We start from the raw sequence: 68,084 nt of genomic DNA on the forward strand, positions 1-68,084 counted from the left end.
ATGAAGGTACGAGAAGTGCTTTTCCATGCTTCTGTCCTCTGATCCAACTGCAGTTTCCCAACAGCTGTGCATGAAATCTCCCAGGGCTACCTCCTATGAGGTGCTCTGTGATCCTGCTCCCAGGATATCTGGACAGACATTGGCTCTAGCTGGTTATGGTCTCCACTCAGGAGACCAGGGAAAAGGCAAGGAGGTGCTCGCATTTGCTGCTTGTCCAGTGTCAGGACACAGCACATGGAAATCTGTGAACTCCAAAGCCCCCCCAGCTTCCAGCTTGGGAGAGACAGGCAGAGTAGCTCTAATGCTTTCTCCAGCATCACAGGGGAAGAGGGACTTGGGACTGAGAATTCTTTCTTTGCTGTCTGTTTTCGTGCAATAGACTCTGTTGCAGCAGTGGGATTCATCTGATCCCTCTGGGTGCATTTGCCATTTTTTCTGTGTTTTCTCAGAGGAGGTAATAGACTTCTCCCCCCTTGGAAGTCACTGGAGGTATTATGTACAGCACAGCTGAGCTATGTAACAGCTGTTTTTCTATAAACCAGGAAGTTTCATCACTTCATTAGAAAGAAACTGAGATTTCACATAGATTTTTTAATTTTATTTTTCTATAAGAAAAGAAACAGTAAGTAAAGCATGTCTTGTTTGCAGTATTGGCTGCCACAAGTTCTCTTCTTTTTTTTTTTTCTTAAAGATTTAGAAATAAGACAAAAGTAACCAAGACAACCCCTACCCTAAACTACAGAATCCCACTTAATAACATTGAAAAAGAAGTTGATAAAATTGATCCCTTGTGTACCGGTAGTTAAACTTCAAAAATCAATTGAGAGGAAAGCTTAACTGGCCTTTCTGTAGTATCAGAAAGCAAATCTAAATCCCAGACATAGAATTTTTACAGCTATAAAAATAGGGGAAGATTTTCAGACAATGTCAAAACTATTGTTTAATTCCCTTTCCTTCAGGAGAAAGCTCCTATGAGGTGCACTTGGAAAGGAATCCCTGAGTGTACTAGATATATGTCTGTGTGAACCAAGAAGTAGCTTTGCAGAGTGGTGTGCGTAAGGAGTGAGACCAGAGTGATCAGCAAGGACTCCAGTTCTGCCATCACTTCTGCTTTGATTGACTTTAAACCTTTGTCCTGTTTGTTCAGGCAAATTCAGCTCTCAACATACAAAGATATTCCTGCTAAACAACTGCACAAACATTGCTCTGGCAGTGGTCTTCTGAGTGTTTGTAGAAAAAAATGTTAGGTCTTAGTCCTTTAAAGTATCTAGGTGAGAAATCCACATTGCTAAACATCTCTGAAGATCTGAGTGCCTGATCTTTTTCACAAAGTAAGACTTTGAAGCCTTACTATGCTTTCAGCCATGTTTCTATTTCCTCCTTGTTTTCTTTTAGCCATTCAATGTTGCTCTTCACTTGCTCCAGTGACTGACTTCTGGGCATTTCTCCTGCCCCAGCATTAGGATATTTTTCAAAGAAATTTTCCATCTGGAAAAGAGAAAAAGAATTGATGTGAAATAAAGAATGCTGCTATTGGGCAAGCAGCTTTTTACAAAGACATGGTTAGGGGTAATTCTGACTGGGAGAGATCAATAAGCTCAAGATAGTAGCACTGGAATAGTTTTACAGTTAACTCCTGCTGGTTTAAGCATTTAGAGGACAAAAAAATTACGTTTCCTGGCCAGAAGATTGTTAAATATATTTGTCTTAAACCCAAGAGAATTGATATCACCATACCTGCCAAAGCTGGAGCTCAGTGTTGAAAGTTTGGGTAATAGTTACTATTCGACCAAGGGTTCTGTCATTTATAGTGAATCTAGAAAAACAATTTAATAAATGATGTTTGATGTAAAACCATAATTATCTGAAGCTTAAACTTCTATTGTATTACAATAATGCAGATACACTCAAATTTCAGCATTTTTTGAAACAATTGAAGAATAGCTTCCCTACATAATATCTGAGCTGTTCTTAAATATACTTACTAATGGAGTGAACTCTTATGGTGGAATAATTTTTTAAAAAGTAATTGCTGATCGTCTCAGGATGGCAGTTAGGAGTATTGCTGCTTGGCAATACAAAAACTGTCCAGTTCACAGCTCTAGGCTTGCAGGTGTGCTTTCCTTCTGTACCCTCACCAAGTACTTAGAAAGGAGATGGAAGGAGAGAGAATACTCAATACTTAAATACTGAGGAGAAAAGCTGAAAGGTTTGCTATAACTTCCACTGCTCATCTGTATGTCAGCTGCTTGCTGTTACCATTAGAATAAAATCTAAAATTAAAAAAAATATATACTCTGTCATCTTGGTCACATGATGAAATCAGTTGCAAGAGCAGAGACTTGATTCAATAGTTTCCATGCTATAACCAGATTTCTGTGGCTTTGGTAAAACTTTCTCTCTTTGATCACCATTTACTGGTAGTGATCATTTAGGGAAAGAATGGTTTTCAAGTTAGCAACAAAGTACTTTTGCCACAGCAAATGGATATAATTGTGTTGAATAAGCTTTCAGTTTTCATTTTGCAAAGGCCAGTGATTATAGCTGTACAATGAAAACACAGAAAAGCATGGCATGTAACAAGATTTACAGGTGGATGTAGTTTCCCATGAGTTCATTAGAGTACCTGTCAACTAAGTACTCCCAGTTCAGTCGTATCCAGTCCCAGGCCATTGTTTTCCCATAGGTGTTATATGAGATGTATCTCAGGACTGTGAACACATCTTGGCTTTTGATAAGGCTGGTGTTGTAAATATATTTCAGATACCTAAGGGAAATGCCATAGGAATTGATGAGAGCCATTTCCAAACAGGAGTATTATTCTTTTCCTACAGCATTTTAAAGGTAAAGTACGCAGATCTAAAATGTAACTGTATCAAGAGATAATTGTATTGAAAGAAATCATAGTTAGGAATCTCTAGTAAAGTAGGTAGAGTTTATGTCTCTACTTCAAAATAGCCAAATGCTATTATTATTCCTATATTTTAATGCAGTAGAGAAAACAAAACTGGATCAGTTAGTAGTTCAGCCAAGCAACAAAAAAATAGTAGTCCAGACTTTAAAGATCTTACAGGGACCATGAATGCTTGCTCACATTGACATCTGTTCTGTTTGGAAAATTTTATCTGTACAAAATTAAAATTCATTTGGGCAGAGCATGCCTGCACGTGCTGTAGTTACACTTCAAGTTACGGCACAGATAGTTTTGACTGACAGGGTGAAGCAGACATGTTTGCAGGGAGGTGAGTAGCATGGTCATGGATTCACAGCAGCAGCTGTAGAAGAACACCGTTTCAAGCTCTTGTGCTTTTGGATTAAGGATTGTCTTCTTTTTCCCTGTATGTAATGGACAATTTTGTCCAATCTGTTTGCCCTCCTTGCTTGTTATTTTAGTAGTAAACTAAGAGGCAAGCTTTCCCTGCTTTAGAAGGGATTTTTTTATTTTCTACAAATATAGGCTGACGTAGCCAATTAATTCATGTCTTAATCATGTCAGCCATTAGCTATTTAATGGATTTTGATTATGACTGCTGTGGTCACAAGAATTTAGGAATGAAGCTGCTTTATACCATTATTTCAATTACTCTAATTCTTGTATTTACTCTTCCTGAATTTCCTACACTTCCTTGTTTCACCTCCTTTAAATTTGTTCTATAACCATGTTATGACATTTAGATAGGGCATCAATACAGTGGTGAATGTCCCTGGTGTAGATGTTTTCTTGCATGAGTGCTACATGATACAAAAACATGCAAAGTTATCTGATAAGCCTAAAGTAGCTGATGTGCCTATGCAGGGTGACAGCCTGGTGAGATACTTGCCCAGTTTGACAGTCTGCTGGACCAGTCTGGGGCAGTATCCAGACTCCTCATCATTGACATGCGGCATGAATTCAACATTTTTGGTTCTAGCTTAAGTACTTCTGCACAGCACCTCAGGGAGCATTGCAAGTTCTCATGGATGCCTTCCTAGGGCTGTTAATAACAATCACTCAAGGTTGTTTGCCTAATTTTAGCTAGTTAGAAGGTAGACATCTAGACTAAACAAACTGGAGCCAATGGAGGCTGACAACACCTAAAAGCAATTCTTTCCATTGATTTTAAGCCCCTATCCTGGCCTAGGATAAGCAGTGCTTTGTAGGTCTGGCCTCTCTTCACTGATTAAAGAGGAAATGGATGACTAATTTACTCTTGATGCTTAACTATTTAGCAGCTAAAATTGCATAGGGTGAATGCACTTTTGGAAGAACTAAAGGTTGTTGATTGTGTGAAGCAACTACCACGTCTTCAATATCTTTCCACTAAAAGAACAAGGCTTTCTTCCTGCTGTAGTACAGTCTCAGAGGGGCATGTTAGATTTAGATAACTGGTCTTGCAAATGTGTTGCATTCCTCATGCTGTAATCTGACCAAAATGAAAGCACAGAAGAGAGGAAAAGGGGAATGAGCAAACAGTGACTAGTTGCTTCTGTAGAAAAAGAGAAATCTTTGTGTGTTTAAATCACCTGTCCAAAAGGGTGATGTTCCTCACTGATGCCAGGCCATATAGCAGCTTTTCTTTTTCTTGGGCTAATGTAGTTTTTTGGTATTCTTTGAACATGTGATTCCATGATGTCTCATTGCCTGAGTTCTGCATCCCATAGCGATATACTATGAGTCGGAGATTTGCAGCAATACTAAAATAAAGAAACAGTAGTTAAATATTCCTCTCCTTTTCCTGCTTGAGATCAGTGACCCAGTCACATGCTGTGTTCTTCACAAACCACAAAAGATGTGAGCACTCACGTTTCTCCTTGTAACCATCTATCAAAGAGTTGAGAAGCACTGCGCAAAGATTCTTCATCATTCATACTGCAGGCAAAGTCTAGAAGAGATGCACGAAGAAGCCTTGGAAGGAGAGAGAGGGAGAGAGATAGTTTCCTACTGCTAACTATTCTTTGAATGCATCAATAACATGGAAAGGAAAAAATAAAGATTGTCCCACCTCTGCAAATGGTCTCCAGAATCTTCCCAGCCTAGTTGATCCACAGCTGGCTTTACCAGATTGCTAAAATATGTCTGAGGTAGAAAAAGGGTGTTGGTTACATGTGTAGATTTCTTTAAATAATAATATATTTAATTTCATAGTTTATTCTCCTTAATTTTTTTTCAGAACTAGCATCTCTTGAATGAAAAGTAACATGAACAGGCACACACAAAATCTTTCCAGCGTGCCAAGTCTGAATGCTTGCAATACTGATGTGCAGATGGGACAAAGCCAACCTGCTTTTCTCCAACCTTGTCTGTGCTCCCAGATGAAGGCTGGGGTCCAGCAAGGACACACTGCCACAGCTACTTTCCAGAGATGATAGAGAGTTCAGGACATACTTTAGTGACCATTAAATCATGTTCAGTATTTTAGGTCAACTAAAAAACCTACTCACTGCCACATAGATATGCAGCCATCCTTTTTGCTGAGGACAGGTGTCTGAGATTTTGCTGCCCTTCTTTATTGAAGGTTGGACAGCCTTGACTAATAAATATCTGTAACATGCTTTACAGTGACAGATTATAAGAATAATTAGGGATAATTTCTTTTCTCCAGGTGCATGGTCCTGAATGCAGAATCCAAATAATTCAGATACCACTACTAAGCATTGTTTAGAGAGGTTTTTTTTTAAGAGACCAGTAATGAAAAGTAAATGTTAATAGTTCAGCAACGCTGAAAATCACTTGAACTTCAGTATTATTCTTGTTAGAGATTCTGAATTATCAGATTCAGTGGTCCCAAGCTGGATTTGCTTTTATTTTGCTTCATCACCTGAAACACGGGATAGAGATTTTTATCATCTTCAAGCATGTTTGCAAGGTAAGTTACAGCTGATACAGCTCTATTCCAAGGTAAATATTCTGTTTCGTTTCTTAGGTATTTTGTGAGTTCCAGGGGAACAGAGTAATTCACAAGTCCAGGTCTGTGAAAGGAGAAAACATAACTTCTGTTATTTTAATGAATTTGAAGAACTTGCTTCTTCAAAGATATTAGATTTACTATTTACTTTAGGAGGCCTGAAATAGTTAAGTTTTTGAGGGAGAAAGTAGTCTGGAATGCAACTTGGAAGGTATTTTCCGAAGAGATAACTGAGGATCACTGTTGATCCATGCCTAACCATAGGAGCTGTGCCATTGTGAGAAGACTGCTAGCATTGTGCAACAGCCCAGTGTGCCTAGAAGTGGGCAGCCCTTAACTGACTACATTAATATTACAAAAAGGAAAGGAATTGCTAGTTGGAGACATCCTGAAAGGCTGAGGAGACTTAGACTGAGAAGCTGTTACAGATGCCTAAAATTTATCTGCGTCACCATGGCTGGGCACAAGATCTAGAAGTTTCCCATCAAGTTTCTAAACAAACTACTATGGTATGCATTGTAGGCATGCCTCTGCTTTTCTGGATACCTAAATTCTTCTGGAGTGCTGCTATTATTGTTAATTGTATGGAGAAAACACCCCTTTCTAAGACCTGTGCCATTAAAGCCTTTTTTCTTGCCATGGTACTGAAAGGGAGAATTTCTCTTGATTGCATTGGGTAATGCAAGTTGACAATGCATAAAAGCACCCCTTTTGGAGGACAAGATAAAGCAACAAAGATTTAAAGCTCGTACCAAAGTCAGAAAATTTCTTTCAACCACGTGGGTTGTGTGAATTCTAATTATTAGGCAACAGAAAGTGAAAAACTTGTCTTGAAGTCTCTGCAGAGAATTCATTTACCTTGCTAAAGAAAAGGCATCATCCAAAATCCCTGCACGATCAGCAGCTGAAAAACTCTGTATGAAAAGAGGAAAAGAGGGTACAGATTATTTGCAGAAAAACTCCAGCCTCTACAGACCTCTTAGAAGTGACCCACCAGACAAGTTAGACATTACAACACTCACTGTGTGGTTTTGGAGCAGAAGACTGCTTAACGTGGCCCAGTTTTGACTATCATAATTCACCCGAAAGAATCCAATGTGGTCTGGATTAACTTTCACAAAAGTATCAGAAGTACCTTCTATTGTAATTCCTACAAAACAAAGAGTGATCAGTTTGTGCGCCTTATATGATGCAGAACTCACGGGAGATTCCTGGACTCCAAAAGGATTATTTGGTTTTAATGGATATCAAAATAAGGTCCAACTCTTAATTTCATTTATTTCTTTTTTATTTCTAAATGGCTCTGAGTAAAGACGAGTTATTATGGATTTTGATGAATGCCGGCACTTACTTGTCTTAGAACAATGAATCATGGTAATTACTTGGGCTAGTTAGTTTGTTAAATTTGAAATGGAGATCATTGTGAGTAGGGTGAGGATGGTGAGATTTAGTGTCATTATAAGAAGTAAAGAATTGCAAAGAAGCAGTTCTTGAAAATATATATTTTTAAACATTTTTCATCCTCATGTGCACTATTAAAGTTCATCTACTTTATCCTCCATTAGTTTAATTTTTCAGTTTGTTTCAACTAACTTGAACTTTTCTTTCCTGTACTCTTCTTTGATTCTTTTTTTGAAGCTATTGAGAAACGATTTACAGAATAGGCTGAGACTTCATGCAAGCACTCATGTTAAAGGAGTTTCCCATTTAAAATTAATACTTGAAAAATGTTCCTTTCTCAGAAGCTTGACCTGGTCCAGTTGGTAATGCTACTTACGAATTTTTTTCTATTTCCATTGAAAACAGTGGTCTTCAATCTGTGGTTTGAGGGTGGCTGTAGTTAAAAGCACATTTCTCTTTGGATGATACATACAAAGTATTTCTAAAGGGATTTTTCCCTACAGTTGGTGTTTGCCATGCAAGACAGAAATTTTATGTATGTAAAAGTAAGCATCTAATCAAGACTTTGCAGGCTTTGTGAAGTTAATAGCCCCTTTCACCCCTCATATCATGTGGAAATCAAAGAAAGAAAATTTCTTTGTGTTGACTTCTGACTTGTATCATGACATAAGATACTTTTTTGTTTGCTTTTGCATGGATATTAAAAGAAACCAGGTTAAAAAAGACCCCAGAACAAGACAAATTGTATTTAGAATAAGTAACAAACAAGTACAAGAAAAGATGACCCAATTGTAATGTTTCTGAAATTTAATGGGAAGTAATTTAAAACCTGAAAAAAGTCAGTAATTTTTCCCCACATTTTTGTCCACTGGAAGTGTAAAACAAGAAATTCAGATTTAACTGCATAATAGAACAACGATCCAAAAAAAAGCATGTAGGAATTTTCTCAGTTCTGAAATCAGCATTAGAAAAGGTGATTAATCATTTGTAGTTCTTTTTCTTTAATTGAACTTGAGTTGCCAGTTTACCATGCCAGAAGCATTCATCAGCCTCCCACTTCTCTTTTCTTGGACTGGACAATGGCCATATCTAGGCCAAATTTATTTTAGTGCATTGTAATTAAGAGTATGCATGGATGTTTCCTTAAATAGGACTGTATTTAAACAGATGCTTAGGCACTACTGAAACTGAGCCTAAATTGACATAACATTTGTACAGGGGAAATAGTAATCTTATCATTGCAACTACTAGTAACTGCACTACAACCAAGCTGGGTGCTAGCTCTGAGATCTGAAAGCTGGAAAGTATGAAAGTTCATTCTGTGCTCTGTTTTTTTGTAAATGATATTGAAAAGTTTTATGCATTCATTACCCTTAAAAAGATGTTTACCTCTAGAATCTGATGCGTTGTAGAAAGTATAACCTGATGAATCACCACGCTTCCATTTGACTGGTATATTCCATTTATAACTGAAATTATGTAGAGGGAAAGAAAATCAAATTACATTTGAAGCCAAATGGTAAAAAAAAAAAACAAACCTCCAATATGTCTTTGTTTATTTGTTTATTTTAGTGCTTACATCTTGTTTTATGAAGCCAACTTGTACTTATGAACATATACATTTACTAAATAATATGTCAGGCAATATTCTAGCAGGATACAAAGGAATTAATTTAGTAAAAGATGTCTGTATGTGAATAATTGGTGTCAGTGTTAATGTTGATGCGTTTAGGGCTTTGTGCAGACAGTAGTTAATCTTTGCAATGCTGACTTGAAATAAATGGTTAAGTATTACAGAAGTTATTTACAGATTGAAAAAATGAAATGGTTTAAGCAACCACTGCAATACAGTTACCAGGACCTCTTGCTTTTTCCAGCCTAATCTTCTTCTTCAAGACAACTCTAATTCCTTCATTATAAAACCCTGGGAGCCAAATGCGACCATACCTCTTGTTTCTCAGCTCCTTGTATACCTTTATTGTGTAGGTGTAGATTCCTCAGTCCAGGGCATTCCCAGGACAAAAATGAGAAATTTGGGCAAGAATACAGCCATGGCACAGCCCAACCAAGACTGTGACCAGGCAATGAAGTACATGGGACAGCAGAGCATGCTGGGAGTGTAATGTCATCCACCTGCTTAGGGCAGCTAAAATTATTAAGCCCTTCTGAGCAGTCAGCTGCTCTTCTGTGTTAGTATATTATAGTTCATCCCAGGGAGACTTCCCCTTGGTGACTAATGCTATGGGAAAATATATGTCATCTTTATAACCCTGGGTAAAGTAAATGGTCAGTAACTTTCAGGAAATAAAAAAAAAAAAATTAATGCTATGGTATCTCCTCCTACCTCCAGGAAGAAAGATTTATTATTTTGTTTATCTCCTAAACAAAATATCTTAACAGATTTATACATTTCTAGTTTTACTAGTTCTTTTATGGAGCTTACTACAATGGAATTTAGAGAGGTATTGTGTTTCCCAGGAGAAAACCCATATAGTTTTTTGGGTTTTTGTTTGTTTATTTGTGGTTCGGTTTTGGTTTTTTGGGGTTTTTTTTGTTTTTTTGTTCATTTGTGGTTTTTTGTTTTGTTTTGTTTTTGTAAATGAGGTACATTTTACTTAGTTTCTACCTGGTTTGAATCAATATTTGCAATGGCAACTTACCCAAGACCAGAAGGAGGATGAGAAGCATTTGCTTTGGGATCCAAAAGAAAACGTTTCTGTATGAATACTGAATTATCTCCCATCTCCAAAACAGGGTAGCCCATCTGCCCAGTCCATGTGTCCATGACTTCCTTCACAGATTTATTACTTGCCTATGAATGACAGAAGAAGGTTGCAGTGAAAACGGAAATTCAGTCCTAAGAGGAAAGAAAGTAACTCTGGTATTAAGAAAAAGAAGAGCAGAAAGCGGCAGAGGAAAGAGCATGTTCAGAACAAAAAAATCCTCTATTAAATCCTTTTAAGGTGCCTGTCATTGAAGAAAAAAAATATTTGGAAACTTGAACACCCACAGAAGAAATGAGAAATCTGTAGGCAGGAGACTGGCCAGTAACATGAATAAGAAATACTGAGGAACCTTTGAGGCCCCTTGCTCTAAGATCTCAGTTTTTTTCTGACAGAAAAACTGAATAGAAAGGACACAGGGGGATTTTTAAAGCCAGAAGCCTCCTTGCAGTGTGTCCTGTTTTGAGTGTGAAGGAAGAGCCAGTATTAACTAGCAGCTGCACCAATGTAAAATTTGATTCATTCTGTGAACCCTGAACACCTGTCCCAGGAACTGGAGCTGGAAAAAAACTGTCACTACCTCCCCAGGATGCCACTTGTGAGGGAAGTGAGCTAGGGTCACTTGTAGTGTTTCCTTCTCCAGATGAGGTAAATGACATGAAGATGCAAAGCACTAGAGAGAGAGAAAGAAGGAAGTTCTGCTGAGTAGGAAGAAGTCTGGGACCATGGAGAAGATCAGAACTGGAAAAGAGACACAAAAGCACAATTTAGGCTGTGTGCGTGTCCACAGTGTTAGAAGAAAAGGAAATAATATCAGAGAAGAACCTAACAGTATGCAAGTGTAATGGGAGGTAATGGGATAGATGGAAAAAAATTGTCCAGCCTCAAGGAAGAGGAAAGATCTGTGGTGGCGCAGATGACTCAGTAGCTAGAAACAGGAGATAAGCACCAAAATTACTTTGGAATTGATACTACTGAGAGCTTTCAAACACCTAAATCTGGATAGAGAAAAGAGACAGTATGGGGTGCATGTGTGTGGTGGATGAGAGGTGTTTTCACACATGAAATGAGTTTGCATTGCAGGGGGAATGCTTCAGTAGCAAGTAACAAAAATGTTAGCAAGGCCTCCTTTCTTGTTCCTTATTCCACTCCTACAGCCTTATGCAAAAAAAAAAAAAAGATAAATGGAGGCTGCCTAGCTTGTGATCTCTCATTGACAGAAGAGCTACAGAATATTAAAAGTTTGAGAAACTGAAATCAGTGGGTGAGGTATAAAACATTTATTAGGAAGGGTTTGGGTGGATGCAAAACATACCTCTTCCAGAGCTTCCCAAAATTGTTGTGTCTTGGCATTCTGGAAATGGTGTTTTTTCAAATACGCCTAGAGAGAGATAGAAGACTGTGAAAATACTACCAGTGTTTCTTCTTTACCGATGAAAACAATACACATATGCAGTTGTACAGGGATGCAGAGAGTGCCTCTCAATTGCACAGAGTACTGAGATACATGGGTACTGTGAGTACTGTGAGTGGGAAATTGAATGGATCAGTATTCAGCTGATGAAATTCCTTTGCTATCCAATGCATCACATAACACCAAAAGTCAGCATTTTCCAGAGTGACTTGTTAGTAAGAAATAAATTTGTACTCGAAGAGTTCTTTGTGTTTTGTTTAAAACAAACAGCACCACTATACCCTGTTGCAAATTTCTGACTAATGTAAGAGGCTGCTTAGCAGGAGGAAGATATTTCATAAGATTTTGCTGCCTGTGGACTCAGAGTGGAAGCAGGAAAGTCTAGTCACCCCTAGGTTTTGATCAAAACGATTGTTACAAGGAGTAATGGTATTGAGTGAAGAGTTTGCAACGCCTAAACCTTTTTTCCATCCTACGTCTTCCCTGGCTGCTTGGCGGGTGTTTTGCTACCACGCCACCTGCTCCTGGTGGTGTTCAGTCAGTAGATGGTGCTGTTTGTTTCGCTGTTGGCCACAGCTGCCTACGTTAGTGCTCTTGAAGGCTCTCAGCAGAAGGGAGGGGTTAGGTTCTTGGGGACGAGGTGGCTGTATTTTCCCATCTTGAGTAACACTTCTGATAATATGAATATATAAAAAGGGGAAGTACAGGAAAATACAACTGTCTTGTAACAGCCCATAAATGTGCTCTTGATGAGAGAGGGAAGTAAGAGCAAATGTGGTAAGCCTGTGCTGTAACTGATAAACTTAAGTACCAATGTCTGTTCAGACTAAAGGACAGATAACCTTTCTCCTTCTGGGACAGCTCCTTTCTCACATTTTGTCGTTTTGTAGCACCACGTTTTTCCTCCACAAGAAAAGACTATGAAAGGTGCAATATATCCCTTTTCTTCTTTCTATTACCTTGACCCAGCCCTTGACTTTCTAAGGCTGGGTGTCCCTGTATCAGGGCACGGATGAGTTTATGCCTCTAAGAGTGTCCCTACATAGCAGCCTTGTGTGGGTTGGAGGATCCTGGCCATAGGAAGCTGCAGACACACTTTACAGCAAAATGAGGGGATCCCAGCTGACAACAGCATAACAGTGGGGTAGAGTAATTTTTTCCATTAAAAACTGTCAGGAATTTAGCTCCTCACTGTCCGGCTATAAAATCTTTATGCAGTTCACATTCCTGCTTCTGTGGGACCATGGAATTTCTTCCTCTCCATGTTGTCAACTCAGTACTTTAATGCACTAAGTAATTTCAGTACCAATACCAGGATCTCTGATATTCCCTTTTTGAACAATGGCTTTGCTACTGTCACATGAAGATGGGCTGTATGTCTGGTGGGTTTTGGTGCCGCCTTTACCTGACAGCCTTTTCGGAAGAGCTCTGGTGTAATCCAGTCTTGAATCATTCTGAGGATTGATGCACCCTGAGGACAAACGGAAAAGGGAGAAGGTCAGTCCACACTGCTCTGATTTCCATTCATCTAAAAGGCAACACGGGAATGAGGGTTTTGTAATGAAAAAATAGAAATCATCCATCAGATGAAGAAGTGTTTTTTCTACTTCCTTTGTGGGATGGCATGCCTACCTGGTGGAGCTTAAATCTGGATGTGAAAATCAGCCTTTAGTTGTGATCAGACACTTGTTCCTATGTTCAGCTTCTGAGCCCTGCTGCTGCAGGTTACTGTCCTGCCAGTCTACCAGTTTGTGTGAGCAGGGCTCCCCCTGTTTCGTGTTGAACAGGACAGGGGTGAGGGCAGCCGGGGACTACCCCTGTCAGGGGAACAGCCTGAGAGAGGCAGTGACTTCAGATCAACACACAGCAGGAAGGGAACTCTAAAAATGCTGCAAGTCTGGGGCTTTACAGGTTGGGTATTCCATCTCAAGATAAGGAATGAGATTTGCTGAGGACTAGTGTAAGAGCTGTGGCCTCTGAAGCAGGGTAGAATTGGGACCCGAGAAGTTCCTAACTTAGGCATCACAGAAAAAAACCTAAACAATATTTGAAAGAAGAAAGAAACAAGAGGAAGACAGGAGAGAGAAGTAGAAAAGCTTTGTGTAACAAAGAACAGGGTGTACAAAATATGATGAAGAAAAAGGAGTGCAAACTCAATCTAAGATGCGAATACAATTTTAGGATTAGCATGTTTTCATTTTCTGAGTGAAATCAAGGAGCAGTTGAGAGCCTAATGCTATGAATGGTTTAAAAATCCAGTTGTCCCATGAAAACAAGAATATTATCTGAATTCTCAGTAAATCCTGTTTCCTCTATTTATGTGTCTGAGAATAATGACTAGATGAGTCATGGCAGAGGGACTGTTTGAACAGATATGCCTCAAAGTGCTTTCCAGGCTATTGCTGGAGAGTCAAGGTGTCAGCAGATGACTGTTTTCTGCTACAGAAATCTGTATCGGAAAAGCGTTTGCCATGGAATATGTTCAAAACCAATTCAGTACATTTAGAAGAAATATCCATTAGTGATAATCATAAGGCTGCTTAATAGTCAGTGTTGATCATAAAAAAGTATCATAAGGCCATGAGTATGCAGTAAGGAACCTCAGGTCCTCAGCTTTGTCACTCAGCTACTTCTTACCACCTGTATCACCTCTCATAAACCACCCCCTCCCATTTATATTAAAAGTAGAAATACACACTTATACATGCATTTGGTAACTGTGGAGACTTCTTTAAATTGTAATGTATAGTTAGTCACTTTTACCTTCTACTATTATTTTTCAGTCTCTTCCCCCCTCTCTTGTCATTCCTCTGTACTCCATGATGGAGTGTGTTTGAGAAAAACTCATCCTAACAAAAAATCACTGAATATCGGAATGCCAGTATTTTAATAACTGTCTTTTCTTACAACTGTTTGGGGAGGCTCAGGAAACTAACTTTAATTTGACTAGCTGATGTTCTCTGATGGTGATATAGGGGGAGTCTTTTATCAACACCCACATAATTTCATAGTAATTGCCAAGTATGTGACAAGATTTGTTTGTGGCAGAAATGTGGAAGATGAGTCCTAAACTTCTGTAGCTGGGAATTTCCAAAAATGTGAGGATCCAAGAGCAAATTTCTAACAGATCTTATTTAAGACAAAAAAAAAATCACTGTTACTTTAATAAAACCTTTCAAAATAAAAGAGAAGATTAAACTGGGAAAGAGATGAGATGCAAATACTTTTAAAAGCATATTAAAACAATTATGTACATTAATTGTTTACTCACTCACCAGCTCTATTCTAGTAGAGCTTTCCTAGGCATATAATGCCCTACCAGTCACCCAGCAGTTAGAGGATTTTGTACAGAACACACTGCAATGACTCTATAGACCCTTAGGCAATTCATTAGGGTTTTAGTATTGGATAAGCTCTCTGGTTGTTCTGGTAAGACTAACAGAGAGCATTCCAATTTATGCTTTATTTGTTTAGTGATGAATATTATCATGAGAAGATTGTTTTTAAAAGAAAAATGCAAAAGTGAAGCCAAAATAAAGCCAAAAAGAAACAAGCTAATTTTGTCATGCATTTATATATAAATACCAACAGTAATTTGAGCTAAATCTATGCAAAGACTTTCTCTTTCAAGCCAAATTATAACCCAAGTCAAATTATATCCCAAGCAAACTGTTCCCAAACAATGCACAAGTCCTCAAGTGTTTTTGCTTAAAAAAATGAGTTCATGTAGCAATTATCTAGGCACAAACAGATGAGTAAAAGCTAGGATTTTTTTCTCTATTGTTTTTGCAGACCTTGCAAAAGTATGTCTTTTGCTTAGCTCACCACTAAAATACATTTTGATCCAGAGTATTTGATTTAGTTCTGTATATTTCATGCCTTTTGTTTTTGATTTAAAACTGTATTACACAATGCAGGTTTTTACATGGTTTATGGTTTGACTGTGAGGCATTTATGATGCAATAAATACTGGTTGTATTGTTGGATAGAGAATTTAACAATTGAAAACAGAAAACTGATAGAAATGGATGGATCAAGTCTAGCTTATAAAAGTAGTATCTACAGTTACTTCAGCACAGCTAAAGCTAAAGTCGATGCAATACTTTATGTTTAGCTGATAATGAGAACTTGGAGGGGAAGCAACAAGCAGTATTTAATAATGGTGGATTTTGTGTGTTCAGCAGAAGCATGTTATGGCATCAGATAGAGAACATTGACAGAGTCATACAAGAAAGTGCCAATAAAAACATGGTGTATCAGGTTCAGAAGCAGCATGGGAGATGGCTGGTTGAGGAGAAGAATGACAGGGGTGTTTTCTCCTGTGCTTCTTTGGGCTTGTCTCTTGATGCACTACAGAAAACTGGAGGAAACAGTGTTGTTGGGGCCCTTGAGTGAAGAGACTCCCTGATTAGATATGGGGGGACACCTGCTTTGTTCCATGTCTAAGGCTTGTCTAAGGACAAAGTGGCTTTGGCTGCATCCAATATGGAGGGAGACAAGCTGGCCTCAGCCTCCCAGGCTGGGTCTTCAAAGTGATGATCCTCAGCTGGTGGTGAACCAGGCTGCTGGTGTCCCTCACACTCTGGACCTCACAGCACTTTCCCACACACACAGAGCTCCAGGCTGCCTCCCCACATGGCAAGTGCTACCAGAGGCTGTGGGCTCCCCAAGGCCTCTGTGTGCCCTGGTCACAACAGTGCTTGGATGACTCCAGCGTTCCAGTGTCTCTCTGCTCAGGCAGACCCAAGGTATTCTTCCAACTAGCTCCTTAGGGAGTCTTTATAGGCACAGGTCCTCACTGTCACTGATTGGGATGGGATGAGCAAAAATCTTATCAAATACTAAATGGAGTGTCTGCTACCACCTCCTGAGCTTCAGACTACTATACTCCAATGCACTCCTGAGCTCCACTTTCACTTCAGCTTTCAGTGAAATGCTGAGCTAACCTATCTCCCAATTTAGGCCAATGCCAGTAGAGATTGGTGTAACCCATCTTTGCTAAGGTTTTTTGGGTGGCTGAGATACTGTGAGCAACTTGAGATAAAAAGTCACTTTCCTGTTTTCACTGCTTGGTTCTCTGCCTTGCTTCCTCAAAACAGAAGTTATATTGGCCTGCAAGTGTGATGGAGAAATGACAGAGAGGATACCTGGATGTCTGCCCTTGCCTTCTCTGCCCTTGTGTTAGTTTATGAGACTTGACATAACTGGGTTGCATCAGCACGAGGTGGTGGGAGAGGGATGTGCTTTGCACCTGTTTTAGTTTAATTTTAAACCCAACCCTCTAGTGGCAGAGGCTGGTGACACTGTGCTTTGCCTGCATCACTGCATGTCGTGAGCAGGCCTGAGTGGAGTGCAGTGGCTGATGAGGCTCTGGCTGTACTGCTCCTCTCACAGCTGCTTTTAACTGCATCGTCACTGACAGCAGTTGGGAATGACCCAGAACAAAGATCTGCACAGACACAGCTCAAGTGAAATTAGGAGTCCTGATTATGAGCACTTTTATCTTCTCTCCAAAGCTGCCACTTCCTTTGCATCCGAAGTCACAACAGGAGGATATCCTACCTTACTGTAGGATATCCCATCAAACACAGAGGTGATTTCAGCTGGAGATGACACATCGACTACAATTGGGTGAGAAGACAGCAAAGAGTCATCTTTCAGTACAGGAAGCACATCCTCAATTAAAACCTGTTCAAGCTGAGAAAGAGAAGACATTAGAATAGAAACAAAGGCAGGAGTATATGCCTACTTCTCAAATAAGTAGTTTGAACTTCAGCTTCTCTAGACAATTTGAAATAGAATAAAATTTCATGCCCTCTAAAGGACTTGAAAGCTCTTCCTTTACATCTGACAGGGGAGGTATACTATTTCTCCTTAACTCAGATAAATTGTCTTTTGCAGATCCCGTTTTCCTGTGTGTATCATAACACAGACACCCCCATCCTACCCCCACCTTGCCCCAGTAGGCAAAAAGAGTAGCCTGTGTTACCAATTTCAGAAGTGTGACAATGTTTATAAAGCATGGTCTCCTCTTGCAAAAGAAGAGCTGGGTAGGAAGGGAGGGAGGGAAGAAGGAGGCAGGGCTCCCCATCCCAAGCTTAGAATGTTTTTTTAAAATTGATTTGAATATTAAAAAAAAAAAAAAAAGATTAGGTAGCCAGCAGTCAAAATCCCCTTATTTCCTAATCAATATTGACCAAAAAAGACTAAAATTTAATTTAGCTTTCCTCTTCTAATACTCACTAGATTAAAATTGAAATGTCTCAGATTAACATAATATCTAGATTAAAAAGGTCTTTTAAATTTCAAACTCAGTAATTAGAATTTTTTTTACATAGTTGGGACAACAGATCTACTTTAAAGTGTAAAAGAGACCCAGGGAATGATTTTGTTCTTAGCCTCTCCACAGGGAGAGAGGTAGGGAAAGCAGCAAGTAGGCACTGCTTCTAAAGTCGTTAGGCTCAGGAGATAGTAGATTTCAACAAGTTCAATTTATGCAAAACCTATTCTGCTCCCTTCCACTGGCATATGTCTTATCACCCAGAATCTCATTACACCTGGCCAGCTGGGGAAAATATGCATGCTATGTGCCATCACATCTGTTTGGGAAGGGAGGAAGGAAGTAGCAAGAAAACTCCCTTTATTCCCAGAGTATAATGCATATTTAAGGCTAACTTTTTTGCAACGCCCTTAAAGCGTCTTGGCAGAGTTAGCACTTCGGCTATCCACTGTCACTACCTATTTTGGTCTGTACAGAATAGAGATTGTCTGAGTTGGAGCATTTGCAATGACACAATGCTGGCAGAAGCTGAACGGCAATCCAGTATTCTCCTTGATAATAGCCCAAGCTGTGGAGACAGGCCCAGGTTCCCAACCCGTACCAGATCAGATAACAATCCTAAGTCCCATGAAGAGAGTACAGCCCAACTAAATAAATACAGGAAAATCTCCATCTTTCAGAGTTAGACCTTTAAGCAACCCTGAGAAACTATTAAGGCTCTGTCCAGAACCCACCTAGGTGTTATTTGCCATAATAACCAAACACTTTGACTCACTTGTTAAAAAAGAATTATTCTTCCCTGCAGACTAAAACTTCATGAAGTTTACTTTGACTAGTTTCAGGCCCTAACATAGGTAGGTGAAAAACTTAAAACAGCTTTTTCTTTATGTTGCACCACACTGTGTTAGTTTTCCATAAATATACTTTAAGTCTTCATCATCCTTGTCTAAATTTTACTCCTTTCTGAAATGTTCCTCCCAGCCCCGCCAACCCTCCACAAGGCAGAAATAATTACCATTTGCCAACTTGGTTCTGCTTTATTTGCTCCCAGGAACTCAAAATAACTGGCAAATCCTTCATTTAACCACAAGTCATCCCACCAGTCCATGGTTACGATATTTCCAAACCACTACAATTATAAACATAAAGATGCAGGTTTAGATAAATAGTACATGTACATTTCAGTATCTCATATCTGCATATAGAACATTCATTTGCTTACTTTTTTCCTGCTGCCAGATGAAAATTATCATAATTCTGGTGTTTGAAAAGGAATGAAGGCCTTGCCTTGTGTTAAAACATCACTTTTATTATAAAATTACATATTACTTAGAAGATTGCTAATGACTCATGTGCCACTTAAAATATTTTTAGTTTCTTCCTCTTGCTTTGATGATTTCTGCTTTTAAGGATATGTTTTCAGACAGCCTCCACAGTGTTTGATTGTCCCTGTTTGCCTGCCCAAAAGAGACATCTGCACACGTAAATTAGTTTCTCTAAGACATTTTAGACAGATTTTCATAAACTGGCTGACAATTTGGGCCCAAGCATCTAACTTCCTGAGAAAAATTCCAAGGCTGTAGTCATGGTATTTTGAAGCTCTAACAGGGATCTGTTTTAGCATGATGTTTTGCAATCAGATTTTGAACACATGTAGAAGATCCTGAGATGCAGTTAATGACAGTATTTTCAAGATTAAAATGTTGTGACTATGTATGTGAAACACTAAAAGTAAAAGTGACTCGTGGCCTAAAATATACCTGATGAACGAGCTCATGGGCTATCACAGCAGCTACTCTCTGTTTGTTGGATGAGGCTGACTCATTAGGATCATACAGCAGGTTTGTTTCTCGATATGTGATCAGCCCCCAGTTCTCCATAGCACCTGTCCCGAAATCTGGAATAGCTATTTTATCTGCATTAAAAGAAAGAGACAATGATTACCACTGTATCCCTTAAATCAATTAGCTTATCCTCTCTCTGTGTATTTACAGTCTATTTTTCTTACCATTCGTGATTCTGGCTTACTTCTGTGGACTGCAGGCTATGCTATGATCTGTGTTCAAGAAGAGAACCGGCCTAAAGCAGATGATAGCAAGTACCCTGGCTCTGCTGAGATTAACAGAGGTAGGATCAGTTGCACTTGCTGAGGATCTGTACTAGGAGGTGATGCTATGCCATCTCCTGGGAACATGCATATCATACATTACTTAATTTTGGCTCCAGAAATTAATAGTATTGTCTGGAGGCATGCTATAGGCAGTAAACCTTCTGCAACTATTTGTAGAATAATGAGGCATGACATTGTTTGTCACACTGTTGTAATAAAAATATTTATTGACATGTTAACTGAAGTAAATCCCCCGTGCAGTGAACAACATCTGCTTCTATGCCTGGCAATTTGTGGGGGTCACTCATTTATGGTCAGTAATCAATACAGGTTTAAATGAGAATTGCAGACTCAATTGAACTGGCATTTTCTTCTGCAAATAATGACCACAGGCTTTCTATGTGGGTTAGTGAAAAAGTACAGATGGATTTAAAACTGAATAGAATGAAAACCCTTCACCCCGCTCCAACAGAAGATAGGAATTAATTATTTTAAATTAAACAACTTGATTACAGAATCAAAGCTGGTAGTTTGTCAAGGGCTTCAATGATAGTCAAAATGAGGATACAAGGAGAAAGGTAATGCCAGAAGCCATAAATCAATGTGAAATACAATATTTAAATAAACCATTATGCAGAAACATATCTGATTCACCAGGTTTGACCTGGATAACTTCTAAAAATAAGGAAACAACATGGCAAGTCAAGGTTAGTGATCCAACATTCTGGTCATTCTGGAAAAAACAGTGTAGAATCTACAGAAGTATCTATCCTGTGACATTGCTGACCTGGAGATACCAGTCCATCCTGTCACACAGACAGGCCTTTATCCAGGTGCTGCCATGGCAAAGTCATCAGGCTTTCATGACAGTGAAAGTTTGAATATAAAGCACAGGTGAGATATAGTGACTATTATTACTGGGGACCAGTGTGTGAAACATCATATTGTACTGGTTTCCTTAATTCAGTTGTCATTGAAATGTGAACATATTTGTAGTAAACTCAGGTGCTGTTTTGAAACGAGGAGGTAAAAGTCTTTGTTAAAGTAACTTAGGTTAGCCTGATAGGTACAGGCACAAACCACCAACAAAAGGTTTGCACAGCATTATTAATTGTCTTCAAAGTTTTGGGGATTTTTCCCCCTTACATTGTCTTGACTTGTTTGCAGCTAGTATTTTTGCATCCTTTTAAGTTCATGAACCTAACTGAATCACCTCTTTGTAGGTCTTAGGAGGGAGAATTTCCAAAACTCTGACTGCATTCCCAGCTTGATTTTTGTGCGTGTTAAACTGCGTGAATCAGATCCAGAGTCCATTTCATGCTAAAGGATGTCCAAATGCACTACCTTATCTTTGCTAGTTTTGTAACCATGGGCAAAATTTGAGAGTGTGCCCACTCTTATTTAGTCCCAGATCTTTATTTAGCTCAGCAGTAGAAACTACAAATTATATGCTGGACCACATTCATCTTTCTAAAAAGTGGATACACACACACCCACTTTGCACTAAGGTTAATAAATAATATGACATACTCTCTGACAGTTTACATCTTCACTTATCTCACTGCTGACTTTTGTCCAGAAGTTCACATGGAAGTGGTACATATTTTTCTGAAACTTCTGGCTCTGTTTTAACTCATGATGGTCCTTTGCTGATGACACCAATGCTTGCCTTTGTTTTTTCCACAAGACGCTTTAAAATAAACATGCCAGGACCAGTTCTCCAGTTCAGCAAACTGAACTGTGAGAACTGGTAACTAAACAGTAACAGAGACCAACTCATCCATCATGACATTTAGAAACATCTTGAACTACATTGGTACAGTTTTTAAAACATCCTGACATAATATCAGCGGTTGGCAGCCAAATGCTTTCATGCTGTTTTCCACCAAAGCACAGAGTTCTGTACGAGCAACATAACCACAACACTGAATTCACAAAATGAAAAATATAAATGATAATAATCACCTAGTTTTGGAAGGGAGTAGCTCAAATTAAAGTACTCTTCAAAGAAGTCGAATACAATTTTTGTTACTTTTGCTGCATATTCTGCTGTGTGTATTTGCTGTGGCTGGGCGTAAACTCTCAGCTGTAAAATACAGAGAGACAATTAGAAAAGTTTTTAGTTAAAAAGAATCAGGTGTCAAACACTGAAAAGGCATTTAGCATACATATCAATAACACTGCAGGTTTTTTCTGAGACTGGCCTGAACACTGAATTCTGTTCCCTATCACATTTATTTAACAAAGTTTTTCAAGTGTTGTACATAAGAGAGACCAAGTCAATATATGCACACTTTCCACTGTTCGTCTGAAGTGTAAAACTGGCAAGACCCATGTCCAGAGGCTCACAGTGGCCAAGCTTGGAGCAGGACCTGATTGTATACCGGCCCCTACTTCCCCATGGCCTGGTTTTCTCAAGAAGGAAAGTGGGAGAGCACGATCAAATGGGATCCACTTGTTCTGAGCAGTTCACTGATCTTGACTGATCCCACAGATCAATCTTGAGGAGCACATCTGTACTGAAAAGTGTCAGAAGCCCATGGCATCTTATCTTACTCAGCTTCTTTGCACCTTTCCTATGTGCTATCATTATCATTTCCTCTTGTCCTTGTATATTTGAAGATCTCAAACCCACTGAAGACAGTGCATTTACAAGATCTGTGACGCTTCCCAGACATGCTGGCCTGTGCAGGTAGAGTGGCTGTTTGACCAACTGTGTTGGCCCACACAGCCACTCAGTCTCAGCTTTGGTGCCTTCTGGGCTGCTGCTCCCCAGGAAATCATAGGCAAAAATCAGTTCTTTCTTTTATGACCAGGCAAGTCTGGGCAAACTTGCATGTTTGGTAGCCCTGTGTGTGATGAGTGACCATTTCTGTGCTCCTCCTGTATATATAAAATGCAAAAAATGATGTGATGAATGTTGGCCTTTCTATCCCTGAAGCCTTGTCCCTGGGTCTGCTTTGGCTATTGTTGTCAAGCACTAGGAAAGCTCTGGAGGACTAGAATTTTTATGGCACCCTTGCCCATGATGAGGAGGCCTGCAACTTGAAAAAACCTTTTGAGAAGTTATCTTCACATTGTGAAGACAAAGTTTGAGCTCAGAATTCATGGAACCTTTTAGGGATCTTTCCCTCTGTCTCCCAAAACCTGCTGGAGCTATATGTTGACTGTTCTCTTCCCCACCTCTGAAAATCTCCAGTGTGGATTAGAGATTTCAATATGGATTAGGAAAACTGATCTCATTTTGCCAGCTCCATGACTCTTATGAATGGGACACATTCATCTGACTTCACTGGTGTGGCTTGTTTACTCCTTCAGTGCTGTCTTACAGCCAGGAGTTTAGGGCTCAAGCTGAGAAAAGGAGCTGGTCTATTCCAGGAACTGTTTTGGAAACTGACAACACATTGATTTCAATACCATAAATTACACTTCCTCCAATGAGAGGGGAGGATGGGAAAGTGGTCAGAAATAAAGCTGAAACAAAAACAAAACCAAAAAAACCCCCAAAATAAAAAAACAACCAAAAAAAAAGCTTATGAAATTCAATCGGGAATCTATTCCAGCCAGGGGATTTCCCCCAGGGTCAGTTTGCAATTACAATCTGCAATTTCCATTTCTGTAAGCTCTTTACCCAATTTAGCAGTCTTCAGTCCCCTAGCTGATCCATATTAATGGTTTCCAAAACCTTCAGCCTGCACTAAAACTGACTTTGGGTTTCATTTGTATAATCTCCTCTGTGATTTTCCAAACCAGATATTCAGTACCTGACAGGTAATCAGCTCAGGAGCATTGTTTCCAGCTGTAGGCACATTTCCCACCACTGATTTCATGAATGTCTTCATTAGGGCTTTCAGAGTTAATGGCAGAATTTTAAAATAATTTACTATATCATGTGAGCTATATGCTCTTGCTGTTGTTTATGAAAGTAATTTTTGGATCAAGTGGATACTTTCTGTTGAATGAGAGATTTATTGTTAGAAATTTACACAACAAACTATGGAATGTTCTTTTTAGTAGTTGGTGAATCTAAATGCCTCATTGTTCAGCTGGTCTTCAAAATTCTTGGACAGGAAGCCTTGGAAAGGCTTGGAAAGGTTAGGAGAATAATTTTCTATATATATAATTAACTTTCTATATATATTAATAACTTTCTATATATATGATTAAAGCCCCTAAAGATAGCCTGGTTTCCCTGGGGAAAAGATAATTTTTAGTGATGGGTCTTATGTATGTGTTTTATATTGGTAAAACTATGTCCATGTTAAGAGAAAGGAAAGTTATGATTTTAACCTCACTTAAACCCCAGGTTTTCTAGTGCAGGCAAGTCCTCAGACATTGTTTAGTGAACAGCATTAATAAAATATGTAGTAACATAGGCTTGAATTAGAAGATGTTTCTTCAGGCAACCTCTGTACTGACATGAATACTCCAGCTTCTACACACACACGCTTTAATTACCATGTTTCAGTGAACACTCCCTTTTATTTAGAAAAACTACAACCAGTCAGGAACATTGTGGGCTGTACTGTTTTGCTTGGGGAAAAAACCAGTGACCTCAGGGCCATACTCAGGAGCGTGGCATGGACAAGTAGTGAATGTTTAACTTCTGCATGTAGAAAACAGTGTTGCACACTCCTTCAGTACACTTTTCCCCCCACTGCATTATATTCTGCACAAAAATCTAGACAAATTCTGATTTTTAAAGGAACTGAACTCTAGAGGATATCTATTGAGACCAAGTTGCCAAAGTCCTGTCCCTGATAATGAGTGGATCAGCTATGCTGAAGAGCATTGAACAAAATTGTGTGACTGGGAGGCATAAAAATGTACTCCTGTGAATTATTTAGCCAAACAGCAGAGTACAAAGAATATTATATCTGTATCTCAAACCAGGCTCCATTTGCTTATCTTAGTGTAATTTAGCTTTAGTTATTTGTCTAGTAGAAATATAAGCATATAGCATGACACTAGGGAGGGCACAGAGAGAGGCATCTGCACAGTGCTGTGACTGGAAGCCTTTGGTAAGAGCTGAATCAGAACTTTGGAGATTTCTGTGTGACAGATTTTAACATCAGTGAACAGATTTCAGTAGGGAAGGATTTGATTAGCTTTTTCAGTTAAAGAAACTAAGGAAGAGCTAGCTTTCTAAGGGAACAGTAGCCTGGCTGGGGTTTTATTCTAGATTCCCTGTCCATTTGTGACATTGTCTCCAGAAAACAAGGAAAGCACTGCCAGTTCATGTGAATGACAAGACTCTGTGCTACATAAGGGGAAAGGAAGGGAAAGAAGCAAGGGCATATAGCCCTAGTGATCACTCTGTGTATCAGATAAGAAAAAGATCTAAACCAATAAACAATTAACATCAGGCTGAGTATCCCAAACTAAGTTTAGGCTAAATGAGGATTTCTGTTGAGGGGCAAGTTGTATTTTGGATTTCAGTTTTTTGATTTAATATAATGTCTCGTGATCTCTTCATGTCAGCTACACCTTCAGGAGATTTGAATCTTAGCAAGAAATGGATTGGCCTGCATACTGCACCTAAATGAAGGACCTATATTAATTTAATAGATTAATGTTCAAACCTATTCACTTCATTAGGGGATCTACCAAATACCCACCTGTTTAGGCAGACACTATCACTTCTATACTTATTTTTACAGAGCTTACACTGGGCAGTTGCCTGTTGCCACTCTTGTGAAATAAAGCAAGCCAGTACATAATGGCACATAGCACTGTAATCCTGTCTCAGCATATAGGCTGTAATAACATCAAGTACAATTCATTCTTTTTAACCCACAGAAAACTGTAAAGTATTCATGGCCTGTCACTCTCCTGTACTCCCTAACTTGTACATTCCTTCAGTCACTGGGCTTTGAGTCCGGGATGAATTCGGAAAAAGAGTGCTCTTTCCTCACCTGTGTGCTCATATGGGAGGTACTAACTGGGCCCTCACAAAGATGGGAGAGAGGGAAGAACTGCAAAACACTATGTACTCAAAGTCAGAGGGACCACTGTGAACACCTAATCTGATAAAATAGGCTGCATAAAATAAGCTACAGGAAAAGGAAAAATATGTCACTGATTGTATAAAAATATATTTTTAAGAAAAGACGCAAATCAAGGCATATCTGCCATCTGAACCACATTCAGGCTGCAGAAGGACTTACTGGTTTTCCACTTGCTGATATTCTTTCTACCCAGGCAAACTGATGCACTGCAAAGCATACCAAGTAAGTGCTCATGGGAACTGACTTCTCAAAAGTTGTTCGATTCCAGCCATCACCAAGCTGTACAGTTTTCTGCAGAAATGCAAAAATAATGAAATTGATTTTTGAAATTTCAAACACATGCATAGGAGTACAATATTTGTATAAAGGCTGCAACTGCATAGGAGCAACAAATCACCTCTCCAGGTCCACTTCTTCTGGCATTTCTGTTCATGCTGAAGGCATGAGAACAGACAAGGTATTTTTCTTCTACAATACATGAAATGGTACTTTGCTTTTTTGGCACTAAATAGGTTTACCTTGCTCTAATTTTCATCAGGGATTTGAAATTGCTAACATGAACAGAAATTTTGCCAACAGGAGTTTTCTGGTGTATGCTGTGTTTTGTTTTGGCAATAGTTGTGTAAAATAACATCACTTTGGACATAGAAGAGAAGAGACTGAATTCTCCCTTCTCTTAAATACATTCATCACATTTTAAGTCATGATGGAGGGATGCTGCCTGGTATAGAGGCCAGTCTAATAAATCTATCCTGAACTAATTCAAATACAAATGAGCACTGCTAATTGGTGGCTTGCCTAAATATACATAAAATTTAGTGTTGATCATAGTTTTTATTTTGCAAATAAATTTAAAAACATTCCTGATTTTCCCAGATGGTTTTTCTTTCAAGTTTGCTAACGGCACTAAATAGGAAGGGGTAGACACTGATCTCTTCTTTCCCATGACCAGTGACAGGACTCGAGGAAAGGGCATGAAGTTGAGTCAGGGGAGGTTTAGGTTTGATTTATAATCAAATAATCAAAAGGTTTTTCACCCAGAGGGTGAAAACTGGAACAGGCTCCCCAGGAAAGTGGTCACAACACCAAACCTGACAAAGTTCCAGAAGTGTTTGGACCATGCTCTCTGGGACATGGTGTGACTCTTGGGTTGTCCTGCACAGGGCCAGGAGTTGGACTTGATGATCTTGATGGGTCCCTTACAACTCAGCTTATTCTGTGATTCTATTCTGAACATATATTTCTTCTATTCCTTTTTTTCTATAGTCTGGAAACTTTTGTGCTTCTGACTGGACTAACTTAAATAGAACGAAAACCAAAAGCATATATAAGACATTAGCCTTCTAGAGATACAGTGGTTCATGAGAGTTTTTGTTATGAACAAAATATAAATAAAGCACAGACAGTTAATGTTACAGGTAATATGATTCCATGAGCAAAAACACCTATTCACAGATATATCCATTACCCCTTTTTGAAAAGGTATTCACAATTTTCCACTCACTAATTTTCCATTATGTTACCCATTTTGATTCTGTTTTTATATCTTTTGTTATTTCAACAAAGTCAGGACTTGAGTGGGAAAAAAAATTGAAGAAACTCAACTCCAGTAAAAAATGCAAATGAAATGTACAAGATTCTGATTTTGCTGATTGGATTTTGCCATGCTGATTATAAAACTCCACACCACCCAACTACTACAGGACATGTAACATACAGCATGCCTTGCATTTACAAACTCTTATATTTCCATACGTGGAAAAGATCTTTCCCAATGTTCTCTCACTACTAAGACCAGAGCTACTGACCTTGACCAGATGAAAAAGTTCCCTGCTATAATCCCTTAGTCAAACCTCAGTATGAATTTAGCATAACCTACATTTTCTTATCTGTACTTATTTTTTAGCAAATCAATTAAGAAGCAGTAGTTAGCCCTTTGCAAGCTTATTATTGTAGATCCATAATAGAGGCAATGTCCACATGGTCAAGCTGTAAAATAAATCTCGAAACACAATAAATCTTGATAATATATGGTGTTATCCCCTTACTTCCTTGCTTGTACTCTCACTTATCTGAGGTCTGTAAGGAAAGGTACTGCAATCTCCTTTCATGTGTTGTTCATCAAAGTGCCTGGTGGCCTTCAAGGTATCATAGAAAGATTTTTAATAACAATGGGTCAGAGCTTTAGATGTACAAAGGGTATGGATGCATCTGTATCAGCCTGGTAATAGATATCTCAGCTGCATTGCTAGGAGAATAAGTTTAGGGGACTCTAAATTAAAGCAGACCTTTGTTTTCTGGGTGGGGGAGTGTTTGGAAAAATGCAAATGCCAACAGCCTGGAGGCTGGAGAGGCTGGAAGCTCTTTTTTTTTTTTTTTTTTTAAACTTGGCACTTTATCTCCCTCTTCAGAACTTATACAATGGACTACACATTCAGCTGAACTATTCAGTAGAAACTCTCATATCTGAAAGCCATTCAGTCTTCTTCCAAAAGGCCCAGAAGTAGATAATTGATGCCATTGAATTTCATGCAAAATTTGGAATTTGACAGTAGGTCTAGAAATGGGTTATTCAGGAAATTATAGACATGGTGGGATGACAAACGTCCACACCCACGAGCTGATAGATGGGGCTTCAGATCCTCCATTATTAAAAGGAATAATCCTAGTCTTTCTGGCTAGCAGGATTATTTGCCATTAAATTGTGATCAGCAGATCCTTGTTCTGGACCATTATGCAGCTTTAGTGATTATTTCAGACTTTCTATGTGGGAATCAGCAGTCCTTCAGAGTACTCATTCTTTGAGCCTACCCAGTTTGACTGAAGAGTCTGCCAATATCTGTTTATAGTTAGCAGAGGATGCTCACCTAGAACATCTGAACAGAAGGTCAGCTGGCTAACAACAGAAGAGATGTTCCATTTTTGCTTTGGATTTGACTCTGTGCTGCCATGTTGTGTGCTGGTCCTCTCCAAGTCCCAACCAGCCAACCAGTTCTGTTCATGGAATGTTTATTAACCCTGAATTTTACAGTGCCTGAGTAGAAGAGTCTGTGAACGTGCAAGAACCTGGCAACCCACATTACCTTTCAGTGGCTCTACAGAACCCTTCCACTTAGGCAGCAGTTGGGAAATACCTACCTGTACTGGCATGTTTGAAAGCGCTTGGTACACATCTTGATGGATGATGGATATGTTGTATGTTGCCTTTTTGTTTGGCTCGTCAAAGCAAGGAAATGATTTCCGTGCATCTGTTGGCTCATGATCAGTAGCTGCAATGCTCCTGAAACAAACAACACATTGGCAAGACTTCACTATATGGCTTTGAAATCTTGTCTGCAATTTCTAAGCATTTTTTAAATTATTTCACAAACTAAATTCAGCTACAAATATTTGTGCATATTTATCCATTCATAAAAGCAGGCTCCATCAGAAATGCATGAACTGACATTGCATAGTCTATCTGTCAACAAAATTCTCTAGGTTTCAGAGCAAAGCTAATGCAAATTGCTTATCATAAAATATTTTTAGGAGACAGGCAATAAGAGAGGCATGACCTCTCATGCATAGTGAAAACTTTGCTCACCCTCCTGCTGAGCTTTCCCATTGATTTATGCACCTAAAATAAAGAGCTGATTATATCACCTAAAAGGAATAAGTCACTCTATGAGTTGTTTACCCACTGCAGCTTATTTTGAGATTAGGGTCTTGAACATCTCCTGAAGCGACACCTTGAAATTGTGTAAATGCCAATAAATCTCATCCTGCTTGTGTGTTTCTTTTTCTGCATTTACCACATTGTTTTCTCCTTGTGCTCTTATGCTCCCCTGACTCCATTTGTGAAACTGCTGGAGAAAGCATGGAAAGTTCAGGTGAATATCCTAGTACATAACTGATGCTATGCAAGCTGTGTTGGGAGGGTCATAAAGTCATCTCAGTTATGCACAACCAGCTGAAGGAGCTAGACAATAGGTGCCATGTAAAAACACAAGGTGAAGGTTCTGAGTGTTCATGTTGTGCTTGCTTCTCTCAGTGACATTGGGCTCCCCCATTAATGACCCACACAGTGGCAGAGCATATTCTCCAGTGATTGATGGTGAAAGGGATCACAGATGCTCCTTCAATTAATCTGGAATGTCGAGCATTTTCTGACAGCACTTCTACAGCTGCTCCAACTATATTAAGGTAGTTTTTCTTTCCTAAAAGTAATTAAAAGTGTACCTCATAAATTACAGATCTGCAGCAGTCTGACAAGCTCACTTGACAAACAATTTTTCAGTGTTTCTGTTGCCCTTGGTATTTCCCTGTGATGGTTAAATACTAAACTGGTCATTAGGAACTTGTAGCAGCAAGGGTCATTTACAAGCCTGACACAGGTAGTATGTCTGGGTTCTCTCGGTTCATGTTCCTTGGAATAGTAACTCAAAGGTTCATGGGCAGAAAGCATAATGAACTTTCACCTTAACATAATTTCAGACTCAGTAGAGTTTTTTTTGCTTGGTGCATTCTTTGCTGTCACTCTCTACTTTTCATAGGATTTGAGAGCTATTTCACAATTAAGTTAACTCCAAGCCTCCAGGGCAATACTTCACTGCTATTGGTTAAAAACTTGGCTATATATTTTGACACATTTATATCTTGTTCCTACAGACTGATAACATTGTGATATATCTGTTGATTTATAAGGTGATAATCCATCTATCCTCATAAGTTTGCTGAGGCAGACAGACATTAGGAGTAAAAAACCTCAGCACTACCCTTCTTATAAGCTAGATGATGAGAACTCCAGACTATGGCATGCATGGAAGTGGCAATAGAAACATGAAATGTTGTAATTCACTTTCACATGGCATAATGTAATTTTTAGATAAGATTTTCTTCACTGCTTGTTGGCTTCTGCTCTTGAAGTTGATGTCCAGACCTTTAAATATGAACTAGAGTTGACAGTTGTAAACATCATAGCAATAAGAAGTGAAGATCTGGCTGAGACTGCATCCAGCTGTTCTCAAAATAAAAGAGTGATGCACTTAGAACCATGATGAATTTTCTTTTTTTTCCTCTCCCCTGAAGTACAAGGCATTAGTGTCAAACCCCTCCTCCCTGAGCTAATTAAAGCATTTTTCTCAGTCTTAAAATTACAACTCATTGGTTCTTCTGAGAAAACTTTCTCCTTGAAGAAGAAAATCAGCAGTGTTACTTTTGCACACAGAAGAAAAATTTTCACTTCTCTATTCAACAAAATCCTAAATACATCCCTGTTAGCCATGTGCCAGCCTCCTGTTCTCTTATGAACAACAGAGGGGATTCCTCAAAAAGGGAGAACATACCTTGTCACTAATAGTGGTGCAAAAATGAAAGCCAGCTGCTATGACATGTTTGTGTTATTTTTAATAATAAGGAAAAAATACAAGGGGGCTTTAGCACATTCCCTGAGAGAAACTAATGACTTGAATAACCCAGTACACCAGCCAAGGACTCTTCTTTTGCTCCTTTCGATAAGATCAGAAAATACAAATGTAAGGTAGTTACGCTCACTGCTTTATGCAAAGTAGGGAAGGACTGTTATTCCATTTTCATCAATGGGGAAATGAAATGCACAGACAGAGGAATAGTTTTACCAAAGGACTTAAGTGCTTATGGCTAGATTTAGGAACCCACAGAAGCATCTACTCAGGTCTGTGTCCAAAATCTGCATTTTCAAAGTTTCTGCTTTCCTGTTCCCTACCTGCATATGCACATCAATTTAAATAGTCATGATTCCAAGGTATCTCACAATCTGCTTCAGGGCATGTCCAAAAGCACTTTTTTCCTGATGGGGATTGTGTGATCTGTCTGAACAGGATCCCCAAATGAGGTGTTCTCCCTAAGCCTCTCAAGGATCCCAGACTTAGAGGCATGTTCAGCACATCTCTACCTGTTATCCACGAAGTGTGGTGGGAGATTTGAATCTAAGCAACAGCAGAGCCTGGACATGTGCCCAGTTTGTAAACAAAAGGCCTTATAGCTATGCTTTGGCAAACCTTTGCCTTCACAGATAAACATCTGGGGAGCAGCTCAGCCCTAGGAGCTGACTTTCAGTGTCATTAAATCTCTCAAAAGCTCCCACTGCTTCTAACACTGCACAGAAGGGATAATAGAGTAAGTTAATTACATCTTGGATCTCCTTTTTACCTCAGCCCTCTTCTCTTTAACATCCACTATTAACAGACTTGTTTGATCATTGCTGTTACCTGATCTGATTTGCATTTACTTGCAACATGACAAGAACAGAACTATTTGGGTTGAAATTTTCCAAGGATGGTGTCTACCTCAGGCAAAGGCAAAATAAAAATGTGAATTCCAGTCAGCATTATTTTAAGGAGAATGCTGGAGGAAAATGTGTTTTTAATCAGTAATAAAACCCTTCCTTCACTGTCCTTCCTCACCCCATCCTACCCTCTACCCTCTGCTGCATAGTAACAACTTGGCTGATGGTTGCTTTACTTTAAAAGCTATACTTACTACTATCATGTACATCACCTCTGCCACCCCCACAAACAATCTGCCCAATCTGCCCATTTTCAATCACATGAAAATTTTTTCAAAATTTTCACTCATTAAAGCCTTTCTCAAGCCTAACAAACTCACACCTTCAAGTTCCTTTCTGTGCTGAGAGTTTTCAGACTGCTGGCTAAGATCATCCTTGCAATTGTAGTTTCCAGCATCCTATTCAAGATGTAGGAAGAGTCCAAGTGAGCTCACATTTTATACTTTCTTTAGTTTTAAAGTCCTCCTTTCTTCCTGGTATTAGATACTCGGCCCTTGTCTACCTATACTGTCTTGATTTGAGGGACAGGCACTCACCTCTCCTGCTCCACAACTCAGAAGACCTGTGTCCTGCTGTTCTGGGGTTATGACAGGCCTGGGGCTATAAATGCAATATCTAGATATCCTTCACCAATGTAAAGGAAGTAACACACTTCAACTTAGAAGGATGCTAGGAGGTTGCACTTTAAAACAGCTGTGGAGATGTCAGATGCTCAAAGTATGAAACCAAAACTACTCTAAGTATAAAACTAAAACACCTTTTAAGTCAGAGAAGTGCTGAAGTCCTAGATGGAGGAAAACAAAAGGAAAAGCTCATGACACCATTGTCCCAGAAGGGCAAAGAAATGCCATGAAAACACATCCGTGTTTGTCTCCATGCTTCTTCTACAGGGCCTTGTAAAAGTCTAGCCAAGTCTGTCTCCCAGCTGTAAAGGCTGGAATGAGTCTCTTCAGAAATGTAAATATCAGAAAATGGGTGAGTGTCCTCTCTATACATTAACTGCGAAGAGAAGCCTTTGGGCAGTGGGCAATGGCTTCTTCAAGCTTCTACCTTGAAGCAGTGCAAACCTGGAAAGTGCAATGGGTTAGCTGAACTGGTAGAGGCTCTTGTAATCTTTCAATACTATTGATATATTAATAAGGGAGAGATGGAGCACCAAAAACAGAAAAAACCAAAAAAATAACCAAAAGTAAAATATAATCCCTAATTGTTTAGACTTTCCTACATATAATTTAAACCAGCTGCAAGAGAGACAGGGAAGTTCTGGTTTGAATATTCCTTAGGCTTACAAAACCAAGGAGGTATGCTATCAGGAAAACTATCAGAACATTTTACACCAAAACTGTTACCTTGGGGATAACAGGAGAGGGTGTTATGTTATGTTAGATAGTTGTATGCTATTTATTGTACTATAGAGATGAAAACAGGCCTTGATCTCTCCAGCTCTTTGAGGGAGTCATTCAGTTCAAAGGTAAGCTCAGACCAGTAGAGTTTGACAAGACTTTTCAGAATAATAACAAACCTCTCATCTCTCTAGCCCACATTCACTAGTCAGAAGCCAAAGGGTTTTGAATACAGCATCTTCCTTAGGGGAATAAGAAAACTAAAAAACAGCCCAGAAATGCCAGCAAGTTGGTGAGAGACAAGACTGAAAAGCTGAAACAGGAATAGAGCAAACCTGAGCAAGTAAAAATAGAGAATAAATTTTAATAAATAAAACTGCTTTACTTGATCTGTCCGTTCTCAGTATAGGTGGTCCTATAAAACCCAACCAGCGAACCATTCAGCCAGCCTTGAAACTTCAGGGTGAGCACATAGGGATCACTTTCATCAGTGACAGGGAGCTCTGCTGCTGCCTTCACCACAATGTATTCTTGTGGCTTGTACTCAAAGCAGTCATTCAGAGCAATCTGCTGTCCCGAAGATTTCCGGAGTGTGGGTATTTCTGTAACCTTGGTCTCTCGCAGGTGAAGCCACAGGGAGCTGGTTGGTTTTTCCAAAGCAATGGATATACTGACTGTCCCACTGTAAGTGTCTTTCTCCATTTCAGGCTTGATTTCCAGATCATAATGGACAGGCTTGACATAAGTGGGAAGCCTAAAATGTCTCCAGTCTCCAGTCTCATCATTCTTGGAAGGACAGGGATCCAAATCCACTGGGGGAGGAGGCTGTTCTGTTGTTGTTGTTGTTGTTGTTGTTGTTGTTGTTGTTGTTGTTGTTGTTGTTGTTGTTGTTGGTTGCTCTGTTGTCTTTGGAGGTTTGGGTCTGCTCAATCCCACACCAAGCCCCACAGCAAGTCCTACAACAACCACAACTCCACAGATGATAGCCACATGCTTTGTCTTCATGCAGTACCTCTTGGACTTCTCATCCTCAAAATCCATGCCCTCCATCTCTGCTCCTAGGTCTGTTCTCAGAGCAAAACATTAACCACAAAAAAGCTTATTAGCCACTTCAGCACTTGCATTCAGTAAACTCAGCAGTCTTGGTTTGTATTTTAATTGTGTAGCTATAGCTGTTCTCTGCTTGTCTCCCGCACCTCGCTTTCCACGAGACGCTCAATTAATTAAAGGCAACATGCATTTGGAGGAAACATGATCAAAAGAAGTGCAGCTGGACTGGGAGACGGAGGGAACTGACACAGAAGAACATTGTTTCTGCCGTGCTCCCCTTATAAGCAGTGCAACCCCACCCCCAGCCCCTCCTGTTCTGGCCTGAGTTAAATATAAAACAGTGCTATGTTAATCAGCAGTCAGGAGATGATCAGATGCCAAAGCTCTGTCAGCAGCTTTCAGAAGGAGTTTGCAGATAGAGGTGTAACTGCTCCAAACCCTCAACCTTCGCCACTACATCTTCCTTTTTTCCCCTGCTGTGCCTTGTTTAGGTTTTTGAGGTTTAGGGGTTTTTTTCTTTCCTCTTACTAACAAAGATTTCCTTGTATTTCCACCCTATAGTTTGTGAAATGACATCTCAAAACTTGCAAAAATCACATATATCTTTCAGCTGTTTCCCCTCTTTTCTGGGCTCATTTACCTTTGTCGAGTAACTCAAGGCAGTCACAGACAGATGAATGTAGAGCGGAACAATAAATTTTGATCACTGCTTCAAACTTTAAAAGTTGTCTAATTCCTCTGCTCCTCACAGGGACAATTTTACAGGAGATTGACCAAAACCATGCATGCAAGCTGGTAGCCTGGGATAGCATTGCTTTGTTGGTCAGCACAATTACAGTGCTGCCTGTGAACCCTTGCTGTGAGGGACACTTCTAAGTATGATTTGTGCACTAAAGAACTAATTTACCATTTATTGCTTGTCATCACAATGTGGCATTTCATTGAAGCAAATTAATTGGATACAGCCTGATTCTGCTTGAGGGAACTTTTTGTAAGTAAGGCCTTGCTAAGCCTGCAAGCAAGATGCTGCTAATGTGGTATGAAACTGAGCACAGTGGTAGCCTTGACCTCATTTGAAACTGGACCAAAGGAAAATAATATAGAATAGAAATGTCAGTCCCCTGCATCTCTTAATCCTATTTCCCCACTTATGTAGTCCACTTGAGTAGATTTTTTAATCAGGCACATCAGTTTGGCATCATGCCTCCTGATTTAGTTTATTAGGAGGCATTATGATGTTACAGTTCTCTGACTACTTAACCTTCTCTTCTCTTCTCTTCTCTTCTCTTCTCTTCTCTTCTCTTCTCTTCTCTTCTCTTCTCTTCTCTTCTCTTCTCTTCTCTTCTCTTCTCTTCTCTTCTCTTCTCTTCTCTTCTCTTCTCTTCTCTTCTCTTCTCTTCTTCCTTCCCTTCCCTTCCCTTCCCTTCCCTTCCCTTCCTTCCCTTCCCTTCCCTTCCCTTCCCTTCCCTTCCCTTCCCTTCCCTTCCCTTCCCTTCCCTTCCCTTCCCTTCCCTTCCTTCCCTTCCCTTCCCTTCCCTTCCCTTCCCTTCCCTTCCCTTCCCTTCCCTTCCCTTCCCTTCCCTTCCCTTCCCTTCCCTTCCCTTCCCTTCCCTTCCCTTCCCTTCCCTTCCCTTCCCTTCCCTTCCCTTCCCTTCCCTTCCCTTCCCTTCCCTTCCCTTCCCTTCCCTTCCCTTCCCTTCCCCTCCCCTCCCCTTCCTTCCCTTCCCTTCCCTTCCCTTCCCTTCCCTTCCCTTCCCTTCCCTTCCCTTCCCTTCCCTTCCCTTCCCTTCCCTTCCCTTCCCTTCCCTTCCCTTCCCTTCCCTTCCCTTCCCTTCCCTTCCCTTCCCTTCCCTTCCCTTTTTTCAGATGGATGAAGTTTCACCTGAATGGATATGGATTGATTTAGGTTTTAGAATCAGTTAGCACATGCTTCAAGTGAGATGCACTAAACTGGGGAATTTCACCCAGTCTGTTTAGAAATTGATCTGTTTGTAAGCCACCCAATTTGCATCAGCATACTGTTATTTTTATATCATCTTGTTTTAACGGCAAAGGTTTCCTACAGGAACAGAGAAATAGAACGGTCTTTTTTTTTTTTCCTTAGGTCATCCCATTTACTCCTACTCATCTATTTTCAAAAGTGAGAGACTGATGCAAAAAAAAAAAAAAAAAAAAGCAGAAAGCTAAAAATCTGTTTCACATTATGCCTGTTTTTATTGTTTCCCATTTCTTTTCTGTGATCAAAACTAGATATGACATGGGAAACCAGTGCCCTTTAATAGATTGAGTAAGAATTCAACTTCTAGCAGCAGGGCCAGCACTGAAGATCATAGTCTTAACATTTAAAACCATTTTAACTTTTCTTTTGTTCTGATTGGGCAGAACAAGGAAAAATAGTTACAACAGATTTTAAAGAAGACATCTTTAGCCAGAGCAGGCCATAAGTGATGAGATAGTAAATGTGTCTTGATTTCAGACATGGCTTTTACATCACTCCTGATTTTATTTTCCTAAGCCTTTTCTGGTACATTTTTAACCTGAAGATAAAAAATGCTGTTAGAACTTACAGACTGCAGAGCAAGTTATTTACTGTAGTTTTGAAGACACTTGATAATTTCTTCACTGGTAACAATTGCCTTTTTCAGGAAGAGCTAGAAAACAAATGTGGATGAGCTAGTCCTAAACAGCAAATATATATGTATTTCTTATCTTAACCCTTAAAGACAATACTAGTAATAAAGTCCATTGCAAGCTGTCAGTCAGTAGTGTAGTTATACACAAGTTCTAGTTATACACAAGATCTTCTCGTTGTAATAACTGAGATTCCAATCTAGTTGCAGCCAAAGCTAGATGTATTTCTGGTATGGGTAACTATGAGCAGGCTTACTCCTCCCACACCTGAAACGTGCTTTGTTATGACACTCCTGCAGTCAGCCAGCAGTGCTAACAAGCCTCCCTGCTGCCAGTGACCCAATATACATGTCCAAGGATAAACAGGGCCCAAACTGTAATTCCTCTACACAGGAGCAATGCAGGGGGGCAGAGCTCCCAAAAGCAATGCTAGCATTCCCCCTGTTTGGCTGTCTCCAGGCAGAAAGGGGCAGGGAACATGATCTACCTCCCCTGAGAGGAGAACACATGGCCTTCATGGGCAAAGTATAAATACTTTGGTTACCCTCTCCCCACCCATGTAAGACAGTGCATACCCATCTAGAAAATCAAAGAAAGCTTCCCCCACGCTGCTCCAGCACAAACTACAATCAAGACTGCAGGCAAGTGTTGGCCGAGTTTGGATTGCTTAGATTGCTTTAGTTTATCTTCTAGAAATGAGATTTAAACAGTCTTTGCAGTCACCTGGGTAATGCTAACACCTGTTAAAATTTGTTTGGTGTTGATTTTTTTATTCAATCAATTTCACTTCAAGCTAGGATTTAGTTCTCAGTTTGCACCAGAATTACCGCAACTAGCTTAACCCTGCCCCTTTGGATAACTAAAATGCAGGAGGGTATGGAATCACTCTGCTCTGCCATGACATTGCTGGTGTGAACATGTAGATGCTTGTAGGAACAATACCCAGATAACTTTTCAGACAACTATCAGGAATGTAATGAATGCTAATTTTTGTCCACAAATTGTTAGCCATTCACTTCCAACGCAATTTCCAATTTTAAGTATGGAAAGTGGAATAAAATTTCTGCAAGTGACAGCCAGGATAAACACTAGGAAAGACCTGCTCCAGGCCTGCAGGGAGATGTCAGATACTCCCAAGATATCCTTAATTGAAGCTGACAATGGGAAAAGAGCTGCTCTGGAAAGCATCAAAGTCATGAAAAGAAATGAAATATAGTAAAAAAAAAAAAAAAAAAGGAAAAAACTCCACTGCAACTCACAACACATGAAACTCCCCGGAGCCAAGTCATCCTTGGAATAACATGCAATCCTTACTGGGCCAATGCCAAGGAGCTCTTCGTCTCCCTGTGTCCAGGGACTTTAAGGCAACGTGAGGGCAGCAGACTAAGGACCTGTGTTTGCCTTCTGCTCTCTGAGATGCCCTTAGTGAAAGATTTTAGAATAATAAATGGATCCTTTCTGCCTCCATCAGGAGGAATTTGTCTCTCTTTATGCTAAAATGACCCTTGTTCAATTTTTCATTTCAAAATAAGAAGACATGAAGCAATTTTCTGTCATGACTGCTTTCTGGCACAGCTGCATTTGTAGATTTCTCCCCTGTGGACCCCTACCAAAAAAATCTTTAGGACATTAATTTCAGAAATATGAAACTGGTTAGAGTGTTGTTCCACCAGGTCAGAAACAAATATTTTCAGAAATTATTCCCTTGTGTCTGTAATGACTGATTTTGTTTCTATCTTTTGGCTTTGAATCCTATAGTAATCATTAATCCCCTGGAGTTCACAACTCCTAGTAATTACTGGCTTGCAGTGGTCCTTGTTCCACTCACAATCTTTTCTGACAGTTTTTAACTCCAAAACAAGTTCTTTTGGGTTTCTGTTGTTTCAAAGCGCAAATGTTTTGAACTGGCTTGAGAAATTCAAGATTTCTTTAGCCATAATTGTTTTCCCATTCAGATCTTTGAAGTCTGGACTCAGTTTGTGGGATACTGTTGGAGGCAGTGCCTTGGGAGGACTGCATTATTTCCTGCTGCAGACTGACAAGTTCTGTCTGCAATACACCAGCTGAAGTGCAGTGCAGCCCCACAACTTATTTTGGGTTCTGCTCTATTCCCCCAGGAGGTCAGTGCTAGATATGTTTATCACTAGGGTCCAGGCTGAGGGGAATTACCTCAAAGTCTGTTCTCAGTGAAGTACTGTGAGTTACTGTTAGCAGAAGCTTTGTTTCCTTCCTCTTTTTTTGTTTTTCAAATTCCTGGATGTAGATTCTGTGCCTTGAAATATGAATGGCATCTATTATATTATTTATGTAAATAAAGCAAGTCGAACTGCATTCATTTGGTTTGATCTATCATATCATGTTCATGATAAGATACCTTGTCATGTATCTTATCAAATGAACACTTACCATAAAATGGTAGAATGGCTTGGGCTAGAAGGGACCTTAAGGATTAGTCCCAACCCTCCTACCATGACCAGGGACATTTTCCACTAGATCAGGTTGTTCAAAGCACCATCCAGTCTGGCCTTGAACATTTCCAGGCATGGGGTGTGTCTCACCAACCTCACAGTGAAGAATTTCCAATATCTAATCTGAGCCTACGCTGACAGTTTAAAGCCATTACCCTTTATCCTATCCCTATATGCCCTTGTAAGAAGTTCCTCTGCAACTTAATTATGATGATATGGTTTGATGTGATATCTTGTAATATTCTATTATAACTGACTATTACCTATGCCTATTATATATGTTATATGTTATATGTTACATGTTATATATTATATATTATACATTATACATTATATATTAATTATATATTATAACTATTATCTATAACTATTATCTAACTTCATCTTCCACAGCATTTCTACCAAGACAAGATTCCTTTTTTTCTTCCATTCTAATAATTAGCCTTTAATATAAAACCATAATAGTCTGGATCCTGGTGAATACAGTTCAAACTTTCCAATTCTACCATGTTTTATTATTTTTACATTTTTGTACCCTTTTTCTTATCAACGTTGGCCATTAAAATAGTTACAGTTTATGGCTATGCACTCTCTACTTTCCAATGTCTTTAAAAACATGCCTGAGGAGAATTCTACTGTATCAACAAAATATGATTTAACTTATACAGACAATTTTTCCAAATCACTCAACATGTATCTTGTTTAACCAATTCCTAAACAAAAGTGAGAAACGAGCTATTAAGGTGTAACTTCCAGGATACATTAGCATACCAGCAGATCCAAATGAAAATACTGCATTTTAGAAATTCCATGTGAAATTCCTTGATGAACTTTTGGGGGTATTTTATCCTCTAGAATGAAAAACTTGCTTTCAACTCTCTTCACTTTGTTTTGTGAGTGAGGGTGATGTCTTACAAGACTTCCTCTCTCCCCTTGCAATTCAAGACACTACTTTTAATCCACCTGATATGAGCTGCAGTTCCATGAGGTGCCACCTCTGCCCTCAAGCATGGCTGTGTCATTCAGTATGCACCTGTATTGGTCTATATCTAGAAAGCAGAGCACAAGAAGGAAAGCATTTTGATGGAGGAGACGTGTAAAACTTCCTTCCTACCTTGACTAGCCCCAGCCTGAAACTGTTGACCTTCAGGGAGAGCTTATTTGTACTTGCTTTCTCCTTTGAAAGTCAGGGGAGGTTCAGAGGCCAAAGGAGTGAAAAGAAAACATCAGTCAGCCCAGTAGTGGTGTCTGCTTAGCATGGAACAGTCAGTATTAAATCCAAGTATGGTCCTGGCTTTGTTGAGCAGGTTATGGAGATTATTGCTGTGGAAAACAGTATTTTCAGTTGAACACGTCTTCAAGTAAATTGTGGGTTTCTCATCTTACTAGAAAAGGTACAGTGGAAATAAAAGAAATCATCAAACTAACAGGCAAGGCATAATGGAAGAATCCATCTTCCTTTTAATCACTAAATGAGATTAAGAGACTGAACCTTGCACTCTTACAACTACATACTCTAGGGGCAATTCCGTAACAGTCAATAGAAAACTACTTAAGAATCTGAAAAAGAGCAATAGTATATAATATCAATGTAAAATAATGTGTAGCTTAAGTTAAGATAGCTTGACTGTGCCATCATATAATAGCAAGGAAACTCATAGGACTTTCAAAGGTAGTACATTTGGCACAAATTAGAAGGAAACCTTTCATGTTATTCTCATACATATCTCATGCATGGTAGCATTCATAGTGAAGGGCCACAGATGCTGTTTTGAGGCATCTTATGCCAGCCACTGAGAAGCAGAACAGCAGACCAAGATTTCTGATTTCTTCTGCTGTATAAGTTCATGTGATCCTTTACTGCTGAAGCTGCACCAGAAGTTATTCCAAGTTGCAGATAAATAATTGCTCATGTGATTTCCAGCACTAGAAAAGTCTCTTAAATGAAACCAAGTTAGTGAAAGAGGATACAGCAGTTTAACATATTTGCTTGGTTGGAGATGTGATCTCAGGGCAATTGTCTGCCAACATGTATTTAGGTTACTTTCAAGTCTGTTACCTGTTTCATTTTCTTGGCCAGGGTGATAAAGCTGATGAAAAAGAAAACAATTGCAGTTGCATAAACTGTTCCATTTACTATTATGCAAAACATCCACTTTTCACCCCTTTGCAAACAGGATTGTTGTTGTATTAAGGCATTTCAAAATTAATCAAGAGATTGGATGATAAAAGAAAGTCAAGAATTGTAGATATGGCTCTCTTCCACCCTCCCAGCTGAATCTCTTTGAACGCAAAATGGAAGTAGGACAGGCTATGTCTTTGGGACTTCCACCACATTTGCTTTATCGCTTTTTCCCTACATACAATTTGTCTGCCTCTCTCAGACTCTGTTTTCATCAGCCCTTACCTCCCTATACCCACCAGCAACAGGTTCTGCAGTGGTTGGGTGACAGGAGATAGTGGACTGATTCCCAGCAATTTCCTAAATCACTCCTCACACACACTTCCACAAACAGGGGTGTATGTGAGGGGTGGCAAGGTGTATGCACTGGGAGTACCCGATAGCACGTTTGCCTGGAAGAGGTGTCACATTAGGAAGAAGGCTCTGAAATGAATTTATTTGATGTTATTTGGGAGTCACATCCTTCACTGCAGGCCGAGCAGACAATGCTACTGGGCTGACTAATGCTTCATGTTAATTTTTCCTGCCTCTGACTGGAGGACTGACCCCTGCTTTTAAAGGAAAAAGTAGTCCTTCAGACCAAGAATCAGCCAAATGCTCTCACACAGAAAGAATATAATTATTTTCTGTTTTAGCAAATCCAAGCTGATCTGGGAGTACATTTTTTTTGCCAACAATAAGTCCTCATATTTAAATTAATTTATATTATGGCCAGCAGCATTCAAAATCATAGGTGTTCCCACACAAAGATAAGAACATTGTTATTCTTCAGGTATATAACAGATTATTTTGAGCTTGTGTGCAGTAGAAAAGGTTGCCAAGGACACAAATAAACAGACCAGCAAAAATTAGCACTTGGTAAAGATTGCACTGAAGAAAAAGTCGCACAAGCAAAATCAAAGCAACAGGAATTTGAGATCTTATAGATGATATTTCATCTTCTTTCTAAAACCAAATAAGGAATTGCATCCTTTGGATCCAAAACCAAATGAAGCGAAGGAGGCTCACCATTGGGGAAATAACTTATTAGTGTCTTGGGCTATCTGGATTCTATTAGAAGTTTTAACCTCTTGTCCAAGATCTTCTCCACTGATAATCAGATGCCAATGAGATTGGCTCATATGCACCAATTCACTTTTAATTTTGTAGGATTGCTGCCTCTGCTGTCCATGGAGAAGTTCAAATGCTGGTGTTTTACAGGATAAACTACAGGATGTACAGGTATTTCCTGCAGAGCCTTCTTTCCTTTCTTACTTTAATTTACTCTTTTATTTTCCTTTTCCTCAAATGCCAAAGATAGACTTTAACAAGAACCTGCCATTACTATAGAGAATTTCCTTCCAAGATCTTCTGGCAATACAAACCACAAAAAATACCAAGGAACAGAAATGATACATCAAAATAATAGAAATTATGGACATATGTCCATAATTTATGTCCATTATATATATGAATAGAAACTCCAACTTTTCAGCCTCTGTTGTAATGTCTTTTACAAACACTTGACACAGTTTGTATATGCTGTTTTTAGGCTGTTTCTGGTTCTTTCTGAAGTCAATAATACCACTTCTATTCACTGCAGAGAGACCAAGAAGTAGAGCAGAGAATTGCATTTATTACTAGATCTAAGGGCAATGGTTAGACATAGAATGTTTGATGCTTCCTCCTCACAGAACTTTTTCCTATTTACATACACACATTCAAGAGCAGCCTAATGGTTTTAGATGGAGCAGAAGCTTGGTCCTTTCCCAGAGACTGTATCTGCTGGTTTTAGATACAAGAGAAAAGTAGGGCACTAAGAAATGAAAGGGGGAGTATGAAATGAAGTGTAAGGACACTTATATCAGCATAGACATGTGGGCAGGTAGGTATGTGCTGTTCATCGTGATTGTTTGTAATCCAACATATGTAATTTGGATTTTACATAATTTATATTACTTGACAGGCTTTCATTCTGTAGGCTTCTTCCTCATAATAACATGTCTTCAGATAAAGTTCTTTTAAATTAAATAATTCCATTAAAATGTCTGCTCAGCCGAAAAGAGTACTTCTTGGACTCTCAGACAAAGCAGTCACCAACTGAATTGTCAAAACTCATATCTATGCAATCAATAATGTTTTTCAATATTGAAGAATTGGTCTAAAGATTAAAAAGTCAAAGGACAAATTGTTCAGTGTAGTTTTACAATGACCATATCTTACTTTTCCAAGATTAGAAGGTTGTTTCTGAAGCATATACTTAGGATAACAATAAAGCAAAGTGCAAGATATTGAAATCCTTCTCACACCTCTAAGTTCAATGTGACTTTCAGAATGGAAATAAGTTTTTTGAGGAAGATACACTACTACAGTGGTAGATATCAACAAAAACCTAGCTCAGAGTCAAAACTGTAATAATTTTCTTTATTTTATATAAATTTTTTTACATCAAGTTGACCATAAGGGTATCTCTGTACAAGTTCTAAGTCCATCTACGCCAGTCGAAGGGTCAGCTGTTTTCTTCCTAAAGCTATGCCACCCTCTTCCTTTAATGTATTTTGGTATGTAATACCTCTGTTACTGACAAAGATGTTCAAATCCTCACACATGGACCGTAGGAGAGAAAAATGGGAAAAGAAACTAAAGCTAATTACAACTTAGGAGTGGCTCAAAACAAAACTGTCTTTGTAACAAAGTTGTTAATGTAAAAGAAGAATGAAATCTATTTCCATCCCCTAGTCCTTCCTTCTTAATTTTCCAGTTGTCCACTGCCCCAGTGCAGGATTGGTATGTGAATTGCTGATATTCTGGGGATACTTCACCTAGATTGCAAAGGAAAGCTTCTGACTATGTGGAACATTTTAATAGTGTTGTTCTATCTATACCAGGTAAAAACCTCTCAGTGTTCTAGACAGAGAAATAGAAAGGCCTTTTTCTGCTTTGCCAAGATGGAGTTTGGTTTTCTTATCTTCCTCTAAGAGACAGCTGCACATTTAGTACTGCAGAGAAAGCAGAATTCAGAGCCTTGCCTTTGGGCAGACTCACTGGAGTTTAACATGCTGCACAAGCTGTTCCCTATTGTCCTGTGGCACTATTTTGGCACACACTCATCTGAGACTCCCAGATTCACATGAGCCATTTTAACAAGCAGCTCTGTTTTTCAAGTGCTTCCTAGTGAACACAAGCATCCAATTCAGCACTGAGTCTCCAGAAAAAAAATAATTAAATAATGACCCCCCAACAAACAAAAAACCCAAACCCAAAACCTCAAACCACCCACAGAGTAAAATTGTAATTTAATTTACAAGAAAATGTAAGTAATAGAAAGAAAAAAAGAGTACATGCTTTTCAGGGTTATCCTGAAAGCTTGTATGTACTACATGCTGCAGCTTTGCACTCCTGGAATCCTATGAAACACAGTGTTGTGCCCTTGACTAGATCTAGGTTTGCAGGCTTGCAACCTCATTTTAACAGAAATGCTCTGGTTATGCTTCTCTGATCATTTGGATTACTGCCATTGCCACATTTAGCTAGGTGTTTGCATTCACCTTGTGTTAGCCCTTTCCTGCAGTATAGTAAGACTCAGGACTTCTTGTCTCCTGAGATATACTGAAAAAGTCCTGAGGAAAAGGGGAGTTTTAATGTTGCTTCAGGTCATGCACGTGACCAGCGGTGGTGTCCAAGCAAATTCTCTGTATGGTTGTGTGCCTTTGATGACCGTAAATGCAGGGCTCCATCATTCCTCTAGAAAATGAAATTTAACACTAATCCCACAGCCTCACCCAGGGCAGAGCACCCAGTGTAGCAGGGATTAGAGCAGTTCTTCCAAGCAGTGCTGATCCCACATTTAGCCCTATATCCCAGGCCCTCTGATTAGCTGAATGGGGTACTGTCTGTCCCAGCAAGGGATACTATCTGGTCATACTCTTTGCTAAGCAAGTCCTTGGGGACTAGCTCAGTTCTGACAGACCATTGTTTCTACTGTCTCTGATTTGTTTCTGCAACACTAAATATAATGTCTTCTCAAAGCATTTGCATTCCTCTTTTGTGGTCAGTAAATCCCCTCACACATCAGTACTTTTTATTAGGGGAAAATTTATAAAATTCACCCTCTCAGGTGTTTTCTAGCACAGGTTTATTAGTGTTAGAAATCATTGTAGCAAGGGAAAGAAAGTGCTTTTATTCAGCAAATCACTAAAGCCGCCTTCCGCCTGGGAACAGCATGAACTAGTCTCTTAAATACAGTTCTAAATCCCTTGATCTGCTGGGATTTACAGAAAGAAAGAGGTGAAACCAGGCAATGACCAGGGAGCAGAGGAAATGGCCTCAACTGCTCTGAATAAAAGTGCTGTGAAGAGAGTGGTCAAAGGAGGTGATGCCTAAAAGAGCTTGCATTCTAAGGTGAGGCCTGATCACTAAGATTTCTATATATATGCTGTGGAGGATGGATACATGTAAGAATATTTCCCTGGCTGGGCAGTTAATGAAGAAATCTGGTTTGTTTTGGTTAGTTTATTTTGACACCTGCATGACTCAATGACAGATGTATAACACTTGATTCAATTTTCTCTTCCATGTGCAGCCTTTCATGGCCATCTCCTAGCAATGTAAGAGCAGCCAGGACCAGACCTGTCTTTATGCCTGTCCCCAGAACTGTGTGATTATTTCTACACCTTATGTAATCAAATTCCAAAAGTTGTGATTTAAGTAACCCAGAAGTGTTGGAAATATGGCCCTGAGGGATTTTTATATCAGATTTTGATTTACCTTCCTGTTCCAGAATATGGAAACCCATGCTGCCTTCATGAGCTGCCGATCTTGTAAAGGTACTTTTGCTATTCTCATGAGGACAAGATTCCATTGTCTTACACTGTGGCAGCTTCATTGCTCATTTATAAATAGGAACAGATGTTTCACTTTCATAGCAATGAAGAACAGGTGTGGAGGATAAAATTGTTTCCTCCTGATTTAGTATAATTTCTCTTTCTTCACACTAGCTTCCCTGTGAAGATAATCTGCTCCACTGTTGACCAGTCACTCAGAATGGAGTGGAAAAGCCAGGGAGCTTCCCTCCCATCCACGCTGCTCTGGGGACAACTGGATTTAACTTTCCTCTTCTCCTGCCCAGAAGTAGGGAGTTTGCAGCTGTATGAAGGTGGCAGTGAGGGAGCCCTAATCGATATGTCTGGTTACGCAAATAGTGTCAATGTACTGTTCAGTCTTGGGCTGATAGATTTGCAGTATTTTGAGTATAGGAAGCCACAGCTGCTGGCTCTAAGTGCAGCACATTGCTTGAAAGGAAACTGTGTATTCATTTTCAGAGGGATTTCTGTCCTATGCTATTGCAATTAGTCTTCCAGTTAAACAGGTTAATAGTTTACTCAGGATTCAGCAGTACATTTTGAAATGCTAGAAATGGTTCTATCATATTACATCTAGTTGGACTTTATTCTTTCATTAGGAGTGGCTTTAGTGGTTGGCAAATTGCACAGAAAGAGCATTAGCATTCTCACATGTGGAAGAGGGAGCTACTATAAAAAATAGATTCATATCAATGTTTATTACCACAGAAAGATTCTGAAAAGTGACCTTCAACTAAATAACCTCAAAGCTGTAGGAATGAGTCACCAAGTTTTAAATGCTGTTTTGTTTGAGAGATTGCCCAGCACGTGCCTGATAACTTCTGTGCCTTAGGTGCATCCTTCAGTGGGTTTTTTTTTTCCTTAAAAAAAACCCCAACAGGCTAAAAAGACAGGCTCTTAATGCATCTAGGTGGCCTCTCTTGTAACTTGTGTTCTCATATGAACAGCAGAATGATAAAGTTTCCCTGCCATCCCATTCTGAATTTAGATGTTTAATGGTGCTAATACTTAAGATGCACTCAGTCATTCTGGTTCCCAAATGTACTTTTGTATGAATTGATCTATGGTACTTCTTTTGACCTAGCTGTTTTTAGAGCCAGACTCCAACAGTTCATTGCTACATAACCTGAACTGTGCTGCTGGTTGTGCTTGCTATCTGTAAGTTACTTCTCTGTAACGAAAAAGGACCATGGTCCTTTTCAAAAATTCTCAAAAACTTGATGAACACAGGGATCATTTGCAAGACTAGGCACCCAAAGTTTAGCTGTACAGAGCCTCAGTACTTATTCTGGTACTATCTAAGAGAATTCTGGTGCTGCACTATCTAGCACAGGACTGTGAGGTAACAGTTCACACTTTGCTGACTCTGCTCACTGTTCTCACTGCAATGAGATGTACACTTACTCAGTTGCTTTCTTGTGTCATCTGAAGCTGTTTTCCTCAATTTTATTATGCCATGACTGCCTTTGTTCAATCTCTGAGTCCTGGTCAACAATATACCTGTATATTACTTATTGTCAAAGTTTTTAATTCTGTCTTATTTTGTGTTTTCCAGTGGGCAGTGTTAATGCTTCTTGCATTCAGGAGGGAGCACTTGCAGAAGTGAGTTGTTTAGAGGAGATGCCTTGAAGCATTTGTCCATGCCCAGGGCTAAAGTATTGTCTTTAGTGGCAGTTTCTGACTGGTGGGCATTACAATGATTAAACTCTCATTCATTAGAGAGCAGTTAATAGGAAGAGCCAGCATGCTTTTTTATCAGACAACACAGCAGGTAGTACAGCTTGCCCTGACATGAAATTCTGGGTTCCAAGCTGGCAAAGCATGCTGTTCCTCTGGGTTGGCAAATCAGAAATATCATAAGAAGATTAATTTTCTGCTGGGAGAAGAAGGATGTCAAATCAAGAAAGACTCATGTTCAAGCTGAACATAGGATATTATGCTATACTAATAGGATACTGAATGAGAGTATAGCCTGAGCAATGGGCAGAAGGAGAGTGCCATGAACATAGGCAATGTGCATTTTATAGAAGTGACATGTCCTATTCTGCCTTAAAGAAATAATGAAATTACTTCAAATGCCATTTTTTATAAAGTCATGCTAATGGTGGTTAGAACAGTGCTTATTTTCCATATTCTTTGTTTCAGTTTCAGAAGTTTCAGTGCAAAAAGAATCAGTTTACCATAAGTTTATTGACAGTTATTAGAAAAACATTCAGAATTCAGGAGACTTGAATGCCATCGCTTCTTAAGAAAATTAAATCCAGTGCTCCCATAAGATATTCTCCTGTTATTAATATGCCTGGGTATAAGACAGATGTTACAAAACTTCAGTTTCCACAACCATAAAAGTTACTGGATTAGTATTTAACCTCATCCCAATAGCCTTCACTGGATAACTCTGTCAAAAAGAAGGGTATAAGAGCTCCCATTAATATTATAAATAGAGGAGTCAACATCCTTTGAGCTGTTTGTAAAATTGGTGCAGTGATGTGATTTTGAATTACTATGTCTTTCCACAGTATGTATGTGGCAACATCATGAGATACTACACCATTACTGGCATCTTACAGCTCAGAATATGGAACTTGCGCTGAGATTAGGTACTTTTATGTAAGGTACTTAAAAACAAGCAAGCCAATGAGAGCTCCAAATTCTTAAGCAGTGTCAGCTGAAGACAAAGCATTAAAATGTTATGTTGTACAATAAAACAGAGCATAGCCTTGTTTGGCTACATGTTAAGTATTCCTGGAAACATTTCTTCATCCTGGAAGCATCTTAGATATAAGATTGAAATCTCAGTCCCTATTCCATCTCTAGTGGCAGATATTTAGCACACTTCAGGACTAGCAGTTTTTCCTCAAACACTTATTATGTCCTTTGCTACAATTTTGGACTTGAGAGTAGGCTGGTTTGGATGTCAAGGAAGAAGCTGTCATTTCTCAAACAGAAAGTCATAGACTTCCTGCTTATAGGACCAAAACTTTATCACCCCGTGAGGAAAGTCCCCATCCTTAAAAGGGAGATTTCTGAGAGAGCATCAAGATACCATCTCTGCTAACAGTGGTGAGGCAAGGGTAGGGTCTAGCTGGGAAGTCAGTCCAGAATTAGAGAGTGCTTGTCCAGCCACAGGCTATGACAGAGCTTGAAGGGAATAAGGGAAAAGCCCAACCTGACCCTAAATAGGACCCAACAGGTAGGGATGTGAATGGGGATCTGAGGTGAGGCTGGTCAGGGCCTCAAAAGGCCAGGTGGTACAATCAAGGCCTGACACAGAGGTGAAAAAAGGGCTTTTGTTTCTTGCAGAGTATTGAAATGGCTGGTGTGCTTTATAGCATGGCAATGCAGGTAAGATTCAGCATTTCTAACATTGCTAACAGGTCTTGGACGTGAACTGTGTTTGAGGAGCAATAAAAAGAGAAACTTTGCCAAAATACTGATTACTATGATCAGCAGCAGTATTTCAGAACAAGGAAGGTAAAAATGAATTTGCAAATAGAAATGTGCTTAGCAAAGATTCCCTTAAGAAACTCAAAATACCTTTAGCCTTGCAGCACCTGCCAAGATCTAAATTACAGATGAGGCACGCACTAAAGATAAGAAAAAGCAAGGATATTAAAAACATGTTATGCAAATTACTTAGATAACTGTTTGAAAAAGATATGATAGTTACAGCATGGGTATTTCATATATGGAACAGCATAGCAAAAGGATTCAACTCCTTATTGATACTGTCACTTGGGAACCAGCACTCCCACTTTAGTGATAATTTTAGTGATGGTTTGGACACAGCTGCATATGGACACTCAAGCCAGTTCTGAATAATGTGGTGGCCAGTCACCTAGCTAATATGCTGTATCAGGTAACCATTACTGAATATTAGTAGTAATAGTAGTACATAGGCTGAATTTGTTAAAACTTTACTATGTTTCAAATTAACTACTTGATTATGGCATTACAATGCTGCCAGGAGAGATGTGTCAGAGTGAGAATCAGAACTCAGGATTCCTTCTTTGTAGCCTTGTGATCACTGTAGATCTAGAAATCACCATGAAGTGTGCTTTGGCTTTGATTCTGTAGGAAAGTACAAAGAGTTGGATACAGCAGCTGAGAAGCTGACTTCCCAGCTTTGGTACCCAACTCTGCTTTTCCTATCAGTGAAGCTGAAGGAATGTGTGAATTCACAGCGCAGTTTCTGTTGGGCTGCAGAAGTGGCTGGATTGGCTCACAAGAATAGCTGCTCATCAGGGAGCCTTGGAAGTTGCAAGGATGTTGAAACCATGTGGAAGACATAGCTACTGCAGAGCTTCTGTGAGTACACCACATAACTAGAGACATCTGTTCTGGGGAGGAGAACACTTTTTAATCTCTAGGGTATGTTAAGACCTCAGGGCTACAGAAAGAAAAGCTGCACAGGTGCAGTGGGACCTGTTGAATTCTATGTGTGGGGGACACCTTTGGCAGAGCTATACTGCACGCACTGTATTAGCAACGAGACCTGGAGAAGAGGGAATTGTTCACCTCTTGGTGTGCCAGAAGAAAGGACTACTAGCATCATTTATTTCAAACGAGCTGTCTGAGGGCTGTGAGTCTGGCACCCAAATGCAGTAGCTGAGGGAAGAAAAGGGAAACAGATCATAAGGGTACTTATTTGACCTCTGCTGCCTACCCAAGAGTTGAATTGGGTGCTTCACTGAAATTCTGAGCAGCAGAAGATGAGTGCTGATTTTGTTTGTGGTTGAGAAGAGGCTGAGGAGACTCTGCTGGTGAAGGTCACTATTCAAAGGGGAGGATGATATCTGAACAGAAGTGAATGCCACAGAGGTACAAGGGCTTTTTGTTTCTCGCCAATAAAACTGAGCTGCTGATTATCTAGTATGGCTGTGGAGTAGCATTTAATGTGCTCCTTTGGAAAAGGTAAAGCTGGGCATCCCTCAAGAGATCAGAATAACCCATTGCCCTTGTCTGTATGTTGTGTTCCTCTTGAAAACTACCCTTTCTCTTACACTAGACCAGCTGAGGGAAATGTTAACTCTGAATCCAAATGGGTAGCAAGTAAATCTTCTGGAGGCAGAGCTTTGAATTTGTACAATTGTTTCCATACTAAGGCTTATTGTTAGATTCTTTAGACACTTAGAGCACAATAAATACAGAGATTTTTGTAGATGCAGAAGGATATTTTCTATACAGTAGGAGGTAAGATATATACTCAAGTATATAAGTATATATAAGATATATAGCATCGAGTAAATTTTTCTGTACTGCCTAAGCCAAGATGTATTCTAGGCTGAAGGGATGCAGTGATGTTTGATTCAGCCAGACTACGTCCTGTTTCTTAGATATCCTTGTGTTAAAGATCATTATTATCAGCAATTCAGGTTAGTCTTACAAAATTTAAATGCGGTTATAAAACCTTTAACAGAAGTGCAGCAAGTTCATCTCAGGAATAGCCTGTACTATTGTAACACCATGAAATGAAGGCGGAATGGTGAGACCAGATCAGAAATTAGAGATTTAATCTGTAATTTAATTTACTGCTGACATCAGCTGGCAGGGAGATAATCATTAACAGGATGAATGCAGTAAAGATTATATGATTTATATGATATATTATTGCTCTTCCCCTAATGTGACAACCTTTGACCAACTTCCCCTGTTGAAGACCAATTTAGATAAAAGAGGAGGATTGCAGGAAACTTTCTGAGGCAAGGGTCTATTTCTTTGTCAATCCACTTTCTTCTTTTCAATATCTGATTTTGAAGTCTAAGGGCTTGCACAAGTTTCATTCACATCTCTCATTTTATAGCTGTTTTCTTTGTGGTCATGGCCTGGTGTAGAGGCCAGCCTTCTTATCATCAATCATGGGTTAATCTAAAAACCTGGAATCCTGATCACAGTGGTATGAAAGGGTCAGAAAAGGAATTACAAGTATATTTTTGCTTTTGTTTCCGTAGACCTCAGTGAAAATTATTCTCCTTGTCTTCAGAGAAGTCATTAGCACCTCCTAGGATTCCATATCTTCAGCAGGTATTCCAGTTGGACTCGTAGTGGGATCTTCCTGAAACAGGCAGCACTGTGACCTTGTTAGAAATTATCTAGGTCCATTAAACACTGAAGAGGAGCCAACAATTGATGGTGCATTGTCAAGAAGCTACTTTTTAAAATTGTCAAAATGCCAGGAATCCTTCATTCTGCCAAGGGTGCCTCGTCACAAAGGACTGAGTTCTTGTGTATCCCCAGATACTGCCAGTTGAAGACACTGGGTTTCCCAATAGAGCAGAGGCAGAAGTGGTTAATGCTGTGCCCAGTGCCAGTCTAGACCTGGTGGTCATGTAAGATATGAACTTCTAAAAGAGTGAGTTGAAAGGCCTATTGTTACAATAGCAAAAATGTTACAATTCTAATACTGGACTGAGTGGATTTCATCATTCTCTGTAGTGAAACTCTATATATGGAATTTCCCATATAGATAGTAATTGCTGCTAATCTGCAGACACACAAATGAGATGAGAATTTTCCTGAGAACTCTGAAAGGCCCAGTAAAAGAAAAAAGCTTTTGTCACAGATAATGCCTCTTCCTTCAGGTTACAACTGTGTCTAAAACAACTCTCTGTGGCATACAGTGATCCGGACATAGTGGCATGTTCTGGCAGTCTCCATGGAAGTGCATACTTAGCTGTTGGATCTCTTGTGGGTGGACTATACAGCCATACCCCTGGAGGCAGATTAACAAGAATGATTTGTAATATTGTGACCACAAATATGAAGGATGGCACTGAGCATTCCTTACTGTTTATGCAGAATAGAGCTGTCATAGACATTTGTTGGTCAGTACACTTTGAATATTATGTATCTTGCTATAATAACAAATATTCCCACATGAATATTTTAAGAAACTGTTTTCTTTTGGTATTGTATGACATTTGCATAATTATCACTGAAATTTGTGGCAGATTCAAGCTGTCAAGCCTATTTACATTGCAGTGGAAAAGTATTTACTGATCCATACAAATGTTACATTTGCATGTGTAACAGAAAATGCATACCTCTTCAGTTTGCTAATGAGAAGAATTATATATCTGGTTAAAACTTTGTCAGAGGCAGAACCAGCATTTTCCGTATCCCATTAATGTATGGGAACACCTTTTTTTCCCCTTGGAATTTCAGTTAACTCTGAGAACATGTTGTTGAGAAAATTGAGTGGTGCCAGAATTTATATGAAGTATTAAACCCCAGGCTTCCGAGCCATTGACTTATAATAGTCACAGTCTTACTTGGCTGGCCAAGTAACAAGTACACCATTAATACAGGATTTAAAACTAGAGGAATAAAATAAATGGGACATTGTCCTTTTCTTTAAGGAGCTAAACATTTGGGATCTCAAAAACAGTGTCTGAGAGAGGAGGTGCTGAGTACCTGGCTGGATTTAGTACCAGGATACTCAGCTCTCTATTGCAGTTGTTAAACCCATGACTGATAAATGAGATGCAAACCTGTGTAGAGCAGCTCAGGTGCTGTCAGGCATATTAGCTGAGCCTCAACACAGATCAAATGAAGCAGCATTAGTGCAAATCTGGCTTTAAGGGACCATAATCTCAAACCTGGAGGACCATGGTGGAGCTGTACCGAAAGGGCTCTTCAGAAGTCTGAAAAAAGTCCAGATAGACTTGATATGTCTAGGTTGGAGCTGGCCATACCAGCTGTCGGCTGGTTTGGTGCAGAGACATTCAGCCTTTGGCTTGTGCTCTTGTGCTAACTGCACAGGAGAAGAAATGAGAGGACTTGGTTCCCTGTCAGTCCAAAGAGAGAAGCAGTGGGGCACTGGCTGCAAATGAATCTTCTGGTTCTGCTGGATGCAGAATGAAAATTATCCACTCTGTACTTACAAAAAGAAACTGAATTACAAGCATTAGCCTGAAGAAGCAAATGTTCAAATATCAGGGTTCAAGCTGCAACCAACATGGGTCTGGCTTAGAAAAGACAAGTGTTTTGAGATAGGTTAGGTTATCTTTTCTTTGATGTACTTTTCCCAGGTGTACTTGAATTCCAGACTCACCCCTTAAACTAGGAAGGCTACAGGTTTCCTTGTCATACAAGTGAACCTGACGTTCCTGTTTTCAGGAACTGGTGTGCTAAGTTATGCATCAGTGTCTATGAGACTTGAAATAAAACCAACACCACATCCTTCTGAACTGATTACGTTGTGTCATCCCAGACTTCATGCTCTGCTGGTTGCCTTTAAATGTTTATATGATGCCTTTAATTGGATAGGTCAAAGATAGTTATCAAAATGCCTTCCTCAATTAATAAAAAAGGTGTGATATAATCAGAAATACTTCTTTGGCATTAAATTACTTCAGAAAACATTCTTGTTTACAAGTTTTATTTTGTACCAAACTCTATGCTAAGCTGAGATGTTTGATCATTTCACCTTAGCTCTCTTAACATTTAAAATTACATCTTGGGTATTTTCCTTTGTGGTCTTCAAAGTAAGAATTAACTCACAAGGTCCTAAAAGAAGATAACTAAACAGTGGGAAATGTCTTTGTAATAAATACATAGAAGGATGGAGCTACTTCTTGGTCCCAAACACCTAATAAGTTCCTTCCTTTCATGACTCTTATTTTTTAATAAATGCAGCTACATCATTCTAGCCATTCCAGCCACGTCAAAGTGAAGTGCTAGTTCTTTTCTATACAAGAGTACATTCTATTTGTCTCAAACAGTTCTTTCTGTTACCTGTGAAAAATCCTAAAATTTCATTATTTCTCTCTTTGCTAATGAGGCTTTTAAGTGCTCTTGTCACTTGCACACTACATCACTATATTTTTATCTTTAAATTGTGCCTATGAAATTGCATATAATTAATAAAAATTAGAATCATAGGGTCTGGGTTTTAAGGGATCTTAAAGGCAACATTTCACTAGAGCCAGGTTACTCGGAGTCCCAAGCTCCAGCCTTTTCCTGAAATGGAGGAATCCTGGGTCCAAGTTTTCATCTCTTTCATGACCAAGACAAGCATCTTGAGCAGGTGGGACAGATCAGTATTTCTAGAGATGTCCAAAGGAGGTTATGTGACAGCTGTGAATTGAACATGAATGGAGAAATATTAGTATTTCTGGGGGGTTCAGCTTATTTTTACAGCAGTGTGTCTTAGGCCTTCAGAAAGGCTTCTGCCAAGACCTGTCTAGTAAATAAATTACTTTGTGCAGAGAACATTTACTTCAGATTCTTTAGTCAGTAGCAGGGTCCCCCCTCATGGCACAAAAATTCTGTGAAACCTACTAAACTCACAAAAAGAACCTCTGGCTTTTCTGACACTCAGGGTGTTGGACCACTGAAGCAGAATTATAACATACATAATGAATATGCTAATCTGCAGATGAAGACTGAATGTCATGAAAGGAGAATGAAGTGTGAGGATGAGCTCTGCACAGTGGGCTATGACTTGTCCATGAAGGTTACCAATGGACTCTCCGTGGGGGTGCTCAACCGAGAGTGTGACCTGAGCATGTATGAAATGGGACAGGCACAGTCTCATGTGCCTACAGTACACTTTTCACCAAAGTGTGATTACTACTGTCCAAAACCAGAAGGAAGCCTCCTCTGATTCAGTTGTGCAATTATTTGTATTAGCAACCAAAGGACCTGACTGAAGAATTCCAGGTGTTTAGCACATTTCTAATTATCCTAAAATTTCCTCAATATCTTTTTATTTTAGGAGTCAAAATCTTTAATTATTTTTTTTTAATTTTATTTTTTTTTTTACTTTGAATGATTTTTTTGGTTCATTTCTAGGGTCAGTATTAAAGGTACCAAATATGTAGACCCTAAACCAGAAGATATAGGAAGCAGCTAACTTATAATACAAAGCAAGTGGAAAGCTATTTCATCAAATGTAGATTCTAGAGAATTAGCTAGTTCAGCCATGCTATGAGAAAGCAAATTTTTGGTCAGGTTACAGAACACTGGTTTAATTGACTGTTGTGATTTTCCCACACCCTTTGGTCACCAATATCATGCCTGTGACATCAAACCAGACATGGTCTGAGATATCTGAGAGCAGTTGAAGTTCATTAATGGAACTTCGTGGTGTGCTTATGTTGCCTTTGTACCTCTTAATGGGAGAGTTAGATTTAGCACTGCCAGAGAAATGATGAGGATGTGGCTTATCCCTCCTTGATTGCCTGACTGACAGGTGTCTATGCCTTAGAGGAGCTGAATGACCTGGAAGTAGAAGTGAGGTTAGCTTGAAAACATACATATTTTTAAGTTCAAATATCCTTTTCCTCCACTCTTGCAAGACTTTAAAACATAATTTAATAAATTTATTCCAATTAGACATCAAGTTTGTATTTGTTTTGTGAAGTCTAAATGTTGAAGTGACCAAATATAGAATATTAATACGCTGCTAATTTTCCTAGGATGCTGCTGTTCTTGTTCTAATATAGACTTGCCAAAATTTGACATTTTAATGCTGTACTACAGTCATAATAAACAAAATAAATCTGGAGATACACAATTGTTTGAGTACCCAAGTTAATGTTGTATGCACGTACTTGTTGCACATTTTCTTTTTTTAATAATTTCAGACCTTTTCAGCAAAATTTAAACTCATGTTATAAATTAGCAAATTTCTACCAAAATTTGTCATGGAGAATCCTATACAAATATATAGGATATGTATATTTATAACTGCTCTAGGATACTTAAAACAACATAATTACAAAGATTGCAAAAATTTAAAGATCTGAAAATAATAAAGAATGACTTTGAGCTTAGGTTCTATAATTATTATCTGTCAATGAGTGAAATATTTATAATCTACTGCTAAAATAGAGCAATTAAATTTTACATCAAGGAGTATGTTCCATTAATTCCACAGAATTTTCCTTACTTCCACTTAATTTAGTGAATAAATAATTTAGTGATAAATAATGATTTATTTATTCCTCCCTTCTCAGGGTAGCTTCTCATCTATTCGTAATAATTCATGGAAACAGTTCAATAAACTGACCTTGCACCTAAAAACCAAAACCAAGAAGGTTTTTTCAACATCAAAAAATTCTTTCTCACTTGTCTGAGTGAGTCAGAGTCCAGCAGCATACGAGCCAGAGCACAAATCCCAGGTTGTCTTCTCCCACTGAAGTGCTCCACCATCCTACTGACTGGAAAGTAATTAGTATTTTCATAATCTCTCACTTCTTGCTACTTTTACTTTTTATACCAGCCCAAGTTGTAGCTAGGAAGTTTTTGTGATGATATCATGCAGGAACAATAGGGATGTGCCAGAATAGGGTAAAATTCCAGTGCCCTTGACAAATCATTAATTTTAAATGTCTGCAGGAATGTCTCTGCTGTGAGATGAACGCCACCTCTTACATATGTGTTGAACTTGTTTTTCTCCACTCCCTGCCTTTTCCAAGCTCATCAGAAAGTCTGTGAATCCCCTTCCCTTCAAATACAAATTGAGATGTAGATCCAGAGGCCAACAATCCTGTATTTCATTTTTTAAAACTTGCAGAGCACAGGAGCCCTGGAGGGGGGGCTGCTCAAATGCAGACAGCAGCTTTAAAGTGCCACTTAAGGTGGAATTCTGCTGGACCTCAGCCTGGGGAGCATGCCAAGTGGAACACACTGAACTAGTGCCACCCTGACTGCGTCACCTTCCAGCCCTTCTGCTGGCTTCCAAGGCTCCAGAAACCATGGTGTGCAGGGAATGGCAGGTCTGCTGCCCTCCTTCCCCTCCTGACTGTTGGTTCTCCCTTGATTCCTCTGTACCTGGTGTCTGGAGAATTCCGCAACCTGATCTGCTATTTTTTTTCCTCTAGGTGAGGAGTGAAGCCCTTGGCATGAGGAGCCTCACAGACATCTTTTATTAGAGAAAAGCAGCTCATGGCCACAGAAATCTAGATTATCAAATTTACACTTCTCCCACAGCAAAGAGGAAGTACAGGACACAATCCCTTGCCAGCAGAGCCACCCCACAGGGAATGCTCTTGTCACTGCAGTGCAGACCTGTCCCAGCCCAGCATGGACTGGCATCAAGAGCCAGAGACACCCTGAGGAGTGATTCAGATGGTTTAAAAGTACACATCCCCAAGCCCAGGACTGAGCCTGGTACAGTCCCAAGCTGTGTCATTAGTTGTTTGTGTCACCCAAGAGCATTTACTCAACATGCTGATGTTTCTGCACCCTGATGTCTGTGTTGGGAAAACCAGGACATCCTGCTGTGCTGCCAGTAACCTGAATATGCAACCCCGCTTACTCTTAGGTATATGCCTGCTGCTAAGAACTTCCTCGTTGGCGACAAAGCTAACTTTGGTCAAACTTGCTCTCTCTCAAGGATGTCAAATAAATTCTTCCAGAGCACCTCTACCAAATCTCTCACTGAGGCCCTGTATTACACGGCTATGGATTTGTGTGCTTGCCTTGCCTTACGTAGCTGTCATAGACTCTGTTTGACCTGCAAGTGGCAGTATGTGGCTTAAAATGATTCCTTCTCCTATGGCTCTTTATCATCCAGCTCTGAAATGACTTTCAGAGGGAAGGATAATTGGAGGGCTGACTGAATTCCCCTGACTAGGAGCTTACTTAAACAGTCTGCTTGTCTGAATGGTGTCACACTGCTTCCTATTATTCCTAGTGCTGCTCAAGCATAGGAGAAGATTTTGAATTGCTTTCTTTTCTCAAGCTTTTAAAGCTGCTTTTTACAGTAGTCAAAAGATTTCTTTCCCTGTGTGTTTTGAAAGCTTTTATTTCCTGTGTGAATTTTAGAATAGCACTGCACAGTTCATTTCTACATAATGTTTGGGTGTCATCATAAATATACGTAGAGAAATAAGTACCTTCAGTCAACAACAGAAGCTTAACTTGTATACATAATTTCCTTCACAAAGCTGGTTTTAAAATTCTCAACAGGGATAAATTCTGCTAAAGGTTTCCTGGGTTTTATGCCAATGAAGTGGTTCAAACTTACCTTCCACAAACAGAAAAATAGATTCCTCTGCTTTCTTTTGAGAGACATCAGCTGGTTTGTTTATTTTTGGTTATCACCCAAACTTGAAAATAACTTGAGTGACACCTTGCAAACCTCTGTTATGCAGATGGAGCAAGAAAGCAGTTTATACATACTGGGTTTTATTCTGCAGTCTCACCCGTGAGTCAGCCCTCCTGAGGACTGAATGATAATCATAAATGATGCTCTTCTCTCTGCTTCCCATCCTCCCTCTACTTTATGTGTAAAGGTGCTATGCTTCTGCCTTGTCAGCTGCAAGTCTGGTGCTTTTTCACAGGCTTTAAAAATAAACCTTAAAAGAAACTATTCTGTTCTGTTTGGCTATAAAGGACACTGAAAGATTCATATATAGCATATCATGCATAAAGGTAATCGCTGGAACTGCAATGTACAAGTACTTATTGTTCCAAAGTAAAATCAAGAAATGTCACAAGTAAAAAATATTACCCTGTAAAAAAAAGGCTTTGCTTTAAAGAGCAGAGAAAAACAGCTATATCAGGGGAAACAGAACACAGAGAAGGTTTTGTTTATAAGTCAGCCTTTTTATGGTACTCATCAGAATCCCTTTAGTACTTCATCAATATGAATTAATTTATGCTCATAACTCTTCTGTGAAGCATGGAAATATTATTTTCTTCAGTTTAGAGAAGGGAAAATGGGTGAAGGAATGATCAAATTAATAGCCCAACATCATAAGGATCACCTGTAGTAGAGCAGAATACGAATGCAAATGCAGGTTTCCAGAGACCAGGCCACACTTCTAACCATTGAACAAGCTTTTTCTCAAAGATAATTTATGGTATCTATCATGGGGAAAAAATATCAGCCCCACTTTCAGGAAAATAAAAATATGGGGATGTAGATGAAGTGTTTTATCTGGAAGTCTCTTGAGATTCAGAACCATTTAGATGTTAATAAAATTTCCAAAGAGTGACTTTAGATTCAATTATGGTCATAAATAAATTAAAATAGTCCATAAACAATAGGAATTACAGATGAAGAGGGGGAAGTAATGAGCTTTGCTATTTTTTGGCTTTTCAAATATACACAAATATCCTATTTTTAACACTGTGGATTTCCCTCTCCTGTCAGTTTCATAATCCTCAGTTTCAGAGATGATGTAAAACATACTCTTCAGTAAGTACGCTGATGGTTTCATTCCCCTGCTAGGGCTGCCTAAACTCCAGTGTTCTGAACCCAGCAAAACCAACCCTGAAGTCTGGAGATTTTTAGAATTATAAATATTTCTGGTTCACTTTTCTCCTGTAATACCAGGAGTTCTCAAGTAAGAGAAGGCCTACATCATGCTAGATAGAAAGCAGCTAATGCGAGACAAAGTCATGGATCCTTCTCCTCAGTGCTCTCTGACTGCAGTTAGAAAGTTGTGATATTAGGAAAGGTAGAGTGAAGCATCAGGGGTGACACTGTGACAACTTCAAAGACACCAGAACATCTCAGAACCCTGTCTCATTTAATAGATCATGACTGTATTGCATTGCAAACACTGCTAATGTGTTTCATTTGTCTTTAATGACAAGTAACTACCTAGCAACAGGATGCAAAGTTTGGAAGGAGTTAGGCATGCATCCATCCACATGACACTGTATTAAGTAACATATATCCCAGTATGCATAATGTGGGAATGACTTTAAAACAAGTATATATATTTTCTGGCCTGTGCCCTGAGCTCTTCTTCCACTTTTAACTTTTCCTGCCCTTTCCTGGCACAATAATGTTTTCAACTCTTGGTCTTTTCCTACTGACTCGAAAGTTTGGTTTGTGATTCTACATAGCACTTTTGGACTGGTTACTTTCATGTCAGTAGTTTAATATTGGACATAAAAAATTTCTAGCTTTAAGACTTCTTCTGGACCTGGAATATAAGTGCCTATGAATCAGAAGTCTCCAGGTTGATATTAGTGGAGAAATGAAGTAGAATGCAAGGTGGAAGAGAACACGTATATCTATGTAAAAACAGCCAGTGATGTATGTGATGGAAGCAGAGAGGGAGAATATTGTACCAGAAGAGTTGCACTGTCACTGTAACAAAATGCTTCCTGCTATGCATTGCATGAAATGTGATGGATGTCCCTTGCTGAGTGCAGGAATTTGCCAGACCAGTCACAGGGGTCACCAGTAATCTCTGCAGCTACATCCAACTGCATTGCTCTGCTGAGCTCTCTGCCCTGTCACTTCAACTGAAACAAGTTTCAATACCAAAATGTTCCTTGCTCTAAACTCTTCTCCCAGGCATGTGTATGGTGTCACATTGCATAACACACTGTCCAATAGTCCAAGCATAAATACATTTGCCTTGTGTTACCAGGAGTGATAGCAGCCTACAGGTATTTCTCATGAGTGTCTGCATGTGGTGAGAGAGACTAATAGATTAGGAAGTCTGTTCAGAAAAAGCTGTTTGTTCTTTCACAACAGCTCAGTACAAAACCACTCAATGTCTGCTTGTTTTGCTTGTTTCTGCACCTACCTCTGCAAAATGCTATTACCTCACAGTCTAGGAAGCAGAAAGAAGAATTTTATAGTATTTTATTCCTCTGAAACCTGACAAGTCAGACTCCTGCTTGAAGATGAAGTTGTGCTCAGCACTCAAGCAGAAACTCTTTTGGAAGCAAGAGACTCTTTTGGAGGCAAGAGGTCATGTGGCTGATTTCTTACAGCACCAACTGCTCAAATCTTAAAATAATTAAGTAAGAAACAGTAGATTTAATCCTACTGTGGTTTGATTTTTTTCCTCTGACCATCTGTGAACGGAAGTGTTTCTTCCCTCAGTGATGAAACAAGGGAAGATTTACCAGCAGCAGAGACTACAAGAGAAATGACAAGGACTAGGGGCCTGCTGGGATGCTCATCACTTCAGGAGAAGCAGTGGAATCTGAAGAAATACAAGCAGTACCTGTTAGTTTGCACTGTCTTTCAAAAAAGAAGCACCCTGTTTTGTCTCTTCTCTGAAGGGGAGTAAGAAAAGACCCACAAGGTTCTGCATCTATGGGGAAGCTGGGAGGACAAGAAAAGACACCTTGTCTTAGAGAAGGATGATCACAGGCACATTGAACTGTCAGGTCTAACCCTTCAGGGTGTGAGCAGCCTGGAATAATAAACCCACAAGAAGTCCTAAGGACATTTAAAAATGAAAGCACAAAGTGGAAATAAAAGAATAAAAACTAGATAAGGGGAAATTATTTTGAATAGTAGGGAGAAATTATATCAAATAATACAGAGCTTAGCAGTAAACTGAATGGTGGAAAGAGGTAATTACTGAGAGACATGCAAATAAACAAGAAAGAAGAGATTCATGATAAGCCTTGAAAGAAGATTAGGAACAGAAAGTCAGTGTCTCCCACAAATATTTTTGGAAGCTTTTTTTTTCTTAATTCAGTTCCATATGCTAAGACCTGATCCCATCTTTAGAGTTGATGGGTTATGCCTTTTTATCAAGCATGTTTTCTCAGCTGTGCTAACAAGTTTTTGAGCAGGAATGCTGTGCTGTGTTTAACATGGAAAATAGAAAAGCCTGCTTTAGGACTTTTAAGCTTCCTAGAACTCCTGCTCTTTGAAAAGCCATTTGGTCCCAGATACCAATCTATAGAAGAATAAACCAAGGCCAGCTGCTTGCTGTTCCTTGCTGTTTTTAAAGTCAGGAGCAGTGTATGGGCCTATTTGCTGAGAACTGTTAACTGTTGCTCAAGCTCTTTTTTGACAAAAATAGGATTTTTTACATTTTGTGCACTAGCACTCCTATGCCAAAAGCATAAATATAAAACAGGTAGTAATAAATAAGCTCTATATGCTTTAAAGAAATCTTAGACTTTGCTTTAAAGTAGCTCTGAGAACCTATTACAGTAAAGCAGTTTTCTCCAAATTGTTACCTCTCTCACCACAGGTAATATTCTTTAATAAGGTCTTCAGCAAGTTATTCACAGTGCATTTGCAAAAGAGAATTTGCAGTTCATATCCACTGCTGTTCAGAGAACTTTTAGGGCATGAGGTGTACAGGGATGATAAGCAGCATTAGCTGTCACCAGAAAACTGACTACAAGAAACCCGAGACTGCAGCTTTATGGCAGATATAGATGTGGGTATTTTTGCAAGTGATAGGATGGATATTGCATCACTGCGGCAAGCTCTGTTCCCAGTTAGCAGGTGTTGAAGCTGACAGTGTATTCCTTGCTCTCTCCCATGCTCAGGGAGCAGGAGCTCTGCCAGCTGCACTATCCTGCCAGCTCCCCAGATCACAGCCTGCAGGGACTGGAGGGATGGCACAACACAGGAAACTCATTTACAAATGCCTGAATTTCAGCTGCTCGGCTGAGGAATCAAGAACTTCTCTCTTCAAGATATTTCAGGGTGTTTTCTGAACTGGGGACTCAGACAACCTTTACAAATACAAGGGAAGCACTTTAAATGCAACATACTAAAGTGAGCTGCAATCAGATTTCCAGGAAGTCAAGTTTGTACCTTCTAATTCAGGATATTTTATGACTCTAAAATATCTGCTGCTAATTTTGCATGTGCTGATGTATTTTTCTCTGATTTTTCTGTTCTTATTATGAGCTGACAGCCATTTCTCCTCCACATTGCAAGTGAAAACTTCAATGAACATTGAGGATTCTGTCTGTGCTCCTCAGCAAGCAAAGGCCCCTTTCATGGAATCATGAAATATAGAGTATCCTGAGTTGAAAGAGTCATCAAGTCAGCTGCTGGCCCTGTGCAGGACAACCCCAAAAATCACACCACATCTGAGAGCATTTCCAAAAGCTTCATGAACTCTGTCAGGTTCAGTGCTTTGGTCACTTCCCTGGGGAGCCTGTCCCAGTGCCCAATCCCCATCTGAGTGAAGAGCTTTTTCTTAATTTCCAACTTAAACCTCCACTGGCACAACTTCAGACCATTCCCTCAGGTTCTGTCACTGGTCACCAGAGAGAAGAGATCAGTGCCTGTCTCTTCAGTAGCTCCCAGAATATTCTCTATAATTTTACCAGTCACTGAAATGACAGGCCTGTCGTTTCCAGAGCCATCTGTTTTGGCCTTCTTGAAAACTGGGAAAATGTTTGCTAGGTTCCAGTCCACTGAGACCTGTCCTTTGGCACTCAAAGTGCAGGGTGGGATTGTTGGCTGGTTGGATTTGAGTATACGAGTTTCCAAAGAAGCAGATGGAAATGTGATGTAAAGAAAAAAACCCAAAACAGTTTGGCAAGTCAGCTATTTTGCAGTGTTTAGGGTTAAATCCTTCCGTCCTTGTTTCTGCTGAATAACATTAATTAGTTTCCTTAATATGCCTCCAGGAGTACTTAGGTAATAGGAGAAAAAAAAGATGTCAAAATCCCTTCTCTACATTGTCTTGCACCAGAAGTGCTCGTTCAGCACCAAAGGCTACAGCAACTTATAAAATCTTGTGTCCCTTCTGATGCTGGGAACCTCGAGACAAATGTGGCTTCAGATCAGCCTATAGTCAGGGCATGGCACACTGTGCAGACTTCCCATCAGGAGTGAGATTCACTGGCATGGAGGTCTTCAGGTTTTGATAGGACTTTCTTAGAAGTAAAATAAGCCTTTTTCTTTCAAGACAAAGACAAGGATATGTTGTGGCATCATCACTGGTGCCAGGTGACAGTGACCATCAAGTTTTTCCATTATGATTAACCAGCTGAGTTTAGGTTTATGGGACACGTAGAGCCGAGCAGAATCCAGAAGGCAAAGAAATATGTGTAGCACAGTGTGGCACAGCCCAGCATGTGCCTGTGCCTGCTCTAGGTAACCAGTGCATGGATCACAAGCTCCTCAGAATACAATAGTCTAGTTAGAATAACTACATGTGTTCTATAGTCTTAAGTGGATTTGAGATGTCTTAGAAGGAAAACACAGAGATTTCTGGGCAAAATTTGTAAATGGTTTAGTTTTCATGGCTGACTTTTCCTGGGGGAAATCTCTGAGTAATACCAGGTTTTCCAGTGCTCTCTGTGTAGAAGTGCTTGTATCACGGTAATTAAAAGGGCTGTAATTGCATGGGGAGGGGCATTTCCACATCACTTACACTAGTTGTGTGTTGGTGAGAAGTCACAAACAGGAACAGGACTCAGGCAGCTGTGCTGGTAATTCCCAAAATAAACTACATGAGATCCATCTTCTCTGCATTGCTTAACCCTAGCAGAGCAGAAACTGCTTTCAGGGATGAGAAAACTGTTTCCTCTGTTCGCTTCAGTGATCTTATCAGTATGGACACTGCCAAGGAACAACACTCAATTGGTGCCAGATCTGGGCTGAGAGAAACAGACCTCTGCCCACTTGGAAAGCTCCACAGCCTGCCACTTCCAGGCTTGCAGATGCCTGGGATGAACGGTCTGGTCTGGCAAGGCCTCCTTTCTCCCTCTTTTGGTAGCATGTGCTGAGCTCTTCACAGCCTGAAGGGGTCATTGCAGCAGCTGCTCCCAGGAGGGCAATGCTTTTCCTATGCTGCTGGAGCTTTCCGGAGCCACAGAGGATCTCCCTATGTGGCCCATGCCGCAGGGGACCAAACTAGACCTCCTGACCAAATTTTAAAACTGGCAGCGTCTAATAGAGGCTCCTTCTTCAAGTTTTGACCATTTCAGCCAAGAGTATAAACCAAAAAATGTTACGGATGTCTTTTTTGTCTCCTTCCCTCTGCTGTGCAAGCCCTTATCACAAGGATAAGTCTGGGCTGTGCAGAAGCAGGTGGTAAAATTCCTATTGATTTCAAGAGAGCCTAGATTTTACTTCAGAAATAAACTGCAGAGCTATGCAATAAATTAATTCAGCATCCCAGACGCAAACTCATACATTTTGCTGTTTAAATTGTGCTACTTTGAGTGTATAGTGGTGCTGTGGGAGCGTAAATTATCCCACTGTTTCCTACGTGTTATTGAAAATCAGATGCCAGACTCAATCTGCCTAAACTCCCAAACTAGTGACACGTAATTCAGCTATATGTTGCGTGCAAAAATGTGCAAACTGACTGGAAGTAGCTTCAGTCAAACACGTGCCCAGGGGCTCAGTAATGGATACCACGTTATGCTTGCCAGTTCATTTCTGTCTGTGCTTTCCTCATGCATATATCCTTAACTTATATTTTTACCTAATGGTAGGCCCGTTCCTTTCTTCCCAAAATATTGAGAAGGGAACTGAAATGAAAAATTAAAATAATTGTCTAATTTTGTACAAGCAGAAGGTTCTTTGGCATGGATTTGCAGTGAAACAGGCGTTATTGACAGCTTTGTCAAGTTCCCCATATGGACAGTTTATGCTGATTTCCAGGCAGTTACAAATAATTGAAGTTAAAGATCTCTGTAGCTTGTCTGACAAGGCTGAAACAAGAAACATGTATATGTTTGATTTTGGGAAGTTTATCATTTATGGTGCTGCTGGTTTGCTTCTCCAAGGAACTAGCAGGTTGTCTTCCATCACCAAACAGCAGAGACTAATTTGGCACTGCCAGAAATGATCACAAAGTGACTTTCATAAAGGATCAGACAGTGCAGCCTGAAGGAAGCTGGTAATGTCAGGAAAAATGGAGCAAACCCTTCCGTTCAGTATGTGTTGAGCAAGAGTCCATTTCACCTGCCTTTGCTGTCCTACGATCTCATTTTCGATATGCAATAAAAACAGTGGCAAGGAAAGAGAAGCTTGCCAGCCTGACAGCTAGACATCTTTTTTTAGGGTGAAGATGGCTGTGGCAGTAAAAATCTGTTTATTAAAGTCTCTGAATATGTGTAATTATAGGATACTGTGTGATGAATAAAGATGAAGTTAGGCAGGAAATAAATGGTATTTTAGATGCTTGCAGGAGTTGTTAAGATGCCTTGAAAGCATCTTAGCTCACACTGGTAATGTATGAACAAAATGGACTTTCCTTGATGACAAAAATTGGAAAAATTACCAATGATCAAATCCAACAAGCAAAATCACCACAGTCATTATTGCTAAATTTTTGTGTGTATGACAAGATTTTCAATGTATATTTTATAAATTTGCACTACTAAGAAAGTCAATAGGGGCCAGACCAAGAATCTACTGATAACTGATGTGTGTTGTAATTATGTTGGGTCTGGTTTATGTCTAGTGATAAGATTCCTGTGTTTATATAATTTAGACACCTGAAAAGAAAAATGGGAGTTTGGAACCTCAAGAACTGAGGGAGTTTCTCTTTCTGCTGATTCATGGAAAATAATAGGGCTGAAGGTTGAGAGGTCATCTAATCCATCCTCCTAAATCAGTAAGCCCAGTGCCTTTTGTGCAGCCTCTGAGGAACTGGGAGCAGATGAAGAGCATTTACATATTCTGAGGCTACTCTTGTACCCATTCTTCAGTGCTCTTTTTTCAGATTGCTGCAGTAGTCTTCTCTACACCAGTGCTCCTGACCTTTTCTTCTTCCTCCATAAGGTTTATTAGGGGAGAAT

The 68,084-nt window shown here is 39.5% G+C and overlaps 1 protein-coding gene across 1 annotated transcript; it reads right to left on the reverse strand.

The window, feature by feature from the left end:
* Window positions 1-729: 729 nt before the first annotated feature.
* ENPEP (glutamyl aminopeptidase) lies at window positions 730-34,755 on the reverse strand. Its single transcript, XM_005517520.3, has 20 exons — window positions 33,854-34,755; window positions 28,960-29,101; window positions 25,981-26,112; window positions 21,779-21,899; window positions 19,464-19,618; window positions 18,719-18,832; window positions 16,986-17,120; window positions 12,829-12,894; window positions 11,325-11,390; window positions 9,947-10,098; window positions 8,676-8,755; window positions 6,908-7,035; window positions 6,744-6,799; window positions 5,799-5,949; window positions 4,983-5,056; window positions 4,784-4,885; window positions 4,504-4,674; window positions 2,627-2,767; window positions 1,738-1,816; window positions 730-1,488 (listed from the first exon to the last, which is right to left on the reverse strand). The coding sequence occupies exons 1-20, from the start codon at window positions 34,516-34,518 to the stop codon at window positions 1,351-1,353; spliced, it is 2,868 nt and encodes a 955-aa protein (XP_005517577.2). The 5' UTR covers window positions 34,519-34,755; the 3' UTR covers window positions 730-1,350.
* Window positions 34,756-68,084: the final 33,329 nt, after the last annotated feature.

Source organism: Pseudopodoces humilis, chromosome 6 (assembly GCF_049639895.1).
Source record: "Pseudopodoces humilis isolate 2021_Gansu_Grassland_sample_001 chromosome 6, ASM4963989v1, whole genome shotgun sequence".
In the NCBI taxonomy this organism is placed as follows: domain Eukaryota; kingdom Metazoa; phylum Chordata; class Aves; order Passeriformes; family Paridae; genus Pseudopodoces; species Pseudopodoces humilis.

Excerpts from the sequence above, each read along its gene's own strand:
- ENPEP (XM_005517520.3), bottom strand. The coding sequence starts at position 34,518 with ATGGAGGGCATGGATTTTGAGGATGAGAAGTCCAAGAGGTACTGCATG. Across the intron at positions 19,619-21,778 it reads CTACTCCCTTCCAAAACTAG|ATAAAATAGCTATTCCAGAT; the intron begins GTGATTATTATC and ends CTTTTAATGCAG. Across the intron at positions 17,121-18,718 it reads CAGAACCAAGTTGGCAAATG|CTTGAACAGGTTTTAATTGA; the intron begins GTAATTATTTCT and ends TCTCTTTCTCAG.